Genomic DNA, 62,604 nt, shown 5'->3' with positions numbered 1-62,604 from the left:
CACACTATTGTGTGACATGGTGACCAGAGCCCAGCAGACACTCTGCCTTGCCACTGCTCTGTCCACTCTTTCCTCCATTAGGGTCAAGCCAAGAGTCCCTATATGCTGCCTTCCATTACTCCAGGGCTCACTATATGCTCTACTAAGTGTCTTCAGGGTGAGTCTGTCCAAGTGCCCCTTGGTTTGGTGGTGATTCAGGACTGATGGGAGGTCTCTTATACAAATTCCTCTTAGACCGGGATCAAGACCAGAGTGCTGACAGGTCCCGATGGACTTATGGCCCCTTTTGTGCAGGATTCAGGGACTTTCCTCCTATGGGCCATCTCCCTGTTTTCCAGAGTTCCTAATCTTCTGAGGTTCCCACAGCCCTGAGGAAATGGGGATCTCTTCTTTCCAGGATATAGAGAGAAGCCCTCATGTGCATTCCTTAAATGGTTACATATTGAACATCTTTGTTCTCTGCCACTCCTCACTGTTTCCATCTGCTCGAAACATCAGTTCTCAACACACTTGGGTGGTGATTCCCTCCTAGAACCTCTCCTCCAAACACACAGACACAAGTCTTCAGGAGACCTGCATGTGAGGCTGTGTGTGGCACTGATCTCACAGCACAAAGGGCAAACAGGAAGTTTTAGGAAGAAAGGAATGACAGCTACAGATGCACTGACAGTGACCTAGTGACAGTTTATCTTTTAGTCACCACTGAGCCAACCTCGTATTTAAAATGAATGTGTGTTATTTTCTACAGTATTCCATAAGATTGATTTAAACTCAATGACCATGTCCTTGTGAAGATGCAGGTACCATCAGTAAAGTACTTTCCCCAGATCTGTGCTTATTGCAGAGAGAATATGGGTGGAAAGGGTGGTTAAACACATGGATGGAAAACAGTGGAGTAGGAATGCCTTCTGTTCTCAGTAGAATAAGGGTTTATATACTTTTTCTAAAATCACTTATTTGTACCATGTGTCTGGTCTTCCAGGTAGACAAGATCAACCTGGTGCCCAGTGAAACCACGTAAGGGGCCTGTTCCTATGAACTCAGAGCCATCCTACTGACAAAATAGCCAGTCAGAGACAGAGCTTATAGGACAAAGGGATTTGGGGTCAGACCACTCTCTGCAGTGGGCACAGCTATAGTTCCTGTAACTTGTGTCCAGGATATCCAGGATAAAGCAGTAATTCATTTAGCCACCCATGACTACAGGAATGAATTTCTACTACCCAAGACCAACTGGACCCAGAAGTTTCTGTCAAATATCCCACATCTGAGAAGAAGAATGACAGAGATAAGAGGATAGTGTCCCTGAGGTCACATGCCCTGTGGCCCTGGGTTGGGACAGATGACTCTCCATCAGAGTGCAGTCTGGATGGAGGTGTCACTAGTGTGACTGAGGGAGTGACAGCCCAGCTCTGAGACCACAGGAAGGGTGTGTCTCTTGTTCTCCATGGTTTTGAGCTCCATGGGAGCAGCACTGAGGCTGGAGTCCCAGAATCAATGTATTGATCAGCCTCAGGTGCTGACTGAAGCCCAGAGATGGTTGGGGGCTGAGCTGCCCATGGCAACAGAGATTCCTCCTGGGATTCCTGAGCAGCACCATCATCCCAGGAGAGTAGGTGCTCAGGGCATATCTGGTTGCTTCATGACAGGACCCCAGTAACACTCAATGTCCCTTCATCCGGCTGATGAAGATTCTGCCTCCTGGAGATTGTGACGCTGAAGATGGCTGGGTTAGCTGAGGTTAACCCTGACTTTTGGAGGGACAGAGAAGCCCAGAAACTGAAGAGTCCAGGATGCTAGTCCCTTAGAGAGAGGAAAGAACCTTTGTGTGTGTGTGTGTGTGTGTGTGTGTGTGTGTGTGTGTGTGTGTGTGTAGTAAAAAATGCGGCTAAGAGGCCCCCTTTCCTCGTATGGCATTTAAACACCCTGAGGGATTTCTCTATGATAATTCTTTTTAAAAACATCCAAGGTCCAGGATCCTGCATTTAGAGGTAAGCATTTCAAAGGCTTTTAATGACAAAGGGATTTATGTAGGCTGCAAGGACTGATGTGAGAGTAAACCTGTTAGCAATTCACCAAATCAGGAGTCCAGGTCTGGTTGGGTGACAAGAAGCCTGTCATTTTTTTTTAAATCTCTATAGACACAAGACCTACATCTACAGGGTCTTATGCTAGCAGGCAGCACAGGGGGTGGGGGGAGCACTCAGATCCCATCTTCCTGCCACACACCACAGCCAACCCCAGAGTCCCCTGTGTCCCCAGGTGTCTAACAGGGACAGAGAAGAAAGCGCTAATGTTTCTGTAATAAAACACTATAGCCCAGGATTTTAGGTACCATAGGGAAAAATGTTTTTCTAGTGGATCTACCGTCCAGAGAAATCTGAGGAAATGGAATCTATCTGGAGCATAAGAAAAATAATGCCATATCTTAAAATATGCAGATGATCCTTTGTGGATACCTTCAGGATTCCCCATAGGTGTGACGTCAGTTAATTCTGAAGGGGGTAAAAGTCAATAATTTCCATGTTCAAATACCTAAACATTAGATGAACACATCCTTTTTAGGAAAATGAAATAACTTTATTTTCATACTAAAAAGATTGACTGAGGGGCGCCTGGGTAGCGCAGTCGTTAAAGCGTCTGCCTTCGGCTCAGGGCGTGATCCTGGCGTTCCGGGATCGAGTCCCACATCGGGCTCCTCTGCTGGGAGCCTGCTTCTTCCTCTCTCACTCGCCTGCTGTGTTCCCTCTCTCACTGGCTGTCTCTCTGTCACATAAATAAAATCTTTAGAAAAAAAAAAAGATTGACTGGGAGTGTTGGGAACAAAAGTATGGACCCTGGGACTGAGAACAGGAAGGAGAAAGTGAGGGATTGCACGCAACTCTTTTTTCTGCTTATTTTCCTCCAGAGAGATGGACAGCGGAGACTGGAAACTACAGCACCATCACTTCCAGTTTACTCTGAAATCCTATCATGGAGAAGGTGTTCAGTCCTGAGTAGCCGGAGGAAGAGACTGAAGCCTGAGGGACGTGGGAGCAGAGGGGAGAAGAGGAGGAGGGCGGTGTTGTCAAGGAGAGTCTGTGGGATGTCATCCAAGTTCATGTACAGCTGGTTCAGAGAGAGGACAGTGTCTGTGACCAGGGTTATTGTCAATGTATCAGCTATGGATACATCAGTAGTGACACAAGGTCACACTTTATGGAATAAATGGTGAAACTGATGTGTGGGTGAGTGTTTGCTGGGCAGCAGGTGCACTTGGAGACAGAGTACTTATTCTTGTTCATCTTGTCCAGATCGAATGGCGACGTACAGTTAGGTTCCATTAGCTCGTCGTTAGTGTCTTCCTGGGATGTCCGATGCTGTCTCACGTTGTAGACATATCCTGCGTGTTTCTGTTTCCCCCATTCAAGGACAGATCTTCCTGCAGAAGAGTCCTCCTGCATGTGTGTTGAGGTAACTTTCTCACTGAAAAGAGGCTCACAGTCATGATCTGTCGCCCCAGGGTTTTTTGTTTTTGTTTCTGGTTTTTTGTTTGTATGTTTGTTTGTTTCACTTATTTGCTATCTGAGACATCATGGGTCATGATAGCTGTCCCCACTCCATTGACATAAAGCACATCAATAGTCAACCTCAACATAAGCGTGGAGCTCGGAGATGAGCAGAAGCCCTGCATTGGCTGAGGCATCTTTGGATCCAGAGAAGCAGCTGCTGAGACCAGAGCCTTGGTAATAATCTGAGTCTGTGTGGTAGCACAGGAGATACCAGGGAGGTTCCCTGGCTTCTGCTAGAATCAGCATATGCCATACCTGTCAACACTGAAACTACTGCTCAAGGATACAGGTGAGTCTGACTGTAGTTCCCAAAGATTCAGAGAGGGAGAGCAGCTGGGTCAGCACAGGCTGGGACAGGAAACCTGCAAACACACACTGCTGCAGGATTGGCTGTCCATGCAAATGATTCCATCCAGTGACTTCCCAGCCCCTCCCTGAGCCCTGGTTCTGGAACTCAGCTCACACCACACACTGAGGAGGATGGAGGTTGGCCTCACCCCCTGGAGAAAGCCCTGGGAGGAAGCACCTGCTGAGACCACACACAGGTCCCTTGCCCAGGGGACTCTGCCAGGCCAGACAGGACACAGCTGCTGAGTGTCTTTCATGAAAACATGTCCCATCTCTTATGCCAAGCCTCCTTTGAGTGACATGTCCTCACTAAGCAGCTGTGTAGGGAACACAGGTAGTCCTACAGCATCACCTGGCGGCCATGTGTGGAAACATAAAACAAAGAAACAAAATAACACTGAGAGAATCTCTATTAAACAGAGATGAGCTGGCTGTCTCTCTCTGTCAAATAAATAAATAAAATCTTTAAAAAAAAACAGAGATGAGAGCTAGTGCAATATATCTACAAAGTACATCTAGTCCAATGTGTCATTCAAAGTTCTTGTTTCTTTTTGATCTTCTCTTAGATGATATGTCCATTGCTGTGAGTGGAATGTTGAGGTCTCCTACTATTAATATATTATTATCAATATGTTTCTTTATTTGGGTTATTAATTGCTTTATATAATTGGCTTCTCCCATAATGGGGGGCATAGATATTGGTAATTGTTAGATCTTCTTGTTGGATAAACACTTTAAGTATGATATAATGTCCCCCTACATCTCTTACTATGATTTTGGGTTAAAATCTAATTTGTCTGATATGAGGATTGCTACCCCAGCTTTCTTTTGAGGTCCATTAGCATGGTAAATTATTCCTTCTTAAAACAACAGAATACTCATTCTCTAGTGCACATGGAACTTTCTCGAGAATAGACCACATACTGGGTGACAAATCTGGTCTCAACCAATACCAAAAGATTGACATCCCTTGCATTTCTTTCAGACCACAATGCTGTGAAACTGGAAGTCAGCCACAAGAAGAAATTTGGAAGGAACTCAAATACTTGGATGTTAAAGAGTATCCTGCTAAATAATGATTGGGCCAATGAGGAAATTAAAGAAAAATTTAAACAACCCATAGAAACTAATGAGAATGAAAACACATTGATCCAATACTTATGGGATACTGAAAAGGCGGTCCTATATGGGAAATACATAGCCATCCAAGCCTCACTCAAAAAAGAAGGAAAATCCTGAATGCAAAAGCTAACCTTAGACCTAAAGGACCTGAACAAAAAACAGCAAATAAGACCTAAACTCAGCAGGAGAAGAGAAATAAAGACTAGAGGATAAATCAATGAAATAGAGCAGAAAAACAGTAGAACACATCAATGAAACTAGAAGCTAGTTCGTTAAAAGAATTAATAAGATTGATAAAGCTCTGGCTAGACTTCTCCAAAAGAAAATGGAAAGGACCAAAATTAATAAATCATGAATGAAAGGAGAGATCCTGACTAACACCAAGGAAAAAAAATAATTATTAGAAATTATTACCAAAAACTCTAAGCCAAAAAAATAAGAAATCTACAAGAAATGGATATATTCCTGGAAACCTATAAACTACCAAGCCTGAAACAAGAAGAAATAGACAATCTGAACAGACCATTAACCAGCAAGGTAATTGAAACAGTAATCAAAAACATTAAAAAAACAAGAGTCTGGGGCCAGATGGCTTCCCAGCGGAATTCTACCAAACATTTAAAGAAGAAATAATACTTACTCTACTGAAGCTGTTTCAAAAATTGAAATAGAAGGAAAACTTCAAAACTCATTTTATAAGGATGGCATTACCCTGATCCCAAAACCAAAGACCCTATCAAAAAGACTGGTGATGAGTAGTAAGGAGGGCACGTATTGCATGGTACAGTGGGTGTTATAAATGAATCATCGAACTTTACATCAGAAACCAGGGATGTACTGTATGGTGACTAACATAATATAATAAAAAACATTAAAAAAAAATTATACACCAATATCCCTGATGAACATGGATGCTAAAACACTCAACAAGATTTTAGCCAATAGGATCCAACAGTTCATTACATGGATTATTCACCATGGCCAGGTGTGATTTATTCCTGGGATGCAAGGGTGCTTCAACATTCACAAATTAATCAATGTGAGAGAGAACATTAATAAAAGAAAAGACAAGAACCATATGATCTTCTCAATTAATGCAGAAACAGCATTTGAGAAAATACAGCATTCTTTCCTGAATAAACTCTTCAAAGTATAGGGATAGAGGGAACATACCTCAATATCATAAAAGCCATTTATGAAAAGCCCATGGCAAATATCATTCTCAATGGGGAAAAAGCTGAGAGTTTTCCCTTAAAGTCAGGAACATGACAGGGATCCCCACTCTCACCGATATTGTTCAACATAGTACTAGCTTTCCTAGATTCAGCCATCAGACAACAAAAAGAAATAAAAGACATTCAAGTGGGCAAATGCAAAGTCAAACTATCTCTCTTTTGAGATGACATGATACTTTATGTGGAAAATCCAAAAGACTCCACCCCCAAGTTATTAGAACTCATACAACAATTAAGCAATGTGGCAGGATACAAAGTCATTGCACAGAAATCTCCATTTCTGCACACTACATATGTAACTGAAGAAATAGAAATTAGGAAATCAATTCCATTTATAATAGCACCAAAAAATATAAGATACCTAGGAGTAAACCTAATCAAAGAGGTAAAGGATCTCTACTCTAGAAACTACACAACACTGTTGAAAGAAATGGAGAAAGACACAAAGAGATAGAAAAATATCCCATGCTCATGGATTAAAGAATAAACATTGTTAAAATGTTTATGCTACCCAGGACAATCTACGCTTTCAATGCAATCCCTTCAAAATATCATTGACATTTTTCACAGAGCTGGAACAAGCATCCCTAAAATCTGTATGGAACCAGAAAAGACCCCGAATTACCAGTGAAAAGTTTAAAAAGAAAACCAAATCTGGGGACATCACAATTCCTGACTTCAAGATATATTACAGAGCTGTGATCATCAAGACAGCATGGTATTGGCACAAAAACAGACACACAGATCAATGGAACAGATAAATGACCCCAGAAATGGACCCTCAACTGTACTATCAACTAATCTTTGACAAAGCAGGAAAGAATATCCAATGGAAAAAAAGACAGTCTCTTCAATAAATGGTGCTGAAAAAACTGGACAGCCACATGCAGAAGAATTAAACTGGACCATTCTCTTACAATATACACAAAGATAAACTCAAAATGAGTGAAAGATCTCAGTGTGAGACAGGAATCCATCAAAATTCTAGAGGTCAACATAGGCAGTAACCTCTTCGATATTGGCCACAGCAACTTCTTTCAAGACATGTCTCTAAAGGCAAAGGAAACAAAGCAATAATGAACTTTCGGGACTTCATCAAGATTAAAAACAACAGCAACAACAACAACAACAACTTTGCACAGCAAAGAAGACTAAGAGACAACCCATGGAATGGGAGAAGATATTTGCAAATGACACTACAGATAAAGGGCTGGTATCCAAGCTCTATAAAGAACTTCTCAAGGTCAACACCCAAAAACAAATAATCCAGTCAAGAAATGAGCAGAAGACATGAGCAGTCATGTCTCCAGAGAAGACATACAAATGGCTAACAGACACATGAAAAAATGTTCAACATCAATAGCCATCAGGGAAATATGAATCAAAACCACAATGAGATACCAATTTACACCAGTTAGAATGACAAAAATTAACAAGATAGGAAACAACAAATGTTGGCAAGGATGTGGAGAAAGGGAAACTTCTTACACTGTTGGTGGGAATGCAACCTGGTACAGCCACTCTGAAAAACAGTATGGAAGCTCCTCAAGACATTAATAATAGAACTACCCTATAACACAGCAATTGCACTACTGGGCATTTATCCCAAGGATACAGATGTAGTGAAAAGAAGGAGCACATGCACCCTGATGTTCATAGCAGCAATGTCCACAGTAACCGAATTGTGGAAGGACCAAGATGTCCTTCAGCAGATGAATGGATCAAAAAGATGTGGCGCATATATACAATGGAATATTACTCAGCCATCAGAAAGGATGAATACCTACCATTTGCATCGACATGGATGGAACTGGAGGGGACTATGATAAGTGATATAAATCAAGCAGAGAAAGACACTTATCATATGGTTTCATTCATATGTGGAACATACAGAATAGCATGGAAGACCACAGGGGAAGGGAGGGGAAACTGAATGGGAAGAAATCCGAGAGGGAGACAGACCATAAGAGACACTGGACTCTGTGAAACCAACTAAGGGTCATGAAAGGGAGGGAGTTCAGGAGTGAGGTAACTGGGGGATGGGTATTAAGGAGGGCACATGTTGTGATGAGCACTGTGTGTTATACACAACTAATGAGTTGTTGAACACTACATCAAAAATTAATGATGTTTTTGAACATTTTTTCATGTGTGTTAGCCATTTGTATGTCTTCATTGGAAAAGTGTTCATATCTTCTGCAAGGATGTACTGTATGGCGACTAACATAATATAATAAAAAATATAAAAAAACAAATGATGTACTATCTGTTTGCTATCTTAACATAATAAAAAAAACTAAGGGCAAAATAAAAAAATAAAAATAAATGCACCAATGTGTTAAAATTGATTCATGACATTCTAAGATCATTAAACAAAATTAATCCTTGTATTTAACTGAGAGAAAACCTATACTATTTGAATTTTGCATTTACAAGGCCTTTCTCTTTTGAAATATCATTTTGTTTGTAAGTCCTGTTGTTTAAGTTTTTTTTTTTGAAAAAAATCACACAATAGGCATTTTTTACACTGTTGTTCACTATTAGGTGAAATTGGTTCTTACAGGCATATTTGTATCCTGAGGGTTTTTTTGTTCTATTTCCACTTTCTCAATGCCGTGACTTATTTTTTTTTAGGTTTATTTATTTATTTTAGAAAGAGAGATAGCACAAGTGTCAGGGGTAGGAGCCAAAGGAGAGGTACAGAAGAAGAGGGATAGTGATGTTCCTAAAGCTGAATCGGGGCTGAGTGTAGCCCAACGTGAGGCTTGATCCCAGGACAACAAGCTCATGACCTGAGCCTAAACCAGGAGTCTGACTGATCCCCTAGGCAGCCCTGATTCAGAGGCTTTATTTGTGAATTTTATTTGTCCTTTTTCTCCCACTGTAGTAAACAATGATTTAGTTGGCTGCATTGAGTGTCACACACAGGGTGAGGCTTCCCATGTCCCCTCTTTCTATGGGGACTCTCTCCCTGGTGGGTGCCCCTCAGCTCTCAGACTTAGGGCACAGAAAGGAGCATGTACACATAGACTCTCCCTCAGTTCAGGTGCCACATGGCTCAGTGCCTTGTGGCCTGTGTGGAGAAGGGGCATGTCTGCTCTTGTAACTATTTATTAAGCCCCTGTCTGGTGTTGGGTGTGGTTGTTGACAGTGGAAGCCCAGGCTAAGCCAGATAGCCTCATACCTGCCTCCTGAGGTGTCCCTGAAGAAGAAGGGGTTATCCTACATGGGGCTGTCCTTCCTCACCTTCACCACTGGAGGGAAGGAGACCAGAGAGTCCACTACTGCACTCATGAGTCAGAGCAATGGAGGCTGCTGGGATCACAGGAAGAAGGGAATCAGAGACAACAGGAGAGCTGAGGGGATAAGGGCATGACTTGAACATTCCTTGGGTTTAGGTGATGCTGTATAGAGTCCATGAAGTGGGTATAAAGAGAGGGAGATGAAGATGAATAACATGACCCAGGAGAATAGGAACCCCAGGTACAAAGGGATGAGAATTCAGAAAGATGGTGCCTCTGTCAGGGAAGGGCCTGAGGAGCCCAGGAAGATGGGCTTTGGTTGATGGATCAATGGGCTTGGTTGGTGGTTCAGTGTGATTCATGGAGGCTCTAAGAAAGGAAGTCAGGATGGGACCATATATCAGAGGGGGAGCAGGGTACACCATGGGGCACAGAAACAGTGGGAGAATAGAACCTCATTAGGGGAGATAAGAGTGGAGGTGTAATACAGGGCAATCTAACATCTAGTGGCCTCTTTTGGATGTTTCACTTTGGATCTAAATCACTCTTTGGATTTAATGAAATCGTGTAAATGATTTTTTTGTCACAGGACAAGATAAATTAAAATCTCCTTGTGTATTATCCTTTAGAAAATGAACCAGCTCATCTCCAATACATGAGTTATCATATTTTGGCACCATTTTGGTGGAATATAAGTACTATGTTCTTATATATTATTTAAAATCCTTTACCACTTTGCTGGCATCATCAATACTATGGTGCTGTATCGATTTTGTGACACGTGTTCATACTCTGTATGGGACACAGGTGTACAACTTTTCACAATCCTACACTTTCCAAGTTTATTCACTGAAATATCCAAGAGGATTCTTCTACCCAATCTAGTTATGCAGTTGTGACTGAGTCTGAAATCTTGAAGCTCAGCATGACTTTTCTCAGGTTCTGGAATGATGCCTAGGAAGGAAACTCCTCTTTGCTGACACTGTGTTTTTCCTGAAGTCCACCCCACACACACTTCATTGTGGCAATGCACAGGAGGTGATTATTTGGGGTCATGAAATGATTGGTAGAATGGGGAGGAGAACATAAAGAAGATAGTAGAATTTGGGAAAAGAAATGTCCTTAGGCCTGAAGATATAAAGTGCCATTAATGGATAAAGAACATTCCAGAAGGACTTTGACAAGGAAAGCCCAAAGTGAGGGAAAAAACAAAAGATTCAGTTATGACTCTTAATATTTAGTTTTGTGTCTCACAGGGGCAGAGTCAAGGTGGAATCAGAGTCAGGCAGACTGTGATCTCACTCCCTGTGACCAAGAGCCTGTGAGATGGGGACTCTCAGAAATGAAAAAGAGGTGAACAAGAAAGCCTGGAAATAGGAGGATCCCAGTATGGAGTGTGTGGACAAAAAGAGAGGTTCCTGTGCTGAACGCTGAGTGTGGTCTGCACCTGACAGACAGACTAACAGTACAGGAGAGGAGATCAGGTGTGGGGTGGTTAGGAAGTGGCCACCATGTGTGGAATATTTTTTTTTTCTGATTTCTACCTCTCGGGATTGCCTGCGTTTCAGATCAGCACATCGCATCTGGAAGAGAGTAGCTTGTCCTGGAATTGATTGGGTGCAGGGACATCAGACTTGTCAGGGAGCTGAGCTGCAGTTTTATGAGATTGGAACAATCTGGCTTGTGTCTTGTGCCCAGATGTCCGAGTCCACAGTCCATGCCCCAACCTGAACTTCACAGAGGGTGGAAGGAAGAGGATGCGGAGGGTGAGGAGTTGTTTGGTGAAACTTCCATCAGTTTCTTCTCCTATTTGTACCCAAATCTCCCAGCTGCATGGTTAGTTAGTGCCTGATCCAAGTTCCTACCAGACAGGCTCTGTGTTACTGAGACCAATCAGACCATCCCTTCCCTGGTCACCATGATTGTGTCAGGGAAGATGGTGGGGATATCATGTCCAGTCATCCTAGAAGCTGGGGTTCCTGATAAGTGGGTTATGGAGGGCCAATCTCTCTCATCCAGGGGGGGGGGTGTTGTGTGGTCCTTCCCTGGGACTGGAGTCATTTTGTCCCCAGGTGGGAAGTCATCATGAGACACAATATGTTTTGCATGTGTGTCTTCTCTCTTCCCCCAGACTGTGTCTGTTCCCTGAGCATGGGGACCCTTCCTGTCTTTTTTTTTTTAACACTGTGGTCTGAGCCCTTAGATCCACATAGTGCATATAGTGAGGGTTCGGTAAATGCCATGCGTGCATATCATGTGGATGGTTAACTATCCTGAGTCAGGCACAGTTGTATTCTCTGTCCCTGTTTTTCCTTGATGTGTTGATATGGACTGAACCATGTCCTCTAAAAATACTGGATGGTAACCCTAACCCATATTGTGATGTTTAAGATAAGGCAGTAAAGGAAGGGATGATGGATAAATGAATTTTTAAGGTTGGTGCCCTAATAAATAGGGCTGCTGTCTTTATAAGAAAAGGTAGAGACACCAGGGGTGAGCACACAAACAAATGCCATGTGAGGACCAAGTTAGAATGTGTCCATCTGCAAGCCAAGGAGAGAGCCCCCAGGGGAAATTAACCATGCCACCACCTTGAATTTGCACAATCAGCCTAAGAATTGTGAGAAAATTAATATCTTTTGATGTATCCGCCCAGCCGGTAGTATTGTTAAGGCAGCCCTAGCAGACTAGCACAATCCCCAGGGACTCAGTTCCCAGGGCTACCTGTCCCAGCATCAAGGAATTTCTGCTCAGTTTGCCTAAAAGAGAAAATATGTGTCTACAGGGACAGACTGTGGGGACAGAATTGAAAAACAAGGACATATACTAGAGAATGTTCGCTTTTTGGTTTCAGGCCTCAGTTTTAGGCCAAACAAAAAGAGAAGCCACAGTCTTGGCAGAAGATTGGGGCTGCACAAGGAAACTCCATCACTGTGGGGACAGCAGGTTGTTGTCTCACTTCCCCATAGGCCAGGAGCACTCTGTGAGCATTGAGACTGCTGTCAATGGACTGGCAGTAATAATCAGCCTTGTCCTCAGCCTGGAGCCCAGTGATGGTCAGGACACCTGAGTTGCCAGACTTCAAACCAGAGAAATGACCCAGGATCCCTGAGGTCAGTTACTACTACCATAGCTGATGCATTTGGGGGTTGTTCCTGGGTGTGGTTGGTACCACTGCACACCATAACTACCAATGTTGGAGCTGCTTCCAGTGCAGGAGATGGTGACCCTCTGTCCCAGGGCCCCAGGCACTGAGGGTGGCTGAGTCAGCATAGACTGGGCTCAGGACTCTGGAAGGGAGAGGGAGACACACAGAGGGTGATGCTGGGTCTGAAGAAAAGAAGAGGAAGCAGGACCCCATATAGCCCCCAGGGCCCCTTCATTTATCCCTGCATCCAGTCACTTGTGCAGTGAGTGAGGAAGTTGAGGAAGAGAGGGGACTCGGCCATGGTGGAGGTCATCTTTGATCCTGCCTTCTGTGGCCCCACAGCTTAACAGAGCCTCTCCGCATATATCCCTTCCCCTCTTCATCCTCTGAGAGGATGTCCATGCAATTGAGACCCCCAGCTTTCTGACCCCCACTGGCCCTGGGTCAGGTCTCTCTGCCTGAGAATATCAGGGGGCTGGGGAGAGGAAAGGCTGTGTGGGGAAAGGGGGGGGGGTCAGAACTGTGAGCCCTGAGCAGAGGACAGAGGCAGTACCAGGTGGCAGGATCCAGCTCTGATCACCCCTTACTCTTCTAAATAGGCCCTGTGAGCCCCTTGGTGTCCAGACTCAGATATACCATTATGTGAAATGGTGATGTGGGCAGTGATTCCCTCCTAGAATCTGTCCTCCCAGCACACAAACGCAAGTCTGCAGGAGCTCTGATAAGGGAGTCTGGGTGTGGCATTGACCTCAGAGCAAAAATGGCAAACATGCCTGAAGTTCCAAGAGGGGAGGAGTGACAACTTCAGATGCTCTGACAGGGCTTCAGTGACAGAGTTTATGTATTAATCACCACTTAGCCAACCATGCATTTTAAATGGGTGTATGTTCCTTCATACAAAATTCCTCTCACTAAGATTGATTTAAACTCAATGACAATGTTATTATGAAAATGCAGGTACTAGTATTGGTTGAGACCTGTTTTGTGACCCAGTATGTGGTCTATTCTGAAGAAAGTTCCACGTGCATTCGAAAAGAATGAGTATTCTGTTGTTCTGGGTTGTAGTGTTCTGTATATATCTATGAGGTCCATCTGTTCTAGTATGTCATTCAAAGCTCTTGTTTCTTTGTTGATTTTCTGCTTAGGTGAACTATCTATTGCTGAGATGGAGTGTTGAGCTCCCCTACTATTAACGTATTATTACCTATATGTCTCTTTATTCTGGTTAAGAGTTGGCTTGTGTATCTAGCTGCTCCCCTGTTGGGGGCATAGATATTTATTATAGGGACATTTCTCTCCTTTGTGCTCTAACATGGCCAGCTGCCCCCGGTTCCCGCACACACTCCCGAGCTCCCAGTTTCAGTCTAGTTCAAGTGTGTGCTCTGGAACTCTTGTTTTCAGTTCAGACATGTGCGCTCCTGAGCTAATTCTGTTACTTCTTTCATAGAACCAACTCCATGTGTTTTTTCTTAGAATAATTAATATTTTATTTTATTTTTAAAAATTTTTAATAATATTTTTATTATATTATATTAGTCACCATACAGTACATCCCTGGTTTTTTATGTAAAAGTCCATGATTCATTACTTGCATAAAACACCCAGTGCACCATGCAATACATGCCCTCCTTACTACCCATCACCGGCCTATCCCATTCCCCACCCCACTCCCCTCTGAAGCCCTCAGTTTGTTTCTCAGAGTCCATAACCTCTCATGCTTCATTCCCCCTTCTGATTACACTCCTTTCTTCTTCCCTTTCTTCTCCTACCAATCTTCCTACTTCTTATGTTCCATAAATGAGTGAAACCATATGATAATTGTCTTTCTCTGCTTGACCTAATTCCCTTAGCATTATCTCCTCCAGTGCCGTCCATGTTGCAGCAAATGTTGAGTAATTGTTCTTTTTGATAGCTGAGTAATATTCCATTGTATATATGGACCACATCTTCTTAATCCAGTCATCTGTTGAAGGGCATCTCGGCTCCTTCCACGATTTAGCTATTGTGGACAATGCTGCTATGTACATTGGGGTGCATATGGCTCATCTCTTCACTACGTCTGTAACTTTGGGGTAAATACCCATTAGTGCAATGGCTGGATCATAGGGTAGCTCAATTTTTAACTTTTTAAGGGACCTCCACACTGTTTTCCAGAGTGGCTGTACCAACTTGCATTCCCACCAACAGTGTAAAAGGGATCTCCTTTCTCCACATCCTCTCCAACAATTGTTGTTTCTTGCCTTGTCAATTTTTGCCATTCTAACTCATGTAAGGTGGTATCTCAGTGTGCTTTGATTTGAATTTCCCTGATGGCTAATGATTTTGAACATTTTTTCATGTGTCTGTTAGCCATTTGTATGTCTTCATTGGAAAAGTGTCTGTTCATATCTTCTGCCCATTTTATGATTTGTTTATTTGTTTCTCATATATTGAGTTGGAGAAGTTCTTTGTAGATCTTGGATACCAGTCTTTTATCTGTAGTATCATTGGCAAATATATTCTCCCATTCCGTGGGTTGGCTCTTAGTTTTTTGTTTTTTGTTTTTTTACTGTTTCCTTGGCTGTGCAGAAGCTTTTTATCTTGATGAAGTCCCACAAGTTCATTTTATCTTTTGTTTTTCTTGCCTTTGGAGATGTGTCATGAAAAAGTTTGCTGTGGCCAATGTCATAAAGGTTGCTGCCTATGCTCTCCTCTAGGATTTTGATGGATTCCTGTCTCACATTGAGGTCTTTCATCCATTTGGAGTTTATCTTTGTGTATGGTGTGAGAGAGTGGTCAAGTTTCATTCTTTCCCATGTAGCTGACCAATTTTCCCAGTACTAGAAGTCCTCGCAACAGCAATCACACAACAAAAAGGGATAAAAGGTATCCAAATCAGCAAGAAGAAGTCAAACTGTCTCTCTTGGCAGATGACATGGTACTCTACATGGAAAACCCAACAGAATCCGCTCCCAAACTACTAGAAATTATAGAGCAATTCAGTAATGTGGCAGGATACAATATCAATGCTCAGAAATCAATTGCATTTCTATACACGAATAATGAGACTGAAGAAAGAGAAATTAGGGAATCCATCCCATTTACAATAGCACCAAAAATCATACGTTATCTCGGAATTAACTTCACCAGAGATGTAAAGGATCTATATTCTAGAAACTACAAATCACTCTTGAAAGACATTGAAGAAGACACAAAAAGATGGGAAAATATTCCATGCTCATGGATCCAAAGAATTAACATAGTTAAAATGTCCATGCTACCCAGAGCAATCTACACTTTCAATGCTATCCCGATCAAAATACCAATGACATTTTTCAAAGAACTGGAACAAACAGCCCTTAAATTTGTGTGGAACCAGAAAAGGCCCCGAATTGCCAAGGAATTGTTGAAAAGGGAAAACAAAGCTGGGGGCATCACAATGCTGGATTTCGAGCTGTACTACAAAGCTGTGATCACAAAGACAGCATGGTACTGGCACAAAAACAGACACATAGACCAATGGAACAGAATAGAAAACCCAGAAATGGACCCTCGGCTCTTTGGGCAACTAATTTTTGATAAAGCAGGAAAAAACATCCGGTGGAATAAAGACAGTCTCTCCTCCCCATCAATCTAAGCAGAGAAAGAGAGGAATCCTAGTCTTAGCGGATCACATTGGAAAGATGGACACACCCCAGGAGAGATGAATGAGGCACATGCTAATGAACCACTTGACAGAAAAATGGGGCTAGGGAGTCTCACTTCTATTGGTGCCCCTATCACATTCTCTCCAGCTCTAAGGGCTGAGCCATTCTGAGCCCATGAGAAGTCCTGGCTGCACTCTCCCATTGATTTGAATCACTCCATAAACACCACTACTCACATAGAGCATATAGTGATAGTTGGCCGCATCCCCAGGCTGAGCTCCAATGATGATAAGGGTGGTTTTGCCCTCTGTGGCAGAGATGGGTCCAGAGAAGCGATCAGGAACCTCAGAGGGATAGTTTTTATGTGGTAGGTAAGGGAGTAGGGAACCCATTCTGGGGTCTGCTATACCAGCCAGGGCAGTTACTGGTAGAGACTTACCCAAACCTAGGAGCACAAGTGAGTATGACCATCCATCTTAGAGACACTGCCAGTGATGGCTCCTGGGTCACCACAATCTGACAATCTTCCCCTAAAACCAAAGGAGAGACAAGTGCTGTTACGGGAGACAAGAGTCACCCTGAGACACTGTTTTTATGTGTCCCACCACAGTTGCAGAGTCCCTTCATCTGACCTGAGCCTCTAGTGAAGAACCTGAGAAGAAAGACAGTCCAGGCCATGGTGAGGACCCTTATAGGACATGGCATTCTCAGGTTCCTGATTTTGAGTGGAGTGTCCTTGGGAGCTTTTCATGCACTCAAACCCGTTAGAAGGAGAAGGTATTTTATGCAAATCAGCTTTCTCTCTCTCCCTGTCCCAGTGTCGCCATGGTGTCCCCTGGGAGAAATCATGAATGAAACAGGTGCTAGGACCTCACCCAGACCAATACCTATAGGGTACTGGGACACTGAGTCATGGGGTGTGGTCCTTCACCAAATGAGCTCCCCCAGAACTCTGGTGACCTCGGAATCAAGTTTCTTTTCTGGAAAGCCTGAAAGCTGAATGAGGAGATGTGTGTGTTCTCCACCTCCTAGTCCTTCTAGTTCATCCCAATTTGTCGCCATGCCTGGAAATTTTCCCTTCTCGGTAAAATTCCTGATTATGCCCTTTGTAGGAGATTAGTGGCCCTCTTCTCTCCAGTCATAAATCCAATGGTAAATCGCAGAGTCCTATGTGGGTGTGTGAAGGGACAGGGTCTCCTACTGACACAGTCCTTGAAACTGTCTCCAGCAACATCAGTGGGAGGACCAATGCTGGGGTCCACATGCAGAGCTGCACTGTCAGCCTCAGAATGCCAGCTGTCTTCCACTCTCAGAAGCCATCAATAGTCTGGAGTCACTTCAAAGTACCTGCAGTGTTTCAGAATAAAAGTAATAACCTCACTGATAAATGAGGACACTCCTTCCAACATCAGATGATAAATTAGGAAAACATGAGACTCATAATAAGAAATAAAAATGATACAGTGTCTGAATCAGTTGGAGGGAATATTATGAATCATTTAACCCCCTTTCCTGAACAGTGTCCTATGGAAAAAAGGGAACTGGAAGAGTAGGTCAGAGTATTAGAACTGAGGAGGTGGAAGAGGGAGAGAAGGAGCAGGAAGATAACATTTCTCCAGTTATCTTTGAAGTTCAGCCACAAAGTCAGTGTTCATCAAAGTGGGAAATAAAATATGATTTTATTTTCATTTCAGAATTCTTGGTATATTGTGTGTTTCATGTAATCCATGGGGTTACTGTTTACATTTCTCATTGTGTTTGAGAGCTCAACTCATATCACACAAAGATTCCTCATCAATTATTTTATGCCTGTCGAACAAAGGATTCTTTGATACGGTGGAGTAAAGTTTGTTGTGTTATGTGCATCCAATTTGAAAATAAGGAGGATCTAGAAGTTGAGAGAAAAAGGAAGAATTACAAAAAGAATGGAAATATGTGAGTAACAGAGTATCACCTTCTGTTAAGTCAGTATAAAATATAGAAATAAACGACCAATAATAACCCATTTAGAAACAATAACTAAAATCATGACAGTGTGAGAGCTATGGCGTTTATTATATATTTCTTTGTGAATAAATTGTGTTATCACACTAATCAGCCAGGATCCCTGACCTCTGGAGGGAGGCCTGAGCCAACTCTATAGAGGAGCGCCCCCCTGGTGGCCCTTGGATGGGGCTGCTAGACCAGAAAAGTGCTCTCTCTGAGTTGTGTTTTCATCTCTCAGTACACTGTCCACCAGGGGCTAGAAAATCAGTGAATCTCATACCAGTATGTCCATGACTTTGTGTTCCTCTCCCACAGTATGTCAGGGCAGCAGCTCTGGAATCTCACATGCTCTCTCTGCTCAGGTCCTCTGACACATGGCTCAGTGCGTCGTCCTTTCTTCTTTCCCCAAGGTCTGTGTTCACATTATCCAGCGATTTCAGTCACCTCATCTCAGCCCCATTCCTCTCTGGATCAAGGTGAATGTCTTTCTGTATAACATGGATTCTACTTATGTGAATCAGCTGTATTCATAGGGTGTTATGCCTTCTGGCTTTCCTTTTATTGTTTTCCTAGAATCAGAAAATGAATTTGTGGGGCGCCTGTGTGGCTCAGTTGGTTAAACATCTACCTTCAGCTCAGGTCATGATCCTAGGGTCCTGTGATGGAGCCATGCATGGAGCTCCCTGCTCAGTGGGGAGCCTGCTTCTCACTCTGCTTCTGCACCTCTCTCTGCTTGTGTGATCTCCCTCTCTGTCAAATAAATGAATAGAATCTTTAAGAAAAAGAAAATTAATTTGTGCTACTTTCTCTCTCCCAGGCTTCTAAATAATGCATAGATAGATAGATAGATAGATATAGATATAGATATATCATAGTATATGATTTATACTATACAATATACAAATTTTAATATACAATATATAACAGACATAAACATATACATATACATAAACATATAATAAAATACATATATTTACATATAATGTATTATGTTTTATGTTTGACACCTACATATTATTACAGTACCTATATTTTGTACATACATAAGTATATGATGCATTTAATATGAGTTTATATGTTTATAAATTTTATGTAATAAAATTTTGTAAAATGTAATGTTTGTTAATAGATTATTCGTTATATATAAGTATAAATATAAATATGAATTTTATTTTCTTCTAACATAGACGCAGTTATCACGGATGATGGAATAGTACAGTCTGATTTAGGCCTCTAAAGCAGGGCTTGAAGCAATAATGTGACAGAAACAAAAGGGTGGCTATCACTCTGGCAGATGATGGGAGCAAGGCAGCACAAATGACTCCCCTTCTGCATTTTTCTCTCAGCTCTGAAGGAATTCCCCTTCTATGAGGGTAGGTGAGGGGAGGAATCAGGAAAGGACAGAGAAGCCCCAGAGCTCTACTCCTTCAGGACTAATTGTTGGCATTCCCATCTTGCCTTCCAGGGGTTTCTTGTCCTAGACCCAGGTAACACTACAGGTGATATTTTTTTCAATATGCAAATTAGTCCAAGAGTAGGATTTTCTGTCCCTGCCTGAACACCAGCCTGAAGACTGTCTCTACGGGCATGGAGGATGGTATGTGACAGGAGAATGTGAGTCAGAGGTGATCACTCATGTGGCTCCAGCAGCCCCTGTGCTGCACAATCACACTTCAGTGAGGACCTTGCCTGCCAAGTGTGCAAGAATTAGTGTGTTTTCCTACTTGGTCTGGGCCATAAATCAGCTCTCACAGAACCAGTGCCACAGAGCCCCCTCCTGGACTCAGATGCTTAGTCCACCAGCCCCTCTGACACTACCCAGCCCTACTGGAATTGTGTCCAGACTGTGCAACTTGGTAATGCTAATGTCACTCCCCAGGGCAGTAGAATGAGGAGGTGCCCTCTGGTGTTTGGGGCTGAGACTTTTATTCAAGTCACTAATGGCCTCCAGACTGTTAAATACATGATGAACTGCACAGTGCTTATATTACCAGATATTTCAGGATTACCTGACACTGGAGTTTTCTTCCTCCAGGTTCTGGAGGTCAACCAGTCTACTATCATTTTGAAGGAGTAAAGGCCTTAACATTCTCAGAATACGGAGGTGGTTCTCACCTCATCATGATTCTAGGTGGACTTGTCTTTCAGTGTGGTCTTTGTTGTTTTCTTATTGGTTATAGATTCTCCTGTCAGGTCCTCAGCCCTCACTGCAAGGGCATTTCAGCCTACGTTGTCTCTGACAATATAAGGCCATCAGGGAAATTGTGTCTTCTGCTCTATCCTACTTCACAGGGTTCAAATTTTCCTTAACTGTTAGCCTGAGAGTCTTATTTATTTGACCCTCTGATATACTTAATATGTTTTTAGACTAGATTTGTAATTTTACTTAGTATGATGGTTGATATAAAGAGAACATTACTATGAATGGAGCCCTCTTCCCTTCTGAAGGGTTCTTCCTTCAAGGCCCTTTAAGCACATTGGACCCTAACCAAGAAGTTTTGTTCAGAGCTCCATGGAATTCACTTATTTAAGCCCTTTTCAGCATTCATTTCTAGTTTTCAGTTTACAAGTCTTTTCCTACTTCATAAGTTCATTCCTAAAGGTTTTATTCCTTTTGATGTTATCCTAAATGGAATCGCTTTTTTCTTTTTAATACCTTTTGAGCTTCTTCATTGTTGGCATACAGAAAACCACCTAATTGTTGTAGGGAATTAATACTTGAACTCCTGCAGGAGATACTAGATAGATACCGTTTAGGGTTGATGATAGAGTTTTTTCACTATTTTGGAACAGTAGTAAAAGGTCATGGGGTAGGAGGGAAACGTAAAGGGAAGCTATGCAGCCATGACCATGAAATGACCAATCTCACAGTGTAGACTGTGCATAGGAGGAGGTAAATAATTAAACAGAACATGTGCTGCCTCCACTACACATGGGGAAAATAGAAATGCTAAAGCTTTTCTTCTTTTCCAGTTTGAGAAGTACCTCGTTTATGTGCTCCAGAACGTATGTAGTCATTTGTGAAACATGTATTTCACAAGGACCAAGTATTCTCTGATTGCTGCAGATGAGGGAGTAATAGTAATGGCTGGTAAGGAGCCACCTCTCTATACCTAACCCAGTGGCTCTGTCAAGACAGAGAGGAGATTCCTGTTTCCAAATCTCTGCTCCCTCAGGATGTGGACCCCGGAAGAGAACAACGATCTCCCCCCAGTAGCCCCTCTCTGCTGATTGATGAGATCCCACTCCCTCCTCCAGCCTCCAGCATCTCCCCCATCTCCTCACTAGACCCTGATTGAATTCTTTGGGATCAATGATACCTAGGGAGAACGCTGCAAGCTTTGACACCCACTTTGGGCTGTGGGATTATTTAGAGGTGAAGATAATTACTCTTCTTTACTTTTATATATCAATCAGAATTGTGCAGTTAGTAACCTATACGTTTCTGATTATAAATTATTTCCAGGTAATTATACTTTTATTTTAGTGATTCATATGCTCCACTACTGAGACATTTTCAATTATAATTTAAGAAGTTACAAAATTCATTCAGTATTGATTCTCTATACTAGGAGCCAAATATTCATAAAGTGCAAATTTTGAATTATAAGATAGTATTTGAAATGTATGTTAATATCTAAAATACATAGGAGTCAGAGGGATATGATATATGTACACACAAAAGTTCAGGGATGTTCACCAGAGGGTAATTCATGTTGAAGGAGAAGGGGGCCATCTGACTGAATCCTTAGGTCAGGAATTTGCCAAAGACCATCAGTCCTCCCCTAGCTGTGTGGGTCTGGCCCACCTCTGTGCTCCCCCTGTAAGGAAGGACCTGAATGAGGACATTTGTGAAGATACATGGACCTTCAACAGAACATTGGTTCCCTTGGGTTGATGTATCTTCTCCGTATGAGGTCATTGTTTATTTCCATACATCCACCCCACATACAAGTCTCAATTCTGCTCTGGTCTTGGACAATGGTACGTATTAGAAGGAGAAGTTGGGGACAGAATTATGAAGGTACATAGAAAAATGTGGTGCAGGGTAAGGCATTCTCTGTTTCAGCTGAGGAAAGAGGAGAGGGGTCCTTCGTGGAATCCCAAGTGAAGGTGGGATTTGCTCCCTATCCTCTCAGAGTTCCAGGTGATTAGAATGAGGGGCAAAAGTCACTTAACAGACGGGCAGGAGCACAAATGTTTGAGGATGCCCCGGAGAGAGAAAAGGTGAAGCAAAGGAGTGCCGGGTGAGGGAGGACCATCTATGGCAGAGAGAGAGACTCCTCTGCCTGGATCATCGCTGCTTCCCCACACAGAGCCCCTCCCCTACCCTGGGGAGCTGTCTGAGGAGCACGCACAGTGTAGTGGAGTGAACGTCTGAGGGTGAGAGGAAGCTGGGCAGGCAGAGAGAACCTGTGAGAAGATTGATCCAGTCACAGCTCAGGTCGCTCTCAGGTAGAGAAGTCTCTGTGCGCCAAGTGACTTCTCATCTGTCACTAACTTTGCACTCTCCAATTTGAGAGAGTTCCACCTCCTCAATCCTCTCAGGACACCCCACAGACCTTCTTCCCATCAGAAGAGCCCTGTTCCCACTTGCTGTAGTTGACACTTGGTCACATGGACAGAGATATTAATTGTGCTGACTTTGATAGTTCCTGCCCTTCACATGTCCAGAGAGGGAACAGATGGCAGTACTGGAATCCCACATGGGTAGGGCTGGGTGGGCCCAACGTCCTGCAAGTGAGGGCAGGGACTCCTCTGTGAGACTATGACAGCACAGTCTCCTGAGCACCACAGTGGGGTTGTGGCTCCTTCTTTCCCTTTTTTTGGGAATAGTCATTCATGCCAATGTGGGCCTGCCATTCCCCGTGTCCGTTCCCTCAATCATGCTGGGCTGGCAATGGTTCTAGTCACAGGATGAAGGAAGAGATGACCTAGGTTTCCCCATGGGCTGAGGGAGCCACATCATTCAGTTTCTCCAGGGCTGGGGTCATTGTTCCCAGTACCACTGGAACAGGCTCAGGCTCTTCCCATCTGTGAATGGGGTGGGCATCAGTCTCTGCTCTCTTGTCGGGCATCCAGAGCCCCCTGGTACCTCCATAATCACAGCCTGCAGTTAAATCTAATTGGTGCTTGGAAATCTGGTTTTTGAATGACAGAATAGAACAAACCACCTAATAACTTTCGAATGAAAATGGATAATACACAAATATGCAAATGAGAAATGACTGGTGAATAAAAATAAGAAAGGGAAAAAAGCATAATATTAACCTGTATTTTAATATTAAATAAAAATCTTACTTTATTATGAAGAAAAATTTTTCCATTAAAAATGAATTAACAGACCAATTTCCTTAGGAAAAAATAGACAATGTTATTAGGAACTACTCCTCAAATAGCATAAGATGCTTTAGCATCACAAGAACTACTAACAAGTCTTCAGAGACCACAGTTCCACAGGTTTGCTTCATATATATAGGTTGTGAAAACAGTGAAAAACCATAGAAAATTTAAATTCTTATAAAAAGAAATGTAACATTGTTACATACACTTGATACATAAAATACAGAAAAGGAAAACTGCAAATATTATGAAATACTGATATAAATGTTCTAAATAAAATGTCAACGTGAGATTCCATTATCAGATTAATATGGTCCTACACTGTGACCATAGTGATTTATTGCAGATATAGGGTGGGATTCCATATTGATAAATGTTCTAAGATAAGATATCATATTAATAAATCACCGTGAAAATAGCATGATCTCACTAGACCTTGAAAGATCCTTTGACTAAATTGAAACCAAAGCCCTAATAAAACCCACATAAAATAGAAACAGAAAGAGACACTCATCCCGTGATAACACACTATCTCCCACACACGTAGAACTCATTCCCACAGTCAAGAAATTAGCTAATGGGGTGGCTGGAGGGAGGACATTTCTACAAGTTCAGGAACAGGGAAATATGACCTAAATGTTATTATTCAACATCTTTCTGCAAGTGTTAGACAATGCAAGCGAACAAGAAAAAATACTGGTTAGATCTCAGCATTGATAGTAATGGACATGGAGTTATTTCAGAAGATCCAAATATGTGATTCAGCCATAGATACTCAGGGCTCATGCAGCAGCGGCAGAAGAAATTACCCCAATGTGCAAAAGGAACAGATATTCCTACAGAAGGCTAAAAAGAAGATTACATAGGTCTGAAAACTTCTGGAAACAGGTAAATGACCTAGGAGGGGGAGTGCTCAGAAGCCAGGAGTGAGATCAGCAGAGTGAGCCTGCCATCCCCAGTCCGTTAACCTCAGTGCAAAGAGAATCTGTCCCAACGTGATGGGGGAGATGAACCTTCTGTGTCTTGTGAGATCCTTTGCCTAGGAAGGGGCTGCAGTGAGTGTCTTTGAGGACAGACGGAAGGAGGGGCCCTCACTCCTCGGTGGTGCCCCTGCATGGACCTAGACCCATGGTGGCAGCAGCAGGAACAGCAGAAGCAAGAAGCCTGAGTGGCTGCTGGGACCTCACCCTCCCAGAAGATGAGAAAGGGATTTTGGTCTCAGCTTAAGGCCCTGGGATTCTGTGTGAGCCTTGAAATTCTGTCACAGGAGGGACAGGGAGGAATGGCCTCCTCTTCAGACCTCAGCCCAGTGATGGTCTAGGAGCCAGAGCTGCCAGACATGGAACCAGAAAATGGATCAGGGCCCCCAGGGGGTGTAATCATCAAAATAGTTGAAGATTTGTTTGCCATTCATGGCAGCTGTTGGTACCAGGACACATTTTGGACAGTCCCAACGTGTCCTGACTCAGAGCTGGATTCTGTGTCCCTGTTTCTGCCCTGACCTGTCATGGACTCTGCCTCAAGGTAGCTGCCCCTGGCACTTGGGAATTTGTGCTCAATTTGAGGAACTCACACAATAAATTGCTCCCAGGGACCGGTTTCAAGGAGAAATTTAAGAGAATGTGGAAAGACTTTGCAAACAACATTGAGGTGGGTCTCAGATTCAGTTTATATCAAACAAAGCAGCAGATGACTTGGCCAGAGTCGAGATGCACAGGCAGCCCCATTAATGTTGGGGCAGCCGGTCTTTGTCTCACTTCCCCACAGGGCTGGAGCACTGTGTGAGCACCCTGACTAACATCAATGGACTGGCAGTAATAAGCAGCCTCATCCTCAGCCTGGAGCCCGGTGATGGTCAGCGAGCCTGAGTTGCCAGACTTGGAGCCAGAAAATCGGTCAGGGACACCTGACGGTCTTTTGTCATTATCATAGATGAGGAGTTTAGGGGACTTTCCTGGCAGCTGTTGGTACCAGCTCACAATAACAATTCCGATGCTGAAGCCGCTCCCAGTGCAGGAGATGGTGACCTTCTGGCCCAGTGCCCCAGACACGGAAGGCGGCTGAGTCAGCACAGACTGGGCCCAGGACCCTGCAAGGGGGAGAGACACAGAGAGGGTGAGGCTGGGGTCTAGAGACAAGAGGAGGAATCAGGTCCCACTTAACCTCCCAGGACCCCTTCCCCTCTCCCTGCATCAAGTCACCTGTGCAGTGAGCGAGGAGGGCGAGGAGGAGAGGACACCAGGCCATGGTGGAAGTCATCATAGATCTTGCCTTCTGTGGCCCCACAACTGAACAGAGCCTCCCCTAATCTCTCCCTTGCCCTTTTCATCCTCTGAGAGAGGGAGGGACCAAACATGCAAATGAGACCCCAGCTCCCTGAACCCTCACTGACTTGGTCAGGTCCCTCTGTCTGAGGATGTCAGGGGTGTGGGAAGGGGAGGGGTTGTGTGGGACCAGGGGGTGGGGAGGTCACAGCTGTGGGCCCTGAAAAGAGGGCATGGGCAGCACCAGGTGGCAGGTCCCTGCTCTGGTTAACCCTTGACCCTCAGAATTAAGTGACTGGCACCCCCTGGTGTCCAGGCCCAGACACAGCATTGTGTGACATGGAGACACAATGGACCCATCAGAGAGAACTCCTACCTCCCCACTGCACTGTCCATGTCACCTTCTCTGGGGTCAGGGCATGTTTCCCCTTATGTGGCCTCCTATCACCTCAGGACACATTTTCCCTCTACTCAGCTCCACGTAGTGTGTTTGTCCATAACTCCTTGCTGTTCAAGGGGCAAGACTGAGCTGGTGACTCTTGTAGAACCACATAGAGGAGGATCCGGTCCAGAGCACTGATGGGTCCACACGGACACACGGCCAGTTCTGTGCAGGAGGTTGATTTCTTTCCACTTACCTGATTCCTCTCTGGTTTCCAGAGTTCTCCTTTCCCAGAAGTTCCTTCAGCACTGAGGAGAGAGGGAACATTTCTCTCCAGGTTTGGGGTAGAAGATCTCATGTGCATTCCTAGAGGGTTACACACGGGACATCTTTGTCATCTGTCACTATCTGCCTCCACGAAAAAAAACAGCTCTCTACACACTGTGGGCAGTGATTCCCTCCTAGGATCTGTCCTCCCAGCACAGGCACAGTCTGCAGGAGCCCTGCCACGTGACGCTGTGTGTGGCACTGACCTCAGAGCACAAAGTGCAAACCTGCAGGAAATCCTAGAAGTAGTGACAGCTACAGATGCTCTGAGATGAACTTAGTTTCAGAGATTATACTTTAGTCACCATTTAGACAACTGTTATCTTAAAATGAATGTGTGATTTTATACAAAATTCAACTCAGTAAGAATGATGTAAACTCAATGACAATGTCAATGGGAAGATAAAGGTACAGTCACTAGTGTACCATTCACAGATCCGTGCTTATTTTAGAGAGAATGTGGATGGAAGTAGTAGCTGAAAACCTGGATGAAAAAATAATGGGACAGAAATGCCTTCTAGTTCTTGGTTGAACAGGGCTCTACAAACTTGTTTCTAAGTCATTTCATTTGTTATTATTATTATCATTTGAATCATGAATTTTGTATAGAAGTCCTGGTCCTACAAGTAGAAGTAGGAAAGCCCAACTCGGTGCACAGGGAAACCCCATGAAGAGCCTGTTCCTATGCACTTGAGAGCCATCTCAGTGATGGAATTACCAATCACAGAGCTTCCAGGAAGGACTCATTAAGGGTCAGACTGTCTCAGGGGTAGGCACAGCTATAGTTGCTGAGTCTTGTTTCCAACATGCTCAGAATAGAGCAACTGTCCATCCAGCCACCCATGACTAGAGCAATGAATTTCTACTACCCAAGGCCAACTTGACCCAGAAATTTTTTCAAAGATCCCACACATGATTCCTGGTGAGGTGGTGATAAGGGGCACTGTGTCCCTGAGGTCACATGCCCTGAGGCCCTCGGTTGGTACAGACTCTTCAGCAGAGGTCCAGCCTGGATGGAGGTGTCACTGGTGTGACTGAGGGAATGACAGCCCAGGACTAAGAACACAGGAGGGTTGGAGCACCTGGGTGGCACAGCAGTTAAGCGTCTGCCTTCGGCTCAGGGCGTGTTCCCGGCGTTATGGGATCGAGCCCCACATCAGGCTCCCCCGCTATGAGCCTGCTTCTTCCTCTCCCACTCCCCCTGCTTGTGTTCCCTCTCTCGCTGGCTGTCTCTCTCTCTGTCGATAAATAAATAAAATCTTAAAAAAAAAAAAGAGCACAGGAGGGTTGTGTGTCTTGTCCCCACGGGCCTTGAGCTCTGTGTGAGCCGCACTGAAGTTGCTGTCCCAGAATCAATGTCCTGATCAGACTTAAGCACTGACTTGAGCCCAGATGTAGTTCAGGGCTGAGTTGCCCACAGGGACAGAGATTCCCCCTGGGTTCCTGGGCATCGGCCTCATTCCAGCAGAGCAGGTGTACAGGGCACATTCTGGCGTCCCTGGTGACAGGACCCCAGTCACGCTCATATTTCTGGCATTTCTTGCTGATGGGGATGCCCCCTCCTGCACATTGTGACACTGGGCTGGGTGAGCCCAGGTTGACCCTAACTTCTGGAGGGACAGAGAAGCCTGAAAAATGCAGAATGCAGGACACTATACACTCACAGAGATGAGGCGTGTGTGTGTGTGTGTGTGTGTGACCAAAAATGACACCAAGTGGCCTCTATCCTTCTAGGGTCTTCTCTACACCCTGAGGGATAAATATCCATGAAGCTCATTCTCTCTTAAACCTGGAGGAGACTCGATGAAAAGGCAAGGGTCTCAAAGATCTCTTCCTGGAGGAGGATCTGTTTCAGGCAGTGGGGACGCACTGGAGAGCAGAACTATTAACAATTCACTGAATTAGAAGTTCAGGTCTTGTTGAGGGACAAGAAGTCTGTGAATGTTTCCCCCCTGCACACGTAAGACCTGCCGCTGCAGTGTCTTCAGGTCTCAGGAAAGACAGGACGGGGCTAAGCACACAGCCTCCTCTCTCCTGACCCCACTCCCCACTGTGCTCCACATTCCTCTGTGTCCCCAGGTATCTACCAGAGTTGAACAGAAGATAGCATTGACTTTTATTTCTGGGAGAGGGATAAAGCCTATGACATCACAGACCAGAGGAAAATGTTTCCATGGTGGATCTACTGCTTAGATAGTTCTTAGGAAACTGATTTGGGGGCACAGGAAAACCGATTATATATTTTGAAATCTGCAGGTGACTCTGCCTTCATGGATTCTGTCAATCCTCATCATGGACAGGGAACCAATTAATTGTGAGGGAGGAGCAAAAATGAATAGATTCTATATGCAAATACTGAAAGGTAGGATACACACATCACTTTTTGAAAAACATATAAATTTTATTTTCATATTAAAGAGACTGACTGGGAATGTTGGGAGCAGAAACCCAGAGCCTGGGGTTGACAGCAGGAAGAAGAATATGAGGGACTGCATGTAGCTCTATTTTCTGGTCATTCTCCTCCCTAGAGATGGAACACTGAGACAGGAAACTAGGACAAGATCATTTTCAGTGTTCTCTGCAATTTTGTGTGGAGAGGGAATTTAGACCTCAAGAGTCAGAGGCGGAGCCTGAAGGTCTGAGGCACAGGGGAGCAGAGAGGAGAAGAGGAGAGAGGGTGTGGGGTGTTGTCAGGGAGAGTCTGTAGGATTTGGTCCAAGTGCATGTGTAGCTGGTTCAGAGAGAAGACACTGTGTCTGTGACCAGAGTCAGTGTCAATATATCAGCTGTGGGTACATCAGTAGAGACACGAGGTCACACTTTCTGGAATAAGATGGTGAAGCTTATGTGGATAATGTTTGCTGGGCAGCTTGTATTCATTCCCACACCCTGTGGGGATGTACACTTGGGCTTTTACCTGATCCATCAGTATGTTCCTTACATGCCCTATTTTCTCTTTCTTTACATTCAAACATGAATGTTTTCCTTGTTCAAGGACAGATCCTTCTGCAGGTGACCCCCACCTCCACCCCAGGCATGTTTCTCCAGATAAGTTTCTCACTGAAAAAAATGTTCATAAGCATTATCTGTGTGCATAGGGATTTATGTCACTTCCTCCTCTTCTGAGACACTGTGAGTAATGGTAGCTGCTCCCACGTCATGAGCTGTAGCACAGAAATAGCCTCATCCTCAGCCTGCAGCCCAGAGATGAGGAGAAGCCCTGCATTGGCCGAGGCATCTTTGGATCCAGAGGAGTGGCTGGCATCCCTGGAGTTCTGGTGCTTAACTGAGTTTGAGTAGAACTTCAGCAAATACTGGGGAGGGCTCCCTGTAGTAGTTTCTAGTAGTTTCTGTGAATATATATTTCTAGTGAAATTAAGAATTAAATCAGTAGGTGTTGCTTAAAGCAAATTACCATCTGAAAGTTGCGTGGGTCTCATCCAATCAATCGAAGGCCTTGATGGAGAAAAGACTAACGTCACCCAGAAAGAAGGAATTCTGGGATCACACTACTTTCAGAACCAAACTACATCTACTCTTCATCCCCTGAATCTGTGGCCTGCTAGCCCACACTAATGATTTTGGACTTCTACAATCATGGCTAACAGTTCCTTAGAATAACCATCTCAGATGGATTGATAGAAAGGCAGACAGGTACACATCTGTATCTCCATACACAGGCACATATATGTATAAATTATGTTAAATATACACATACATACATATATACATACTATTGGTTTGGTTTCTCAGGAGAACCCTACCTCATACACAGCCCTTTATCCAAACCTCAGTCTATTCTTTGCTATTTCCGTCCCCTTGCAGAGTTCTATTCCATACACATATCATGATCAATGGTGGGGCAAAGGAAGTCTGTGCGCTGGGTCCTACAAAGACCTTGAGAAGCCACCTCCATGAGGAAGCAAAGTCTAAAAACACAAGATTTTGCACCAGGTTCATGTGTCCACTACATAACCAGACTACCAGCACCCAATCTGCAGTAGGGCATATTCACACCCTTATTAGGACCCATGCAGCTATGGAAGTACTCCATGGTTTTGTGAGAAGAGTCTTGGGATTTTCTATCCAGGATTTACAGATGCACGTTCCATATCTGAGCCTTGGAAATACAGTCAGAACCCAGGAATCACATGGTGCCCTCTTCTGTTTAGACCTTCTGGGGCACAATTCTCACTGAGCAGGTTGTCATTCATGCAGCTGTTCCTTGGGTGCACTGGCCATCAGAAGACCATCCCCCCAGGGACCTCCTGCTGGGGACAGCATAGGCTCATTGTCCTGTGCCGCTGGCCCAGGTCCAGTGCAGCCACACTGTGTGCATCAGTCTTCAGAACAGTGTTTCATCCCCCTGGTCTGAGCCTCTGCCCAGACTGACACCACCCTGCCAGCCTCGCCTTGATCACCCAAATGAAATATGTGTGCCCATAGTTCAGTGGCATGTCCCACAACACCCTTCAGACAGGTCAGGTCACATGCAACTAGAGAAGGACCATTCCAGATCAATTGTTTCACGGGTGTCTGTTCTCACCTTTTCTGTTTCTTTGCTGAGACTTCCAACCTCACATTTCACTGCAGGTGGATTTTCCAAGAAGACCTTGTGGTGAGACTTTCAGTCAGTTTGGGAAGAATCATTGCCTTAGTGACATTTGATGTTTTGAAGAAAAAACTAGGGATATCTATCCATTGATTGGTTTAAAATCTTTTCTTGCAATATTTTGTAATTTTCAGCGCATAAAACATTCAATTATTCTCAGATTTATCTTTAAATGGTTCGTATTGATGATATTATAAATGTTATTGTTTTTGTTTATAAATAACTGGAAGGTTCATTACTAGCCAATAATTCATTTCTTCATGTTGGTTTTATATCACAAAATCCAAGTTAAAGCACTCAGACCAGAAGCACGTCTTGGTCACTCCTTTACCCTGAGCTGGGCACATCTGAATCACCCTCGACTGGCCTCCTCCAGTGTCTCCCTAAGAGATTTAATTCTCTGATCAAGTAATGATGTTCAAAAATAACCTGAACTAGATGATAGTTCGGTGGCAATATGAAAGTTGAACTGACAAAAGAGATAAGGCATTGTCAATTCTACTAGTTCAAGGAAAACCAGGGGCTTGTCTGAGATCTAACAACAGAAGTCACCCCCTGAGACAGACTCCATCCAAGACCTAACCAGGAGTGACGGCACCAAGCATGAGAGTATAGAGAGGTTTTTGTCTCACTTCCTCATGGGTCTGCAGCACTGTGTAAGCACTAGAGCTGCCATCCCAAATAAGACAGTAATAGTCAGCCTCGTCCTCAGCCTGCAGCCCGGAGATGAGCAGAAGCCCTGCATTGGCTGAGTCATCTTTGGAGCCCGAGAAGCGGCTGGGGACCCCAGGTACCAACTGTGTGCTTGAGTCTGAGTAATAGTACAAGAGATACCGGGGAGGGCTCCCTGGCTTCTGCTGGTACCAGTATATGGTATAGCTGCCAACACGGAAGCCACTGCTCAGGGCACAGGTGAGTCTGGTGGATGATCCCAGAGATGCAGAGAGGGAGGGCGGCTGGGTCAGCACAGGCTGCGACAGGGAACCTGCAACAAAGTCACACATTGCTAATGGATCTGGGGCACGTGGCAGCTGATAAGGGATTAGATCAGGGTGGCTCACACAGCTTGGGGGGCTTCCCTGCTCTTCCAGAGCTTGTCCCTACCTGTGCAGTGAGAGAGGATCATGAGGAGGAGAGGGGTCCAGGCCATGGTGACACAGTCCCAGAGGTCCTAGAGCTGAGGCTGGGCTGGGCCAGACCTCTCTTAACCATCTTACTGCCCAAGGGGAGGAGACTGTCATGTAAATTTGCCCCCATCTTTATCTGGCTTTGCCCCTCTCTGAGCTATGACAAGGAACCTGAGCACGGTGTGTGGACAGAGAAACTGAAGTTGCTCTGTGGGGAGATTTCGGGAGGAAGCAGCTGCTGGGTCAAACCACAGGTGTGTGGGTAACGGGGACTCTGTTGTACCATTGGGGACACAGTGGCTGAGGCCTGAGCATTGTGTCAGGGACCAGCGCTCTCTAGAATGACTTGGTGTTAGCAGTAGCTGCCTGAAAGGAACTCCCCCAAGTGACTCCAGGGGAGCCATGTCTCCCCCTACTGGTCACCCACCCATTTGCAGGCACCTGGGAAGCTTCTGTGGACTCTGCATCTGTCCTGGCCACTGCCATTCCGCAAACAGGGAGAGGCATGCCTGTGCACAAGCAGCGTGGTCAGGTTGAGATTACTGATGTTAGTCCACTCCACGTGGAATCGGGAGGCTTGGGTTTCACAGAAAACAATAATATGAAATAAATAATACGATGTGCTTGCTTTTTGATGATGGTTGTGCTTATGCTGTGCCCAGTTTCTTGTTGGCTATGATGTAAGGAGCCCTGGCGGGTCTGCCTCATCGTGGCCACTAGACAGGACATACTGTTTTTCAGAGTTCTTTCCCTGCATTGTGCGTCTCCCATCTGGGTTCAGCCTCAGATTTTGACATAATTTCAGCACCATTCTGGAGGTCAGAACCAGGTTCCTAATGGAGCCCCTCACCCCCAAAAGGTAGTCTGCCATATCTTTGCTGTTTCTGTGATCTGACAGGGGCACTCCTCTGGTAGTCTGTGTGATTCAGGACATTCCCACAGACAATAAGCACCTGTAGGCCTTAGCACAATGACCCCAAATTCCCCACTCTAGAGAACTAACTCAACTCTCACATCATCCCAGAAACTTGCTGAACTCATAAAAGAGATGGCTGTGTCATTTGTAACTGTAATTTGCAAGTTGTAATTGCAAGATGTGTTGCCTGCATTCTAAATCCCAGCAGAGAAGGTCTTCTACCACCCAGAAAGCGATTTCTGGAGCAACATTTTGGAAGACCTATCTCAAGTTCAAGGGGAAATCTGACCCACTTCTCTGACCCCTTGTCTCTGGAACAAGGAGTATAGAGACCCCAAAGGACTGTTCCATTCTCTTGAACCCCACAGCTGAGGAATCACGTCAGGGGTATCTTCATGAGACACCAGCCTGTGTCATCCCCCCCGTGTCCCTCTGTCCAGGGGAAATGACTGTGAAGGAAAGAAGGCTCCTCCTGATGAGAAAACTGCCACTGCCAGAATGCACAGGACAGGGTCTCCACATGATGACAGTCCCCATGAGATCTGTTGGCAGATCTCAGACAACCAAGAGCTGCAGCTTGCATTTAGTGCCCAGAGAAACCCCTTCAGTGATGGTGCACGAGCTCTCCACTACCACAAGATCTCCTGAACTGCACGTCGTGTGATGACAATTGACTCCAGCCATGATTATTGTGGCCTCCAGGACTCACATGATATCCACAATCATAATGATCAAAGAGAGCTTTCAACAAAGTCCTGGGGCATTCCTGAGGTGCAGAGTTTCTGTGCCATGTGATATGATCCCGTCAACACACGCTCAGGGGCACTTCCAACCACACAAGCTGTCCACAATGAGGGAAGGTGATTCCCCACCCCAAATGGTCAAATCTCCACATTTATCATTTACCTCCACATTCAGGAGGAGCATTTTCCTTCACTGCATCCCCGGTGCAAATGCAAACCTCACAAGGTTCTGTGTTGTCCCCACTCGTCTGCCTTTCCTGGGGACATTGCAGGGATGGCCTTGGCAAGGCTTCCAGCTCTCCCCCCTCTTATGAGCCTGAGGAGAAGCAGAGGACAGAGGGCAGGGCCAATGGGATTGATACAGGGCTGTGCTCCAGGAGTAGCATCTCCAGAGATGCCTCATGGCAGGCATGACAGGGATAGAACATCAGTAGGAGGAGCCTCAGGTGCTCATAGGAGGTGTAAGGCCAACACTGGAATTGGTGTTGATGAAACATAGAGATCTCCAGGGAATGAGTCACTGGGGGAGGGACAGAGGGTGGTTATGGCCTGCTTGGGTCAGGACACCTGAGAGAGACTTTGGAGTCACCAACAGACTACCTTTGTTAACTCTCATTGTTACATGAAGGTAATGAAATCCCAGCCTCAGAAAGTACCCAGGACATGTCTCTGCAGAACATAAAGTGATTGGGTTTTATGCATCCAGAGTCCTGCACTGTTGATTAGGGTGAACCAAGGGCCACATGGTGCTGCTAGGGGATGGAAAATGGAACAGATGAGGTGCTCCTAGCCACCATTTCCAGACACCACATCAGCCATTTACTTGAGCAAATAGACACGGAAAGGGAAGGGCCCAAGCTGGGAGAGGTGACCCCAGAGTCAGCTTCCTGCAACAGTGGAGTGCGGACACAGCTCCCCTGTATCTCCGTGATCCTACCTCAACGACTTGTGGAATTGGAACTTCTTTTCTTTTCCTGTATATGTCCCAGACCCTGAGTATTCACAGCCTTGTCAGCATTGTGGCCTGAGCCTCAGATCACCTTGAGATGAAGAAGAAACAAGGCTCTTACAGAAACTGCTTTAGTGATGAGGGAGCCTGATGCTGGGTGTCCAGTGCACACAGGGAGGTCACGCACACAATCACATCTTACTTGAGAGAAGGATCTGTTGCTCAACATCCTTGGAGCTACAGATATGTGCTTCCTCTGGCCTCGGGGTGGGGGGGGAGCCATCCTGTCTATAATCTCCCTGAAGTGGTACTTTGCCCTAAGACCCAATTTATTGCTATGGAGATAGTGAGATCTATATAAGAAGATATTAGCAGTGGAGCAAATGATCTCTGTAAAGTAAATAAGAGGACATTTGCACATACAAAGGTCCTAGGAAGCGAAGTTGACTGAAGACAACAGATGTCACCTGGAGTAGCCTTGGTACCAGGCAGTGCAGGGACTACTGCAGCTTGCAGAGAGTCTCACTTCCCCAAGGTTCTGGAGGACATTGTCCATATAACAGCTGCCATGCCAAATATTGCAGTCAGAGTCAGCCTTGTCCTCAGGCTGCAGCCCAGAAGTGAGCAGATGCCCTGCATTGGCCGAGCATCTTTGGATCCAGAGAAGCAGCTGGGAACCCAGAACCCTGGTGCTTATCTGAGTTTGATTCATAGCATAGGAGACTCCAGGAAGAGCTCCCTGGCTTCTGCTCGTATCTGATGATACAGTATCCCCCAACGTTGAAGCCACTGCTCAGGGTGCAGGCGAGTCTATCAGTTGCTTCCAGAGATGCAGAGATGGAGTGCAGCTGGGTCAGCACAGGCTGGGAGAGGTGACCTGCAAACACAGACACTCATGGGTGATGGGCAGGGAGAAGTGTAAAGTTTCTCAGACTATGGGACAGCGGAGCGGACACCAGCTGTAGGGCTGTCTTATGTCCCTGAGGCCTGTCCCTAATTGTGCCATGAGAAAGAAAAACAAGAAGGACTGGAGTCCAGGCCATGGTGACACAGACACTGGTCCCCACAGTGAGCTGGGCTGCCCCAGGCCTCCTTTTCTCCTCCACCCTCTGCCCCAGGAGGGGCTGTCCATGCAAACGGGCTCCACCCAGTGACTGCCCAGCCCCTCCCTGATCCCTGGTGCTGGAGCTCAGCCCACACCCCACACTGAGGAGAATAGCAGTTGGCTTCATCCCTGGGGAGAGCCACACACAGCTCCCTGCTCAGGGGACTCTTCCAGGGCTGAGAGGACACAGCTGCTGAGTCCCCATCAGGGAGCACAAGACCCAGTCTCCAGTCCCAGGCTTCACTGAGTGAAAACTCCTCCCTGAGCCTCTGAGGAAGGGCCACAGTTCCGTCCCACAGCACCCCCTGCTGGTCGCAGGCCACACATCTCACAAGGCCCAAAGCCCTGAGAGCCCAGCTGGTTTCTGCAGCTCACCAGGTCCCCGTCTATACATACATATCCATGGTCTGATTTCTAGTACAGGTTTCCTCGGCAATCTGACAGTTGAGCATTCTACAAATCCTTTCTTATTTTAACATGGCCTAATGTGAAGAAGTATTTCCAATCAATTTATATGATTTTTTAAAAAATATTCCCAGACCTGGGGCGCCTGGGTGGCTCAGTTGTTAAGCGTCTGCCTTCGGCTTAGGGCGTGATCCCAGTGTACTGGGATCGAGCCCCACATCAGGCTCCTCCAATGGGAGCCTTTTTTTTCCATTATGTTCAGTTAACCAACATATAGTATATCATAATTTTTTGTTGTAGAGTTCAACGATTCATTAGTTGCATGTAACACCCAACCCATGCCCTCCTTAATACCCTTCACCCAGTCACCTCATCCCCCACCCTCCTCCCTTCTGTAAGTGAACATTTTCAGGGGCAAATGAACCATACTAACATTAAATATGAGATTTATCCAAAGTTCACACACATAAAAATCAAGAAAAGAAAACATGTGCTTCTTACTCTGAAGTAAGAACGACTGTCTGAAAACATTTGTGTGAACATCCTGGAGCTTTATAACACCCTTTCCTTGTGCAGTCGCTGTGGGGCAGAAAGAACTAGAAGGGTGGCTGTGGATGTGATGGTGGATTTGGGAGCAACATGCAATTTCTAGAGTAATAGGTGAAAGAGATGCCACAAAATTGGAGTATGTCCCATTATTCAATAAAAAGGTGATTGAATGCTCATTTCTGAATTGTTAGTAAATTGTTTAATGAAATTTGCACATTTTTTCCCTTTATTATCATCTGTGTTCAGGGACTTAAATGACATCAGCCATAAATATTTATATTAAATTCAATTATATCTATTCAATTAAGTTATTTCTGAAAAAGTAGTTAATGTGTAAATATATGAGGAAATTTTAAGATGAAGAAGACCTAAAACTTAAGGGAAAAGAGAAGAATTAGAAAGGATAATTGAAAAATCTGAAGATGTATGTATCCGTTCTAATCCCACTACAAAATAATGAAGCAAATGAGAAGTAACAGAATAGTCATAAATACTATCTATGGATATTGCAGATAAAGGAAGCTGCATGTCTTCTCTATTTCATCAGGAATAAGCAGGGATGCTGTAGTTTCCAGAAGGATCCCTGACCACTAGAGGGAGCCCTGAGACAACCCTGCTGATTGTCCCACTCATTCTCATGTGACTGCATTACTGAATTACTGTCCCTGAGGACTGACTGTTTAGGGGGCAAGTGGGAGCCAGCACTGGATGGGAGAAGGGGGAAGCTGAATGAAGGAGAACCAGGGCACCAGGAGCCCTTCACAATGAGAACAGACAGAAGCTGCCCAGGTGTCCCGTGGTGATGCTGCTTGATATAGCCAAGAGCTTTCCTTGGGCTGCACTTTCAATCCCTAAAGGACATGTATACTCCTCCTGCCCTGGGTAAGGACAGCAGTGAATCCCAAGGCAATGTGTGCAGTGACTCCACCTTTTTCTCCCAGACTGTCAGGGAATCAGTGCTGAGGGCTCAGGGGCTCTCTCCCTAACTGGGGTAGCTGACATACTGTGCATATTACTTACCTCACATCTGCTGTCTCTGCGTGTTCATGCCCTCAAAATCTTTTCACTAGTGTCCTCATGAAACACCTTATCTAAGGATTGAGATTTGTGAAGGGCAGAGAAATCCTGGCCATGCTGAAACCCCCAGGCTCTGCTTGCTGAGGACAAGTATTTAGAAATCGGACACTCCTATCCACAGGTGTCACTGATCCTATGGCCATTTGCCCTCCTAAGTCATGTATCTTCATACAAATCTGTCCCTGTGTTTGACCATCCATCTATCCCTTCCTGGACCTAGGCCAGGATGAGAACTCATGACGATGGAGGATGAAACTTGATGCAGGGGTGTGAGTCAGTGGTGAGTATTCATGTGGTTTCTGGGGACCCCATGTACAAAAAGTCTCACTTCACTGAGGACAATACTTGGTCAATTATGTAACACAGTGCCACCTGCTGACCTCAAAACCCCCCTGACATCACCAAAGCTCTTTTGGGCCATCCTGATTGCGGATGGATTTTTCTGATGGTACTGCCCAGGTGCATGGAATGAGTAGGTCTCCTACACCAAGATTGGGACTGTGACATTAATTTTTTCCAGGTCATTAATGAACTCCAGAAAGCTAAACACAGAATGTATTGCACAGTGATTATGTTACCAGATTTTCAGAATTACCTGGCATTTGGATTTATTCATCCCTGTACTGGGGCCATTAACAGCTCCATGATTAGCTGGAACTGGTGCTTAAGATTAAGACTATCTTCACCAGAGTTCCCCCATGTACATATCTGTAATTAATAGGACATGGGCTCCTTTTAGAGGGTGTCAAATTGTGCTTTTGCTCTTGTTGCTGTAAGGTTCTCCTGCTATGTTACTCCAGCCCACCTTGTACAGGACTTGACATTTGATGTCTGTATTGGTCTTGAGACTATAACATGTTGGGGAAATGTGTCTTCTGCTCATTCTTACCTCTCTTGGTTTCCATTTGCCCTTGTAAGCCTGGAAATTCCTTATTTTCTGTTGCTTCTCTAATATATTTAACATATTTTAGTGGAATTTTGTCATTGTTTTTAGTAAAACAATTGGTATAAAAATCATTTTTTATAAGTGGAACCTCTTCTGAATTAGAGGTCCTCCTTCCACTTCTGAACTGTAGGACCCTTGTGACCTTGACCCACCTGCACAGGGTCTGATAAATTTGTTGAGGGCTCCATGAATCATCACTTAGAAAAATAGAACTATCTAGAAATTCCCCTATAATAAAAAGTTTATCTGATAATGGGGTTTGGGTTTACAGGATCTAGACTTGCATGAATAGATTTATTTAACATCATCCCAACCAAAGAAACTGAGAAAGAAATGTATGTGAACTCTGGGATTAAACTGGGGGAAGTGTGCTTGTCTGAGGGCCCTGTCCTCAAAGGGGAAGGGTCCTATCCTGTCACTGGGCATTCCCATGATCCCCAGGGCACCACTGAAAGAGACAGAGGAACACAGATTTGCAATTTCAGAGCCTGGAAATGATCAACAAATCCTGAGACAGGATCGGGGGACATGTAGGGTGCTTGGCAGAGAGGACTTGGGTCTCTCAGGTCATAGTCCCATATTATTGCTTTCCTTACCATGCCCACCCAACAAGTGTGGGGATACTTTTGCTTCTTGAGACAAAGTGAGTCTGTTTGGACTGGGACACAGTAAGAAAGTAGGTTATATTCTTTTTTAAGATTTTATTTATTTATTTGAGAGAGAGAGCTCTAGTAGGCAGAGTGGCAGGCAGAGGGAGAGGAATAAGCAGGCTCACCACTGAGAAGAGAGCCCAAGGCAGGGCTCAACCTCAGGATCCCAAGATCATGACCTGACCTGAAGGCGATGCTTAACTGACTGAGCCACCCAAGCACCCCAAAAGCAGGTTATTTTCATGGAACCCATAAGATAGACTGAAGCAAGTATGTGGAGTCCTCTGGTTTCTGTAGCAGAAGTGACACCAGAGAAGCAGAGCTGGTGCAAGACACAGGCAAGGACGGGGATGTGGGGTGGGGAATGGGTCAGAGAGTGGTGGAGCATGGGGGGCAGATTTTTTTTTTTTACTTTCCTGTGGAAGGGTAGCTCTTGGTGGCACTGGGGCTGTGCTCAGCTCTTTGATGATGGGAGTCAGTCTCATCCTCAGGCTGCAGGCCAGGGGTGAATGAGGAGGTCATGTTGACAAACCAAGAGCAGGAAGATTGACCTGGGATTCCTGCAGATCCATCACTGCTGTCCTAGGTCACAGACTTAGGGGCTTTGCCTGGGAGACCTTGTTACCAGAGACCATGATAACCTACAATGCTTCTGCAGTCTTTGTGATGAAGTTGACCTCTACATTGGGACCCTATTGAGAGCTTCAGAGGGAGTGTTGTTGCACATATTAGGGGTTTTTTGATACTCCACAACTCTGGCTGACATCCTGCATGCATAAAAGCTCTTACAGGGCAGAAAAGGAGAGGAGGGCACATGTCACTTCCCGTGGGCTCTGGAAATCCACCCATGGGAGTTCATATGAGTTGAGATGTATCAGCTGTAGGAAAGTCACATATAAGACTCAGTCATTTCCTAGGAATTCTGGAACCTTCCCCCTCCCCCCTCCCCAGCCTCTAAAATAGTTTTGCTGGCCTCAGGTAGCAAATGTCCCCCATGCCTAACCCCTGTCTCCTTGATGTGACAATGGAAGACACAGACACCACAACAGTGATCCAGGCCGGCTCCGGGCCTTCACCTCCCCCAGACCTGCATTTACCATCTTCCTGCCTCATAACAGGAGCACAGGGCACCTCAGCCAACCTCTCAGATGAGGCAGGGAGGAAAGGTCTCTCTGTGGTTTCAGGAGCAGAAGCCATGTCTACAGGCCTGTCCACCTGCTGGGATTGTGCCTTGATCTGAACAAGAAAGCTAGTAGACATTTTTCTGTCTTTCACTGAGCATAAGTTCAGTTTTGCTGTGATTTTGCTTGTTGTTTCTTCTTCTTCTTCTTCTTCTTCTTCTTCTTCTTCTTCTTCTTCTTCTTCTTCTTCTTCTCCTTCTTCATTTTCTTCCTCTTCTTCTTCTTTTTTTTTTTTTTTGCTACAATTTTGCCTAAGACTAAAATTTCATTGATGGGAAATTGACAGAGAAGGATTCTAGAGCCTGGAAGAGGCTTCTTGTCGTTGTTCCCACAACTACTCCCTCCACCCCCTCCTGGGTCCCATTCACAGCAGGTCAAGGTTTTTGTTCTACTTCCCCTTCTGCCTGTGTCACTGTGAGAAACACAACTATGCCCAACAAGGCTGTAATAGTCAACCTCGTCCTCAGGCTGCAGCCCAGAGATGAGCAGAAGCCCTGCATTGGTGGAGGCATCTTTGGATCCAGAGAAGCGGCTGGGGACCCCAGGGCCCTGGTGCTTATCTGAGTCTGAGTAGAAGCTCAGGAGATACCGGGGAGGGATCCCTGGCTGCTGCTGGTACCAGAATACGGTATAGCTGCCAACATTGAAGCCACTGCTCAGGGTGCAGGTGGGTCTAGCTGATGATCCCAGAGATGCAGAGAGGGAGGCAACTGGGTCAGCACAGGCTGGAACAGGGAACCTACAAACACAGACATCATGGGTGATGGCGCATTTACACTGGGAGTTTCTCAGTCTTAGGGGCAAATAATATCTGGGAAGATCCCAAGATGTCAGATGATGTCCCTACCTGAGTAGAGAGAGAGGAATAGGAAAAGGAGTGGAGTCCAGGCCATGGTGATACAGCCCTTGCTCCCCACAGTGGAGCCAGGCTGTCTCAAGCTTGTCTTATCCTCCATACTGTCCCTATGCAAATAAAAGTACTCTTTATGCAAATGTGTACCCCTTTACAGACTCTCTCTGCCCCCACCTGATCAGTGATTCAGGAGCTTTAGAGGGCACCTGAGGACAGAGGAGGCTGAGAGCAGGACCTGCTCTGAAAGGGACCCAGGATGGGGTGGAGGGAACAGGTGTGGGAAGCACCATGTTGGGTCTGATTTAAAGAATGTGAATACGCTGTCTGTGATTTTAGAGGCTTATAACATAGAGGGGAAAGTCATGAAGAAATAAATACTCCTGTGAGAATCGGAATGTCTACAAAACATAAATCATATAAAAAAGTTAGATTATCCCACCCCTTGGGACATTTTGGGAGCTCCTCCTCTGAAGGGTCTTACAAGTGTGTCTCAGGAGAAGAGTTACTGTGTTCTCCACATGGGCTTATAGAAGAGAAAATCAAAACAGGGTGTGAAGATGCTCAAACCATGAAGGAATATGGCAGTTTCACAGAGTGGAGGAAACCATCTGGTGATAGTGTGCACAGGGGAACAGAAGGGTGGACACAACAGAGCAGGACTGAAGAACTTATGTGGTCAGGAAGGAACAACTGAGACAGAAAAACAGGAGGCGGGGATGCAGGCTGTGCTCACAGGAGATGCTCAGGACTGTGGAGCAGAAGGAACTTGGGGAGAAAAGGAGGAAGAGGATAGTGCGAACTGGGGGTTTCTGCTTTGACTGACCCATCAGATGGTGCTGCTGTTTACTGCAGTGGAGCATTAGATAATGAGATGCTTCTCTTTTTGTAAAAGAATAGAAGATCTGAAAAACAAGTAAAAATACTGAATTCCAAGTTCAGAAATGGTGGACCTTGACCTTATGTGGCAGCAAGCAGTGACCACGTCTTGAGACTGGTGTCCAGGTGTGGTGAGCAGTCCCGAATGTGTGTATGGACACGTAGGAGGGACAGGATCCTGGGACGCACCCTGGGCACCATCCCTGTGTCCATAATGGGTGAGAGGAATCCTGGAAACAGAGTCGTTCAGTCCAGGCTGGCTCCCATGTTCAGTCCCATCATCATTCCTGCAGCATGTGTTAGTGATGTCCTACCTACTGCTCAGGATACCGTGTGGTGAGCTGGGTGATCCATCTTTGCCATATAAACAGAGGTTCAGGGAGGTCTGAGAACAGGGAAGATGTGTTTGGTGGTGATGATTACAGACCTTTACACACAAGGGTGAGCTCAGGACAGGTCATGAGGGTGCATGAGGGTGGAGCATTCAAGGTCAGGCTGAAATGCCAGGGACAGTGAGCATTGTGAAGAAGTGGGGATAGAGAAGAACCCAAACTTCTCAACCGACCTGCACATGCCCAGGACCTCCAGCCATAGGGAGGTGGCGCTGCAGGCTCTCTCTCATCTCCTTCAGCCTTTGGGGAAGGAGCACTGCATTCTGGTCACTGCTCTTACCTCCACTTTGTCTTCTTGGTGTCTGTCATCATGAGTGGCCTGGGAGGACCCACGTGAGCTCTGGGCTTCCAGGAGTCAAGGCAGGTGGGCCCTGGGCCCAGACTCAAGCAGACACTGCATTCCCAACTGCCATCACCCCATGGACCCCAGAGACAGGCTTACAGTGTCCCTGTTGCCCCAGTCCTGGGTTCCCCTGACTGAGATGAGGGGACAGGAGACTGCTTCCAGCACTGTGGGTCCCCTACCCACTCCCCATGGAGGATGGGCCACAACTGGGTCTTCCTTAGGATGGAGCCTCATGGCCACACTCAGGATCCCATGCTGTGGCCCTCCTCCAACTGAGGACTGTCTCTAGTTGTCTCCACTGTGCCAATGCTTCTCCACAGGGTGAGGTGAGTGTCAGAACCCATCTTTAGTGCAAGGAGCGAAAGGACAAAGGCCCCAGTGCATCTATCCCTATGACTTTCAGAGTAGTACCCAAAAAAGTTGGTCTGTCTTTGTCTTTCTGTGTGTTTTTGTCTGTTTCTCACCCCCAGCTCCTTCCTCTGTCAGCTGAGTCTCCGTCCACACTCCTGGTGGGGAGGGCACAGGCTCACTCTTTCTTGACCCATGAACTTGGTCTGTGGACCCAGGTGTGCTGTGTAATTTCCATATCTTATAAGTAATAAAACTTTATTTTTCAAAGATTTCTATTGTTGTAGCTGAAGGATAACTTGCTGTCATAACAAGAACCACAAGGGTGTGTCCAAACACCACATTCGTTATGGAGACGCTAAGACTTACACAAAACACGAACTTCTGTTTCTGAAGGGAGAATGCTGGCTCCTACCACCTGCGACCATTTACTTCATTGTTCAATTCAGGCAAGGCTCAGAAGGATCATATTACTGACCACTCCATCAGACACAGCTCCATCAACTGGAGAAAGGAGCTCATGTACAGTTTCTTTTATCTCTGGATGTACAGGCTCCCCTTCTTTTCAAAATCCCACAAGTCATCAGCCCTTTGAGTCACCTTTTCAGTGAGGTGGCTTCCTATTTTGTAGAGCAGCAAATGGGATAACGTCACATTGTCCACTCCATCATGGACCCCAGACTTCCTAGATGACTTCATGTGCACTAAGGTGTTGTCACTGTGCTGTAGAGTTTACTGAGGTGTGAAAACGCAGCAGTGTGGTGCAGCCACCATAACAGTTCGGTACAAGAGGGACACCACCATAAATACTGTTCTTGCATATTCATCCTCCTGCTCCTTCCTCCACCTCCTCTCCATCACTGACGTTTTTAGCACCTCTAGATTTGTGCCTTTTCTAAAATGTAGTTCAATTATAATTATATTAAATGTAGCTCTTTAAATGTTCTTCTTTATGAAGAAATACGTATTTAAAATTCATGTATGCCACTGTGACTTCAGAGGTCATTTGTTTTATTTATTTTTTGTTTGTTGATTTTTGTTTTTGTTTTGCATTTTTTTTTTCATGGTAAAATTGGTTTCAGTGTAGAATTTAGGGATTCATCGCTTATGTATAACACCCAGTGCTCATCACAACAAGTGCCCTCCTTAACACTCATCACCCATTTAGCCCATCCACCACCCACCTCCCTCCATCGACCCTCAGTTTATTCTAGATAGTTGAGACTCTTATGGTTTGCTTCCCTCTCTCTTTGTTTTCCTTCCCATATGATCACCTGTTTTGTTTCTTAAATTCCATTTATGAGTGAAATCATACAGAATTTGTCTTTCTCTGACTCACTTATTTTGCTTAGCATAATAAACACTAACTCCTTCCACATTGTTGTAAATGGAAAGGTTTCATTCTTTTAGATGGCTTAGCAATAATCCATTACATATATACCATATCTTCTTTATCCATTCATCAGTCAATGGACGTTTGGACTCTTTCCATAGTTTGACTATTGTTGATAATGCTGCTATAAACATTGGGTGCATGTGCCCCTTCAAATTAGTGTTTGTATATCCTTTGGGTAAATACCTAGTAGTGCAATTGCTGGATCATGGGCTAGAAAGCTGAATAATATCCCAGTGTACAAAATGTATAACCTATTGGAGGACATCTTTGTTAAACCAGGTAGGGATTATTTAAAACCTGGTATAAGCATCAATGTACAGTTCTGATTGCTTTCACATGTGGTGATTATGAATAAATCTTCTATAAACATTCATATGCAGGGTTTTCTGTGGACAGAAATTTTGTTTTGTTTCATCTTCCCTAATTTGTAGTTTGGCACATTTCCCACATTCCCCAAAAATATCAGAATATAACCAAAATAAGTAATCTGGTTAAATTTAAGCAAATAATGATACTAAATGTAAAGAGAACTGACATAACCATCAAGCAGACCAGGGACATGCTGAGGCCCCATGGAGGTTCAGAGCCCCCCAAAATGTTTCATTTATTGAAAAATCAGAGGAAAGTAAATGAATATAAACTATCTTAGAAGTAAACTGTCCTAGTTAATGAGGACAAGGACTTTCTCATTCCATAAAGACAATTTGTCTACGAATGGGCTACAATGGACGACTTTGAGTACAGAAGGGAGAAGAGAAGGCTTCATTCCTAGGGGGTGCCCTTGGATGGACCTAGGGCCCAGAGCATCAGCAGAAGAGTAAACAGACATTTCAGCCTAAGCTGAGCAGGCAGCTGATTGGCTGTTTACTCTCTTCTCAGATAACTATGTAGGGTTTGGTTTTAATTCCACATAGGCCTGGAACACTGTGTGACCACTGAGACTATTGAACGATGCTGAGCAGTAATAATGAGCCTCGTCCACAGCCTGGAGCCCAGTGATGGTCAGGGAGCTGGAGCTGCCAGACCTGTAGCCAGATAATTGAACAGTGACACCTAAAGGTCATTTGCTATTCTCAAATGTCAGGAAACTGGGGGTTGTTCCTGGGAGATATTGGTACCAGCTCACATAACCATGCCTGATGTTGGAGTTGTTTCCACTCCAAAAGATGGTGACCCTTTGGCCCAGGGCCCCAGACACAGAGGGCAGCTGAGTCAGCAGAGCCTGGGCCCAGGACCCTGCAAGGGGGAGAAACACAGAGAGGGTGATGCTGGGGTCTAGATACAAGAGAAGGAAGCAGGTCCCCATGTGACCTGCCAGAGCCCCTTGGCTTGTTCCTGCACCCAGTCTCCTGTGCAGTGAGCAAGAAGAATGAGGAGAAGGGACCAGTCCATGATGGAGGTCATCATTGATCCTGCCTTCTGTGCCCCACAGCTAAGCAAAGCCTCCCCTAATTTCTCCCTTCCCCTCTTCATCCTCGGAGAGACAGGAGGTCCCATCCGTGCAAATGAGACCCCTAACTCTCTGACCCCTTGGTGACCCTGGGTCTGGTCCCCTGTCAGAGATGTCAGGGGAATGGGAAAGGGAGGGGCTGTGTGCAACCAAGGGACAGGGAATCACAGCTGTAAACCCTGAGCAGAGGGTCTGATCTTCCCTGACCCTTCAAAAATGGGCCCCTTTTCCCCCTGGTGCCCAGACCCAGACATGCCATTGTGTGACAACATGACCAGAGCCCATCAGAGACAGTTCCTGACTCCCCACTTCTCTAATCATTGTCCCCTGCCTTAAGGCCATGTCAGGTGCCCCTTATGTGTCCTCCCATCACCTCAGTGCAGATTTTATGCTGTACTCAGACTCCTCAGGGTGAGTCTAGCCACACAGCTCCCTTGACTGGTCATGGGTCAGAACTGAGATAGTGTCTCTACACAAACTCCTTTTAGATCAGGATCAAGTCCAGAGTGTGATGGGTCTCCATGGAGACATGTTTCCTTCTCTGCAGGATGCTAGGTGTTTCCTGTTGGTGATTGATCCATGTTTCCAGACTTCTCTCTCATTCCCCTGAGGTTCCCACAACATGGAGGAGATGAGGAGCATGTCTCTGCACTGTGTGAGTAGAAACCCTAGTGTACATTCCTAGAGGGATTACAAATTGAAAATCTTAGTCATCTGTTACTATTTTCACCTGCTGAAAACAACAGTTCTCCACACACTGTGGGCAGGGATTCCCTCCTAGGATCTGTGCTCCCAGCACACAGACACAAGTCTGCAAGAGCCCTGCCAATGAGGCCATGTGTGGCCCTGACCTCAGAGCACAGAAGGCAAATATGCTCTTAATTCTGTTCAAGGTAACAGTTTAATTTTTCTCCCACATGACACTCCAAATCATTAGAGAACTAAACCCATCCATTTTCCTGAAACCCTGCAAACTGTAACCTGAAGTAAACTTCAGGGAAATCCCACAGTAGCTCATGTACAGACAATCTTCCTGCCTGTTGCTCTGTCGGCCACTCAAAAATATCATCATAAATATCCAAACTGCAAATCAGGGAAATCTATCACATTGCCGCTGCCTGCCCTCACTCCATCTGAAGATGGCCCCACATCTACAAATATTCTCACTGGCAGTGAGACAGGGAAACTGAAGGGAACCTCATGAAGGAATGTCTTGTTCCTTTTCCTGCTGGTATTCTTGCTAGGACCTGCACCCTCCACCCACCCAGATCTAATAGATAATGCATGTCTTCCTTGTAAAGGTCAAGGAGTTCATGGTTTCTCTGAAGTCTTCCAGCTCAATAGATAACATCTAAGGGGTGACTGGGTGGGGTCTCATGAATATTTTCCAGACCACTGACTCCCTGAGACCCCTGGCTCCAGGGCATAAGTGACTTATGGAGGACACCTGAGGACTCCTCCTTGTTTTAACCAGTTCCTGGAAGCCTGAGAAGACACATGCATCAGACCACAGTCTCAGTAAAACCCCAGACCACAAGCAATGCTGTGACTTTCTCTTCTTTTCCTTTCTGAATCTCCCAGACAACTGTATCTGTTTTTTTCTATGTTTCAATAAACTCTTCTCTCATTTTCTCCAGTTTTTCTTTGATGTTATGCTGTTTGAAACCAGGGAACCTCTTAGCTTTTCCTGGGGGACCTCCTCTGTGTCCTCAGACACAGCCAGCCAATGTTAGCAGCACTTAGGACTCAGACACTGGGCTTATAATTTGTTCCAAACATTAGCCTGTTTCATTTTTGTTTCTATAAAAATGCTGCTTATCAATTATCTGATTGTTTGCCCAATATGGGCCTAACATTGAGAGCCCACCTGCATCACAGCCTCCTGAAATGAGTTTAACTGAACTGACCTATTGTCAGAATAAGATTCCTGTTCAATAAGATGAAACAACATAGTGGCTCAACTTTGAATGTATGAGACTTCAAGGAAGCTTCAGAGGAGAGAATTGTAAGGGACAAGGGAAGTCTGCACAAAGATGGGCCACCTTGGTGTGAAGATGATTGTGAGTTAAAAAGCGGTTGAAACACTGCAGACTCAGAAAAGCTCTTTGCCCCCTCCCATCTGACTAAAGGAATTTAGGCAGGGCACCTGCTCCAGAGAAGAGAGCTTGCACCACAGACAACTACACTAGGATGTGAACTAGGTGAAGTAGACAGGAAGAGACCCAACAAGGCCTGTTTGGTCAAAGTCCTCTGTGTACCACTGTTTTCCAGTGGCCCCACACACATTGGTCTACCATTTAGTCTCCTTCCTCTGTCTGTGAATTGCATTTCATTGCATTAAGCCCTGGACCCCTGCCTTCTTTTCCTTAGTTCAGAAAAATATATATACCCCATTTTGCCTGAGTGTCTTTGGAATTTCCATGTCTGTGTAGATTTCCAATTGGTACACTATTAAATTTGATTACCTACTATTTAACTTCGTCATGCCAATTTGATTCTTAGTCCAGCTAAAAAAGCCTTGAGATGGACAGAGCATTCCTGATCCTAACAGTAGTAAAGGAGACAAACAGGAAGGGAAGAATGCTATTTTTCCTTTAAAACTATGTATTATTGTTAATGTTCCTAGTCCCTGGGGCATGTGTAGTTGCACTCTATTCCCTCACCTGCTTGTGCTCCTGGGACATCTGTACTGTCTTAGGCAACAGCATAATCTGTATGTTTTTCCTCTCTCCTCAAGGACAAGTCTCCCCAGAGGACGCTCCCCTACAGAAGCCACCACAGAAGCTTCTCAGAAAGAGATGATCAGACACAGGATCTATGGGTCCAGAGGTTTTCATCTCACTTGTTATCTGAGACCCTGTGAAGAATGGGAGCTGCTCCCCCCACCATGAGCCGTAGCTCAGAAATAGTCAGCCTTGTCCTCAGGCTGCAGCCTGGAGATGAGCAGAACCCCTGCATTGGCCAAGACATCTTTGGAGTCAGAGAAGCAGCTGGGGACCCCAGAGCCCTGGTTCTTTATTGAGTCTGAAAAGAAGCTCAAGAGATAACGGGGATGGCTCCCAGGTTTCTGCTGGTACCAGGCTACAAGATTGGTACCAACACTGATGCCACAGCTCAGGGTGCAGGTGAGTCTGGCTGTTGCTCCCAGAGATACAGAGAGGGAGGGTGGCTGGGTCAGCACAGGCTGGGACAGGGAACCTGCAAACACAGACACTTGTGAGTGATGGGACTAGATGAAAAAAATCTCAAAATGCTAAGCAAGAGAAGAGTCATTTGGGGCCAACCCGTGTCCCTGAGGTCTGTCCCTACCTGTCCAGTGAGACCAGAGCACAAGAAGGAGAGGTGTCCAGGCCATGGTAGCAGAGCCCCTGGTCTCCACACCTGACTGGGCTGTCCCAGGCCTCCTTTTCTCCTCCACCCTCTGCCACAGGAGGAACTGTCCATGCAAATGTGGTCCACCCAGTGACTGTCCAGCCCCTCCCTGAGCCCTGCTGCTGGACCTCAGCTCACACCACACACTGAGGAGGATGGGGGTTGGCTTCAACCCCTGGGGAAGCCCTGGGAGGAAGCACCTGTTGAAACCACATGTAGGTCCTGAGCAGAGGGCACCAACCAAGCAGCTGGAACCACAGCTCTGGTCTCACACATGTGGCTCAGACATGTTCCCACAGTGGCTCCTCCTAAACAGAGGGCACACATCTTACTCTTGCCCAAACCTGAGAGCCCAGCTGGTTTCTTCAGCTCACCAGGTCACTATGTCTATTCACACATCCATGGTCGAATTTCTAGTCATGATGATTCCAATACACTCTACATTATTATTTTAATATCTCATTCCTGGGAGGAGTCCCCATCTTTAGGAGATGCAAGTATGTACATCAATGATAACTTAATGTTCTTTCTCCCCACAGAAGATATGGCAAATATCTTATCTCTTCACTGGTATGTGATTTTGCTATTAATTTATTTTTTTACATAATTTTTGCATTAAAATAAGAGTTCCCCATGGAGGGAGTTAAGATGGTGGAGAAGTAGGGGTGCCCTTTTTCAGCTGGTCCCCTGAGCTAAGCTGGATAGGTACCAGACCATCCTGAACATCCACGGAATTAGCCTGAGACACAGGAAGATACATCTGGATCTCTACAAATGAACATCTCCAGCGATGAGTATTGAGGTACGAAGTGGGGAGCCATGAAACCGTGCACAGATAATGGAAGATAAATGGAAGGGGGAGGGAGCAGCTGCGTTCAGGCACCGGGAGGTGGTAGCTACCTGCACTGGGGAGCGGGTGGACTCTCAGACCGGCACCCACGAGAGAGCAGACTGAGACCATGAACCGGGGAATGCGCGCCACCAGTCTGAAAACCAGAGCTCCAGAGTGCGTGTGAACCATGCTGAAATGGAGCTCTGGAGCTCCAGAGCGCACGGGGGGGTGCTGGCAACTGGCGGTGTTAGAAACACAAAGGACAGAGACACGCTGGCCCTGGAAGTGAGGACTGGGACGCCGGCTGTGGGGCACACATCCCAGGACACTGCAAGGTTGAACAGCACCAACAGAAACAGAGTTAAAGTGGCAAGAACACCAGTGGAGAGCAGTCTGCGATCCCTCTGTTCTGAGACAGAGGCTGGGATTCAGCTAATGCTGCTCAGATCCTCAGAAGAGGCACAGCAAACCACCAGGGAAAGCCGCCAGAGAACAAAAGCCTGGAAATACCAGCTCACAGTGTGCCCATCCCCATCCCCCCTCGCAGAAGACATGGAGACTCTATCCAAACAGGGTTGCCTGAATATTGGCGCGGGAGGCCCCTCCCCCAGACGTCAGGCTGAAAAATCAAGAAGCCCACATCCCTAAGGTCCCTATGAAACAAGAGCACACTGCATGGGTCCTGGTCAATAATTTGGGCTCTGGACAACCCCACAACATCTCCTCATCAGAACGACGAGAAGGAGAAATCCCCCCCCCCACCAGCAAAGAAAAGAAAATGAATCTGTGGCCTCTGCCACAGAACTAATGGATATGGATATAATAAAATTATCAGAAATGGAGTTCAGAGTAACAATGGTCAAGATGATGTGTAGACTTGAAAAAAGTATTAATGAAAATGTTAATGAGAATATAGAATCTCTAAGGGCAGAAATGAGAGTGAATCTGGCAGAAATTAAAAATTCTATGAATCAAATGCAATCAAAACTAGATGCTCTGATGGCCAGGGTGAATGAGGCAGAAGAACGGATCGGCGAATTGGAGAATGAGTTAGTAGAAGAGAAAGCTAAGACAAAAACTCGGCTCCAAAAAATCCAATCTCAAGAATGTAGGTTATGGGAGATTACTGACTCAATGAAACGTTCCAATGTCAGAATCATTGGCATCCCCAAGGGGGTGGAGAAAAACAGAGGTCAGGAAGAGATATTTGAACAAATTGTAGCTGAAAACCTCCCTAATCTAGCAAAGGAAACAAGCACTCATGTCCAAGAGGCAGAGAGGACCCCTCCCAAGCTCAACCACGAAAAACCTACGCCACGTCATGTCATAGTGCAATTCGCAAATATTACATCCAAGGATACAGAATTGAAAGCGTCCAGGGCAAAGAAATTTCTCACGTACCAAGGCAAAGATATCAGAATTATGTCAGACCTGTCTACACAGACCTGGAATGAGAAAAAGGGTTGGGGGCATTTTAAAGCTCTTTCAGAGAAAATAATCCAGCCAAGGATCTTTTATCCAACAAGGCTGTCATTCAGAATTGACAGAGAGATAAAGACCTTCCAGAATCACCAGTCATTGACCAATTTCGTAACCAAGAAACCAGCCCTACAGGAGATATTAATGGGGGTTCTATGAAACTAAAAAGGCCCCAAGAGTGATACAGAACAGAAAGTCACAATCTATAGAGACAAAGACTTTACTGGCAACATGGCATCATTAAAATCATATCTCTCAATAATCAGTCTCAATGTAAATGGCCTAAATGCTCCCATAAAACACCACAGGGTTGCAGAATGGATAAAAAGACATGACCCACCCATTTGCTGTGTACAGGAGACTCATTTTGAACCTGAAGATACATCCAGACTGAAAGTAAAGGGACGGAATACCATCTTTCATGCCAATGGACATCAAAAGAAAGCTGAGGTAGCAATTCTCATATCAGAAAGGTTGGATTTTAAACTAAAGACTATAGTTAGAGATACAGAAGGGCACTATATTATTCTGAAAGAATGTATCCAACAAGTGGATATGACAATTATAAATATTTATGCCCCCAACAGGAGAGCAGCAAGATACAAGAGCCATCTCTTAACCAGAATAAAGAGACATATAGAAAACATACGTTAATAGTAGGGGACCTCAACACCCCACTATCAGAAATAGACAGAGCACCAGAGCAGAAAACCAGCAAAGAAACAAGAGCTTTGAATGCCATACTCGATGAGTTGGACCTCATAGATATATATAGAACAGTATGCCCAAGAACCAAAGAATACTCATTCTATTCTAATGCCCATGGAATATTCTCAAGAATAGACCATGTTCTGGGACACAAAACAGGTCTCAACTGATATCAAAAGACTGAAATTATTCCCTGCATATTCTCAGACCACAATGCTTTGAAATTGGAGCTCAAACGCAAGGAAAAATTTGGAAGAAACTCAAACACTTGGAGACTAAGAACAACCCTGCTCAAGAATGATTCAATAAACCAGGAAATCAAAATCAATTTAAACAATTTATGGAGACCAAGGAGAATGAAAACACAATGGTCCAAAACCTATGGGACTCTGCAAAGGCATACCTAAGGGGAAAATACATAGCCATCCAAGCCTCACTCAAAAGAATAGAAAAATCTAAAATGCAGTTTTTATATTCTCACCTCAAGAAGCTGGAACAGCAACAGAGGAAGAGGCCTAATCCACGCATGAGAAAGCAGTCAATCAAGATTAGAGCAGAGATCAATGAATTAGAAACCAAAAGCACAGTAGAGCAGATCAACAGAACTAGAAGCTGGTTCTTTGAAAGAACAAATAAATAGACAAGCCACTGGCAAGACTTATCCAAAAGAATAGAGACAGGACCCAAATTAATAACATTATGAATGAAAAGGGAGAGGTCACACCAACACCAATGAAATTGGAAGGATTATTAGAAACTTTTATCAACAGCTTTATGCCAATAAATTAAGCAATTTGGAAGAGATGGAGGACTTCCTGGAAACCTATAAATTACCAAGACTGAAACAGGAAGAAATTGATTTTTTAAACAGGCCAATTAATAATGAAAAGATTGAAACAGTGATTACAAACCTTCCAAAAAACAAATCCCCAGGACCTGATGGATTCCCTGGGGATTTCTACAAAACATTCAAATAAGAAATAATACCTAACCTCCTAAAGCTATTTCAAAAAATAGAAACAGAAGGAAAGCTACCAAATCCATTCTATGAGGTCAATATTACCTTGATCCCTGAACCAGGCAAAGACCCCATCAAAAAGGAGAATTATAGACCGATTTCGCTAAAGAATATGGACGCCAAAATTCTCAACAAGATCCTAGCTAATAGAATCCAACAGTACATTAAAAGGTTTATCCATCTTGACCAAGTGGGATTCATCCCTGGGATGCAAGGGTGGTTCAACATTCACAAATCTATCAGTGTCATAGATTTTATCAATAAGAAAAAAGCCAAAAATCATATGACTCTCTCAATAGATGCAGAAAAAGCATTTGACAAAATACAGCATCCTTTCCTGATTAAAACCATTCAGAGTGTAGGGATAGAGGGTACATTCCTCAATCTCATAAAAACCATCTATGAAAACCCTACAGCAAATATCACACCCAATGGGGAAAAGCTGGAAGCCTTTTCCTTAAGATCAGGAACACGACAAGGATGCCCACTCTCACCATTGTAATTCAACATAGTACTAGAAGTCCTTGCAACAGCAATCAGACGACAAAAAGCGATCAAAGGTATCCAAATTGGCTAAGAAGAAGTCAAACAGTCTCTCTTTGCAGATGACATGATACTCAATATGGAAAACCCAAAAGAATCCACTCCCAAACTATTAGAAATTATAGAGCAATTCAGTATTGTGGTGGGATATAAAATCAATGCTCAGAAATCAGTTGCATTTCTATACACGAATAATGAGACTGAAGAAAGAGAAATTAGGGAATCCATCCCATTTACAATAGCACCAAAAATCGTACGTTATCTTGGAATTAACTTAACCAGAGACGTAAAGGATCTATATTCTAGAAGCTACAAATCACTCTTGAAAGACATTGAAGAAAAAGACACAAAAAGATGGAGAAATATTCCATGCTCATGGATCGGAAGAATTAACATAGTTAAAATGTCCATGCTACCCAGAGCAATCTACACTTTCAATGGTATCCCGATCAAAATACCAATGACATTTGTCAAAGAACTGGAACAAACAGCCCTTAAATTTGTGTGGAACCAGAAAAGGCCCTGAATCGCCAAGGAAATGTTGAAAAGGAAAAACAAAGCTTTGGGTATCAGAATGCCGGATTTGAAGCTGTACTACAAAGCTGTGATCACAAAGACAGCATGGTACTGGCACAAAAACAGACACATAGACCAATGGAACAGAATAGAGAACCCAGAAATGAGCCCTCAGCTCTTTGGGCAACTAATCTTTGATAAAGCAGGAAAGAACATCCAGTGGAAAAATGACAGTCTCTTCAATAAATGGTGCTGGGAAAATTGGACAGCTACATGCAAAAGAATAAAACTTGACCACTCTCACACCATACACAAAGATAAACTCTAAATGGATGAAAGACCTCGGTATGAGACAGTAATCCATCAAAATCCTAGAGAAGAGCATAGGCAGCAACCTCTATGACATTGGCCACAGCAACCTTTTTCATGACGCATCTCCAAAGGCAAGAGAAACAAAAGATAAAATGAACTCGTGGGACTTCCTCAAGATAAAAATCTTCTGCACAGCCAAGGAAACAGTCAAAAAAACTAAGAGGCAGCCCACTGAATGGGAGAAGATATTTGCAAATGACACTACAGATAAAAGACTGGTATCCAAGATCTACAAAGAACTTCTCAAACTCAATACACAAGAAACAAATAAACAAATCATAAAATGGTCAGAAGATATGACAGACACTTTTCCGATGAAGACATACAAATGGCTGAGAGACACATGAAAAAATGTTCAAAATCATTAGCCATCAGGGAAATTCAAATCAAAACCACACTGAGATACCACCTTACGCCAGTTAGAATGGCAAAAATTGACAAGGCAAGAATCAACATTTGTTGGAGAGGATGTGGAGAAAGGGGATCCCTCCTACATTGTTGGTGGGAATGCAAGTTGGTACAGCCACTCTGGAAAACAGCGTGTAGGTCCCTTAAAAAGTGAAAAGTTGAGCTACCCTATGATCCAGCCATTGCTGGGTATTTACCCCAAAGATACAGACGTAGTGAAGAGAAGGGCCATATGCACCCCAATGTCCATAGCAGCATTGTCCACAATAGGTAAATCATGGAAGGAACCGAGATGCCCTTCAACAGATGACTGGATTAAGACGTTGTGGTCCATATATACAATGGAATATTACTCAGCTATCAAAAAGAACGATTTCTCAACACTTGCTGCAACATGGACAGCCCTGGAGGAGATAATGCTAAGTGAAATAAGTCAAGCAGAGAAAGACAATTATCATATGGTTTCTCTCATCTATGGAACATAAGAACTAGGAAGATAGGTAGGAGAAGAAAGGGATAAAGAAAGGGGGTAATCAGAAGGGGGAATGAAGCATGAGAGAGTGTGGACTCTGAGAAACAAACTGAGGGCTTCAGAGGGGAGGGGTGGGGGAATGGGATAGGCTGGTGATGGGTAGTAAGGAGGGCACGTATTGCATGGTGCACTGGGTGTTATACGCAACTAATGAATCATCGAACTTTACATCAAAAACCAGGGATGTACTGTATGTTGACAGAAATAATATAATAAAAAATATTATTATAAAAAAATAAATAAAATAAAATAAGAGTTCCCACCTACTGTCACATAATTTGAATTATGTTTCAATCTCCCATTTAGTTACAAAATTGAAGTTGTGACGGAAGTATAATGTATGTTATTTTGAAGATTGCTATGTTCATAGCATGTCATACTGTGGAAAAAATACAGTTCAGCAGAAGCATAATTTCTCAGAAAATCAATTATTGGCTTCCATCATCCACTTCTCCGTGAATGGAACTTGCAAAGAGCTCACACACCATCAGTCTTCAGTAGATTTGCCAATATGGGGTTTTTGCAGGGATTTTGTGTTGAGGAGTTGAATATTATAATTTCTTGATCATATTGGTGGGTTTTCTAAAATTCAACATTTTGTAGACAAATGAAAATCTTAGTGATTAGATGAAACATTAGCAGATATTCAAACACTGACCTCTATTCTGATGTTCATTTGCTCATGGATATTGTCTTCTCTGCTCAGAATGTGCTCCATGATCCAACTGCTCCCTCTGGTTTCTGTACTCAGTGCCAGGGTTGCCTGACTGGCTCAGTCGGTAGTGCATGTGACTCTTGATCTGTATTCAGTATCTGGAGGCTAATCATGTCCTTTCCTTCTGTCCTCACAGCAACCCATGGAATCCAGTCCATGGTACGGTAGCCTTCCCCAAGGATGAAGTCCATAATTTTTTCTTGTCCTGTATCCTAATGTCAAGTACTTAATTCACAACTTCTCTCAAATCAACTCAGAACTCAAACCATAAAAAGGTCCACAAGCAGAAATCATATGCTTTGCCTTAGATCTATGCCTCTTTATGGGATTTCTATTGAGGTGAATTCACCCATTCATTCAACAAACTGGTGTGAATCTGTTCTTGTTGTCAGGCTGGGTTTTGATCTTTGTAGATACAGTAATAACACACACACAAGAAGAAAAAAAAACATTCAAGTGTAAGACACACAGTGAAGACTGTCACAAAGAAATGTCTCCAAGTGGTTAATGCCACCCAACCAGTGACCACCTTGGGAATCTGGGACCCATAGCTAGCTTCTGAGTGGCCCTCACCTCCTACAGAGTGCAGGAAGCTTGGTAGGAGAAGGAAGGGAAGAATGAAGGGGGTTAAACAGAAGGGAGAATGAACCTTGAGAGACTATGGACTCTGGGAAAAAAACTAAGAGCTTCAGAGGGGAGAGGGGTGGGGGACTGGGATAGGCTGGTGATGGGTGTTAAGGAGGGCATGTATTGCATGGTGCACTGGGTGTTATACGCAAACAATGAATCATGGAATGCTACATCAAAAACTAAGGGTATACTGTATGGTGACTAACATAACTTAATAAAAAATTATTATTAAAAAAAAAGAATGTCAACACTGAAATTTACCATGCTCTGTCCACAGCCTGAGCTGGGTATTCATATCTCCCTGCCCTATTCCAGGTGCCTGAGCGCAGGGAGCCAGCCGTGGTCACCTGATGTTGGTTCCCAACCCTGTTGGGAGCCTTCCAGGTATGATCTGAAACTGGGCCCTGTTCTCAGAGGGTAAAAAGAGACTGAAGGATGTGGAATGTCACTCTAGGTTAGTAGGTGACAGTTTTAATGAACAAAGGAGACTTATGTAATGAGGTTTGGCTTAGGTGGCAACAAAATGGATGGATCCTTGAACCAGGTTACCACATTTTAAATGTTCACAAAGACCCCTTAACTGGGTTCAGGTATGTATACGGTCAGGGTGTTGTCAGCACCACATCACTCTCTCAAGGTTATGTCCTTGGAGCAGCTTCTGGGAGTGGGAAGAGAAGCAGAACACAAATTTCATGGACAAGGGAAGGGTGAGGAGCCTTTGAGAGCCCAGGTCCAGCTCATGGGTGAATTCGCAGACACATCATTTGGATGACATTCTCAGCACATGGAAAAGCAGAGCTCCTCCTGTGATTTCTCCACCACTTTCCCATTTTAAATCCTTACTAGGAATTTCTTATTAGGGCTGCAGTTGGGAGGCAGGTGATAAGCTGTTGGAGGGAATGGGACAGGGATAAGGAATGGACACAGTGGCCACTAACCTCATGTGACCTGTGACTACATCAAGGAGAGAGAAGAGGACCCATACCATGGTGGAAACACAAGCAAGATGAAAATAGGTTATCAAACTAAAAATGTGGCTGAAGGAAGGATATGACACTGTCAAATTATTTGGTACCAGGAAACCTAGGGGTCTATTGAAGAACTGAGAATAGAAGTCACCCCCTGAACCACCTGAGGGGTGATATATCACCAGGCGCAGAGAATGGAGGGAGATTTTGCCTCACTTCCCTGTGGGTCTGAGCACTGTATCAGCATTAACACTATCTTGGCATATATGACAGTAATAGTCACCTCATCCTCATGATGGAGTCCAGAGATATCAGAATACCTGAATTGGTGAAGAATCTTTGGCTCAAAAAAAAGGGGGGGGGAGACTCAGGATCCCTAGTGTGAATGTCAGGAGAAACCAGGGATGACTTCCTGGCTTCTGCTAGTTCCAGTACGTGTGCGCGCATGCATGCCACGTGCGTACACACGCACACACCACACACACACACACACACACACACACACACACACACACACACAAATTTATCAGCAATGGAGTCACTTCTCAGGATGCAAATGCAGTGTGGCAGATTCTTCAAGGGATGCACAGAGGAGGACGACTGAGTCAGCACAGAATGGGAAAGGGAAACTGCAAACTCAGACACTTACAGATTATGGGGCAGGGATAGAGGTGAAGCTCTTTGGGGGCCTGGACCAAAGTCATAGACATAGGCTCAGGGGATGACCCAGATGTCCGAATTTGATCCTCATCTAAGCAGTAAAGGGGAACACAAGAAGGGAAGGAGTCCACACAATGGCTGGACATAACCGTGCTAAGACATGATGGCTGGAGCTGGGCTGCCCCAGGTATCTATAATCTCCTTCAATGGTCTCTGGAAGGATGGGCTATTTCTACAAATGTGTTTTCACTGCTGGTGATGTCTACTCCATCCTGAGAACCAGTGGAGGTATGCACTTGGCTTTTAGACAGAGGGGGCTGTTGGGTGTGTCTCAGAGTGTGTCCCCTGAGAGTGACTAGGGAGGAAGCAGCTGCTGGGAACTTCCACAGACCTGTGAGCAGGAGAATCTGCCCAGCCTAGAGTGGGCACAGCTGCTGGGCCGCATCACCAGTCACAGACCCACATGACCCAGCCCTCAGGATTTTGGGTGATTTGGGGGTAGAAGTCACCCCCCTGTAAAGACACTAGGAAAGACCCACAGTGTCTCCTGCTGTCCATTATCCAAACTTTACTGTCTCATTGGGTGTAATGTGTTGAGGACAGTGCACTGACAGCCTGCTCACTGTCCGTCCTCAAGCACCCATGGGCCACAGCCTCTGCTCTGCCCCCCAGTTAACTGGGAATTCCTAGAGTACCAGGAGGAAGAACTGTGGAAATATGACCCTGTGCAGGGTGAGGGAGTGGGAATGCAGGGAGGTAGGAACGGGGAAGGCTAGGAGCAAATGCCTGATCCCCTCCTTTAGCAGGGCAACACGAGGGGTCACTGGTGACCTGGCCGGAATGCAGTCCACATATATTGATGCAGGACAGTGAAAGTAAATCATTCCCAGAAGAAGGGCAAAGTTCTTAGTAGCAGTAGCAGAATGTGCAGATGTTCAGACACAAGATAACAGACACTGATGACAGGAAGGAAAATGCTATGGGGTGGCCACTGCATGGAAAATGCTGGACAGTGAGGCTATTCATGGATAGATAGCAAGAAATATGTTTTTATATTGAAGCGATTTCAAGCTATTTTTGAGAGTTTTATTGAGGTATAAGTGACTTAGAATCAACTGCACATATTTAAATGTTTCAACTTGATAACATTTTGAGATGTGTACAGACACATGAAACGATCCCCAGAGTCAAGTTGATGATGTAAGACCAAGGCAGGCCACCTCAAGATGGGCATCTTTGCCATGAACATTATTTTGAGTTAAAAGTGTTCACAACTCAACCAATCCAGCAAAATCTTTTTATAGCCCCCTCCATTGTCTGCCTGTATCAAGAACAGAACTATTAGCAGATAATTCTCATTACCTAAGAAACTTATCTATGTAACAGGGAAACATTTACTTTCCATACATTTCCATTCCAGAAATGTATGTAAATGTATGGAAAACACCTTCCTACTGATGGTCTTCCTCCCCTTTGGATCCCCAGATCCCTTTCCCTGTTCTTTGTTCAGGATGTCAGATAAGCTTCCTGTTGGATGACTATCTTTGGAATTTCAAGTGTGTGTGGTTTCCCCATCAGCATGAAACTAAATTTGACAATGTCCTGTTAATCTGTCTCATGTCAGTTTGATTCTTAGTCCAGCACATAGGACCTTGAAGGGACAAGGAAATTCTTCCTCCCTGACAGATGGCAAGTGACCAGGCCACTTGTACTTGGTTCGACACAGCTTGAATCAGATGAAGCAGCTGAGATCCTGGGACATCTGACATACAGTGGGCAAAAAGTAAGATTTCTTACCATGTTAGCCCCCAAGAATCTCGGTCTGTGGTGTCCAATGGAGCAAGGGTTCTGAGAGGCCTTTCTCTCTCTCTCTAAATATAGAGTAACAGGAGAAAATATTATGGCCTAGTTCCTTGGCCTTAGCAACTCTTGATAAAAAAGTAATACAGTAATTTTGGCTATAGATCCATTTCCTCCAGAGCTGGCCTTTGTTTTCCTTTGTGTCTTTAGTAGTGTTGTCCTAGAAATGAATTACCATGGGGCAGACGGTAGACAAAGGTCCTAGAAGCCTTCTGTTGGAGTCAGCCCCATGAATTGGTTAGTCCACAGTTCTCACCCAAACAGGATCTGTTTGGATAACCTCTCATTCAGGTTTCAGGCTGTTGCTAAGAGACATCTTGGAAGTCAAAGTGAAAAATTGGTGGCACAGGTTAAGCACTTAAACGCCGTTATAATTCTCACTTCTAGAAGACTCAATCCACAGGCTAAATTGGCCAGGGAAGAGGTTAGATTGATACTTGGCCATTAGCCAACCTCAAGAAGACTTCAGTGCAATGAGGTACATTGTAAATCACCACATAGTACCCAACCCTATGGTATCCCTCTTAGGTATTAGTGGCTGCAAGAGACTTAAGGCTTAGCCAGGAAAAAAGAAAAGATGATGATTTTTCTTTCTGCTTGGCTTTGTGACCAGTGAGAATGGGCTTTCTGTTCTCTACATCTTGAAGGTGTACGTACTGGGATGAATGTTGGTGTCCAATAAAAGAGACTAGGAATCTCTCTCTCTGCTGTGCCGGCACTCAGGAGAGTTTGTCATATGAGTTTGCAGCCCATGGGAACCTTTCACCATCTCAACCTTCATTGCTTGTTTCTGCTAGATAGATCCATTCCTATATTGCCTACCTAGTGTCACAGAGTAGTGGTTCTGCATCTGGAGTAGTCTCATGATTTTGGAGACTGGAGACACCATTTTCACTACACCACACTTACCCTTTGTGCAACAGAGGCTTTTGCTTCCACAGACTAATTTTGGAGTAAAGTTTTGGTTCATGGAGGCTGCATCACCTCTGCCCTTTCTGGCCACCTCTTCTATCTTTAGTTAAGCCATTAAAAGTGTTATTGTTTTGAGTCACTATTGATAGATCCTACTCCTGAATGGCCAGCTGATGGAGCCTTTAACTTGGTTATATTTAAAAGCCAAAATGCATTTTACAGAACTCTCAATTTTTTTATTAGTATAATGGCTAGCCTTAGCAACTCCCTGAAAAATTTAAGAAAAGGGGGGAATGCAGAAATTAAGCTTAGGACAAAAATGAATGCTCCCATTCAATGTAAATTCTCCTTATTAAAATCCAGCCTTATCTGCCTATTATATTTCCCCTTACCCTACAAGATTTACAGGGAGCACTCAGTCCTAATCTCTAAATTCAAAGAATACAGGTTTCTCCTATTAATACTAAAAGCCAGGAAATAAATTTAACAGAAGTATCTGAAAGTGGGAATAAGGCTTCCTTTGCTCCTTTCAGGGCTCTGTAATCAGCCTCTGTCAGCCTCAGACAATAATATTCAATGTCCAG

General features: G+C 44.7%; 1 pseudogene and 2 gene segments (V, D, J or C); all 3 read right to left on the bottom strand.

Annotated features, from left to right (window-relative positions):
• Positions 1-25,274: 25,274 nt before the first annotated feature.
• LOC125282395 (immunoglobulin lambda variable 1-40-like) lies at positions 25,275-25,885 on the bottom strand. The segment is given in 2 exon segments: positions 25,275-25,690; positions 25,803-25,885. Coding segments are annotated over 2 exon segments (477 nt in total).
• A 5,879-nt stretch (positions 25,886-31,764) lies between these two features.
• LOC125282394 (immunoglobulin lambda variable 5-37-like) lies at positions 31,765-32,336 on the bottom strand. The segment is given in 2 exon segments: positions 31,765-32,171; positions 32,291-32,336. Coding segments are annotated over 2 exon segments (453 nt in total).
• A 3,187-nt stretch (positions 32,337-35,523) lies between these two features.
• On the bottom strand, positions 35,524-41,727 carry LOC125282393 (immunoglobulin lambda variable 5-45-like; annotated as a pseudogene).
• Between the last annotated feature and the right edge of the window lie 20,877 nt (positions 41,728-62,604).

The sequence above is a fragment of the Ursus arctos genome, unplaced genomic scaffold (genome assembly GCF_023065955.2).
Source record: "Ursus arctos isolate Adak ecotype North America unplaced genomic scaffold, UrsArc2.0 scaffold_39, whole genome shotgun sequence".
Taxonomy (NCBI): domain Eukaryota; kingdom Metazoa; phylum Chordata; class Mammalia; order Carnivora; family Ursidae; genus Ursus; species Ursus arctos.
Note: the sequence above shows the minus strand (reverse complement) of the source record. Positions and strands in the feature narration are given on the sequence as shown.